This window comes from Nerophis ophidion, linkage group LG21, assembly GCF_033978795.1.
Source record: "Nerophis ophidion isolate RoL-2023_Sa linkage group LG21, RoL_Noph_v1.0, whole genome shotgun sequence".
NCBI classification, from domain to species: domain Eukaryota; kingdom Metazoa; phylum Chordata; class Actinopteri; order Syngnathiformes; family Syngnathidae; genus Nerophis; species Nerophis ophidion.
The window spans coordinates 1,112,012-1,184,100 of NC_084631.1; the positions used below are offsets into that span (position 1 = coordinate 1,112,012).

Genomic DNA, 72,089 nt, shown 5'->3' on the forward strand with positions numbered 1-72,089 from the left:
CACATTTACACATTCACACACACATTCACACACTGATGGAGGGAGCTGCCATGCAAAGCGCTAACCAGCACCCATCAGGAGCAAGGGTGAAGTGTCTTGCTCAGGACACAACAGACTTGACGAGGTTGGTACTAGGTGGGGATTGAACCAGGGACCCTTGGGTTGCGCACGGCCACTCTCCCACTGCGCCACGCCGTCCCATTTGATGTTCAAACGGATAAACATTTTTTTTTTTGCAAATAATCATTAACTTTAGAATTTGATGCCAGCAACACGTGACGAAGAAGTTGGGAAAGGTGGCAATAAATACTGATAAAGTTGAGGAATGTTCCTCAAACACTTATTTGGAACATCCCACAGGTGTGCAGGCTAATTGGGAACAGGTGGGTGCCATGAATGGGTAGAAAAGCAGCTTCCATGAAATGCTAAGTAATTTACAAACAAGGATGGGGTGAGGGTCACCACTTTGTAGGCAAATTGTCAAACAGTTTTAGAACAACATTTCTCAACGAGCTATTGCAAAGAATTTAGGGATTTTACCATCTACAGTCCGTAAAATCATCAAAAGGTTCAGAGAATCTGGAGAAATCACTGCACGTAAGCGACAATATTACGGACCTTTGATCTCTCAGGCGGTACTGCATCAAATACCGACATCAGTGTGTAAAGGATATCACCACATGGGCTCAGGAACACTTCATAAAACCACTGTCAGTAACTACAGTTGATCACTACATCTGTAAGTGCAAGTTAAAACTCTACTATGCAAAGCAAAACCCATTTATCAACAACACCCAGAAGCGCCGCTGGCTTCGCTGGGCCCGAGTTCATCTAAGATGGACTGATGCAAAGTAGAAAAGTGTTCTGTGGTCTGACGAGTCCACATTTCAAATTATATTTGGAAACTGTGGACGTTGTGTCCCCCGGAACAAAGAGGAAAATAACCATCCGGATTGTTATAGGCGCAAGGTTCAAAAGCCAGGACCGGTGATGGCATGGGGGTGTATTAGTGCCCAAGGCATGGGTAACTTACACATCTATGAAGGCACCATTAAGAATGAATGGTCCATACAGGTTTTGGAGCAACATATGTTGTCATCCAAACAACGTTATCATGGACGCCCCTGTTTATTTCAGCAAGACAATGCCAAGCCACGTGTTACAACAGCGTTGCTTCGTAGTAAAAGAGTCCGGGTACTTTCCCTGCCTGCCTGCAGTCCAGACCTGTCTCCCATTGAAAAAGTGTGGCGCGTTATGAAGCGTAAAATACGACAGCGGAGACCCCGGACTGTTGAACGACTGAAGCTCTACACAAAACAAGAATGAGAAAAAATTCCACTTTCAAAGCTTCAACAATTGGTTTCCTCAGTTCCCAAACGTTTGAGTGTTGTTAAAGGAAATGTGATGTGACACAGTGGTGAACATGCCCTTTCCCAACTACTTTGGCACGTGTTGCAGCCATGAAATTCCAAGTAAATTATTATTTGCAAAAAAAATAAATAAAGTTTATGAGTTTGAACATCAAATATGTTGTCTTTGTAGCATATTCAACTGAATATGGGTTGAAAAGGATTTGCAAATCATTGTATTCCATTTATATTTACACCTAACACAATTTCTCAACTCGTATGGAAACAGGGTTTGTACGTAAACATATATAACAATAAACAATTGTGTAAAGAAGCAATTTAAAATGCATATATATCATTCACTGTTAAAAGTGGCCCTCTGAGGGCCATCAGTGCGATGTGAAGGAGTTTGACATCCCTGGTTTAGAACAACAAATCTTTCTTTCCACAACGAAAAAGCCATAGTTGCTTGTATTTAGTGTCCAAACATCTCCACTAGAATAGTTGCCGGTCATTTTTTTGGATCAATAAGTACTCTGAACACTCTAAACATAAGGACAAAGTCACTAACACCAATCCCTCCTGCTTTGTCTCCTAATTCTCTGGCAGACCAAGTGCGTATGGGTATTACACGGGATGACACCCCCTCTCAGTCTATTGCAGATGAAGTCCCCTCCAGCCTTCAAACATCTCTTAACAAGATGGATGCTTACAAAAGACCATCACGGTCTCCACTGTTAATGCCCTGACCGCTGCTTCTGCCCTGCAGGTGAGCATTTATTGACACCGGCGTGCAGGTAACCATGCCACGTTCTTGAAAATGTTAGTGAAAATGGCGAAATAAACCCAGCCTCTAAGGGCCTCCGCTCCATCTGCAGCCTTGAACACCACATGGAAGTGGGGACCGGCAGAGGTGCGACCCCCAGTGCCCAATAAGCCAAACAACTCCCTCCAACCATCTGCTCCTGAGTCCCTCATACTCTCAGCTACTCCAGCTTTCACATCGTCTCAACATTCCTACCCATCTCCCTCTCCATAACCTAATCCCCCATTGCACCCCCGCCTCTTTATCTGACACTCAGCAGGGCCGCTCTCCATCTCTGCATGTGCGCCTGCAGGCAAACATATGCTTCTCTTCCCGTCAAGAAGATTCCGGTGTGTTTGAGAGGAGAGGGATTGTTTAATGTTTATTAATCACCTGTCTGTGGAGTGGGGAGGCGAGACGGCGGTAGAGCCACCCACCCACACCCACGTATACGTGCACACATACGCAGGCACACATGTTTTACATTTACAGCCATGTGCTGAAAATATCCAAGACAGTAACAATATTTACAAAAAAAAAAATACATATAAATACAGGTTGGAACACAGGCGGACTACAGGAAGCCCAAAAGGCTTGTATGGCGTGGACATTAGTGATCTGTTTTTTACCTCTGATACAACATATAGACCAAAAATAAACGTCCACTGCAGTGGATATTAGTGTTATGTTTTGTAGCTCTGACAAAACAAATAGACCAAAAATAAACGTCCACCGGAGTGGACATTTGTTATCTGTTTTCTATCTCTGACACAACATATAGACCAAAAATAAACGTCCACTGGAGTGGACATTTGTTATCTGTTTTCTATCTCTGACACAAGTTATAGACCAAAAATAAATGTTCACCGGAGTGGACATTTGTGATCTGTTATGCATCTCTGACACAACATATAGACCAAAAATAAACATCCACTGCAGTGGACATTTATGATTTGTTTTGAACCTCTGACAAAACATATAGACCAAAAATAAATGTCCACTGAAGTGGACATTTGTGATCTGTTATGCATCTCTGACACTACATATAGACCAAAAATAAACATCCACTGCAGTGGACATTTATGATTTGTTTTAAATCTCTGACAAAACATATAGACCAAAAATAAATGTCCACTTAAGTGGACATTTGTGATCTGTTTTGTATCTCTGACACAACATTTCGACCAAAAATAAAAGCCTACTGCAGTGGACATTAGCGATCTGTTTTGTATCTCTGACACAACATATAGACCAAAAATAAATGTCCACTGGAGTGGACACGACTGATCTGTTTTTTACCTCTGTCACAACATATAGACCAAAAATAAACATCCACTGCAGTGGAAATTTATGATCTGTTTTGTATCTCTGACACAACATATAGACCAAAAATAAACGTCCACTGGAGTGGACATTTGTGATAAGTTTTGTATCTCTGACACAACATACAGACCAAAAATAAACGTCCACTGGAGTGGACATGTGTTGTCTGTTTTGTATTCCTGACAAAAGAAATTGACCAAAAACAAGCGTCTATTGCAGTGGACATTTGTGAATCGTTCTGTATCTCTAAACCAAAATGAAACGTCAATAAACACTGATTATGTTATCAAATAAACCTTTCAATGAAATCCTATTTTCTATATTTATTTGTAAAAATGTAAGCATTATCAATCTAAGCGTTAAAAGTGTTTATGAAACACAATTTTAGTGATGGGAACATGCTTTCTCAGTGAGTGTGTGGCACACCCATTAACTGTATTGACACGGTTTTGCTGTTGAACGTCCAATTAGTCTCTGTATATGTCTTTCCAATAAAATGACCAAATATATATACACATTTTTAGAAAAATGCACATGCGCTTCAGTATCGTACTGAATCTTAGACGAAAAAAAAGCAATGTTTTCAATAGGAACGGGATAAATGGTTGATATGTTTCCTGATACAACTATTTTACTTTTGATATGACACCAATATTGAAGCCTCGAGTACTGGTCGATATTGGTACAATATCGGCATGAATCACAAATACTTTAATTTTGTGGAGTGAAACACCTGAAAAAGCTTCATCTGTCATAACCTGTCACAGCAGGTCATGCCTGGTTTTGTATGGGTCGTAGTTTTCCTATCTTAAAGTCTATTTCTGTTTCAGCGCTCCATCCGTTGTTTACGCTCTGGTTACTCGGGCGCTGATTCATTTCATATGCCTCTAATTAGTGATCGAGGAGGCTCACCTGCTCTTAATCGCTAATCTGAGAGTTTTAAACCTAAGTGTCACCTTGCCTTCCACAAGCTGCTTTGGTCCCGCTTAGTTAAAGCCTGTTTAAGTTTGTTCAGTTGCTAACTTGCAGTTTTTCCGTGCGCTTGATGGCGGCACATCATATTTGTTTCTGCCTTGTACATGTAATTAAAAGACTCTTACCTCCAAAGCTGCTGCCTCTTCCTGTCTTTTGTATCCGGGGAATGCGACCAGGACCTAACAGAATCAACCTGCCAGAATCAGTGTATCTTGCGGAGGAAGAGAAAGCGCTGAAAAAGAAATATAATTCAAACAAAGGAAATCTATAACCAACACAAAACAAGACAATGGCAGATATGAAAAAAATTGCTTTATGCTGTCTTTAAGTTGAAAAGGATTGTGTTTCTAGTAGACGCAGTAATTTATCAGGTAAGTTAAATTATACTGCATACTTCCTAATAAAATAACACCTCAGCCAGACTCTTGTGTGCAGACTTCTCCACTGCATTCAACATCCTGGCTTACAAACTCCCAGCTCTCTTTGATCTGGATGACCAGCTGATCCTGTGGAGAATGAACTTTTTAACAGAGTTCTGGTCAATACCACCTTCTCGGACCTCCAACACACCTCTACCGGCTCCCCTCAGAACTGCGTTCCCTCACCTCTGCAGAACCACACAACCTAAGCTATGAAACAGTTCTCTTGTCTTTGCTATGAAGATTTACACACACTTTTGTTTTGTTTCTTTTCCTTGTGCACAGGTTTCTACGGTATACCGGTACTAGTATAGTCTCGCGGTACGAAAGAATCGAAAATGGTACTATACTCTATATATTTTTTGTTTTACAGGAAGGACGGCTCGTCGTCGTCACATCGTGACATTACTGGCTTTACAAGCAGAGGAGCATGTTCGGCAGCGCACACTCACAGAGTACTCAAAAGCAGACAGTGTGTAAACAGAAAAGGGAGAACGGACGCTTTTTGGCTTAAAAACTAATGATAATGGTGATGCTATAACACTGAAACGCCCTCAGGAAGAGAGGTTTTAAGACATCTCTTCTTAATCACTAATCCTCGCCTCCATGTCGACAAATAAAGTACGTTTCTTACAAGTATCATCCCTGCAGGATGAGGAATAGCTAAACATGCTTCACTACACACCGTAGGACGATACAGTAGCTCACCGGCGTCACAATGTAAACATACGCCATGGGTGGATCTACACCTGACATCCACTGTAATGATACCAAGTACAAGAGCGTATATGGTCGATACTACTATGATAAAAGACAAGTTGTCTAGTATGTTCACTATTTTATTTACGGACAAAATTGTTCTTCGATTGCAATAAGAAACATGTTTAATGTACCCTAAGATTTTTTGTTAAAATAAAGTAAATAATGCCATTTTTTCTGGTGCCGTTTGTTTAAAAAAAACAAGCCTACTTGTGCAGAAGCATGAACAACTGTCCATGGCGCACACACACACAGTGACGGACTCCAAGTGCAAAAGTACACAGCCAGGAGCATGTTCTCCTTCCATGTTGCAGATGAGTAAACGAGAGAGCGAGCAGAAAAGCACCACAGGGACAAAGAGCGTATATATCTCAACTGCGCGTCACTTTTTATTGGAACAGAAAGAACAAGGAGGTCAGCGGTAGAAAAAAAAAAAAAAAAGGATTGTTAGTGCCGGTAGCTAAGCGGGGGAACGGTCACTTGTTGGGAGTGAGCTTCTCCAGGTCATGGATGCCCTCCTTGTCAATCAAACGGACGCTGAAGGAGGGAAGGTTCAGGATGAAGCGCGTGTTCAGCTGGAGGAGAAAAATCACAACTTGAGACATGAGGGACAAACAGTACAAGTAGAATAACCCCACCAACAGCAGCAATTAGTGGCTATGTTGACCTCCATCTTGCACGACGGCACGAAGGAGGATGTTAGTTGTTGCTATGAATATGTTTGCTTATTTCATAAATTATAACCCCTTAAGACTTGGGATGTACTATATTTGTTTCCTATATTAACAAAGGCCTGGAAACACCATCGACCCTAAAGGGAATAAGCGGTAGAAAATGGATGGATTTGTTTAGACTATAAAGTGTTATTTCCAGTTAATAGCATAGAACCAGTTAAGGTCAGCAGCTCTCAGACTGGCTGAAAGGCGTCAACATAAGCGATTGTCGACAACACAAAAATCAAAACTCGTTGGCTTACCACATTTACTTGTCCATTTCGCCACAGACATAAAGAAAATGGCATATACAGTTTTTGTTAACCTTTTTTGCATTCTTATTTTGATTCTTCTGTTTTCATGTGATATTTCTATACTCCTATTTAACCCTTGTGTAATGTTCGTATTGTTGTTACTCAGCCAGTTAAAATACTGAAGAGATGTTTACTTTATCCCAATAAACATCTGTTCACTATTTTAACATAAAAGTGTTGATGGTGAGGCATTAAAAGCCACAAAATGCAACAGGTTCATCAGACCCACAAACGCTGGCTGAGTAACAATATGAATTTTGCACGGAAAATTTATCTGCCAGTTTATGCATCCCACAGGTATTCTTCTTTTGTGCTTCTGCACCTGCGGCTCCCACACAAGGTTGCAACATTGTTTGTCAACACTGTCTGCTCTCATTTTCTCGCACATTGGACCTTCTGATGTTTTGTGTACCTACACTCTGTCCTCGTTCCTGTCTAGACCTGCTGTGTGTGTGTGTGTGAGGTACACAGAAAACATCAATTTCTGCATTCCCATTAGCCCCGGGTCCAGTGGACCCGGACATCTTATATGAAATAGAAATGTGCAGGTGAGGTGTATGCTATGTAATCATTAAATATGTATTCTGATATATGTTCTTCACAGAAAATGAGCCAAAGTCAGTGAGTCTCACTTTGAAAAATGAATTAATTGTAGCATTTTTGTATCATCAATGGCAGCTAACAATCTTAATAACAAATGTTGAATCAATTAAGTAAAATTGTGTTAGTTACTAAAGTTGAATCTGTTGACAAATAATATGTATATAACTATACAATAATATATAACATTTGTGTCAGAAATAATTGAACAAGGATTAAATGAAACAGTACAGCGCAACATCGATTTACGAACCCCTCATATAAAACTTTTCTATTTATGAACCACAGACCAAATAAAAATACGCTTTGTAGTACGAACCTGGTCTCAGTGTACAAACGTTTCATCCACCCAGCACATCCGTTGTGGGCAGGCTGATGGCTCTCTAGCACTCAGTCGTTAGCTACTGTGCTAATTGCTACTTTGTGTGCTTTTAAGAGGGGTTTTTTAGCCTTTTTACAATATGTTTTAAATTTTGCCAGCTCTATAAGAGTAAAAAAAGCCATGGACAGGCAGTGTGTCGTTTGAAACATTCAGAATGTATCCACAGCGTTGTCAACACCGACTACCCCATTTTCCTTCTGCTTGGCACCAAGAAGATTAACTGAAAAGGTTAAATTGATTTATATTTTATTCCTCCTCGTTGTAGCGACCTGGCTGTTAAACTTAAGGAGGTTTGTGATATTTAACTATGAGTGTAGCACAGTGTGTGTGTGTGTTGCCAGGGCGGCTGCATGTAAGGACAGTTAGTGAGTTGTTGGTTTGGCTTTGTTATTAAATAGAAAGTTCATCCATCACCCCCTTATGTTTCTTTGATATACAGTACTGTATAGCGCTTTGTATTGTGTTCATCCATCCATCCATTTTCAACCGCTTGTCCCTTTTGGGGTTCAAAGTGTACAAAATATGGACTTTTGGTGAGACTGGAACTTATTATTCATGTTTATGTTGTTTCTTATTTGCTTCAATATACAAACTTTTCAATTTACGAACCCTGTTCAAGACCCAGTTATGTTCATAAATTGAGGTTCCTTTGTATTACCATGCTTTTGTTTTGAATCTTATGTTGCACAGGACAGGAAGTGACTGTGTGCACGTTTTAATGCCGTGTAACTTGACAGTGGTTGAACTTACTGTTGTCTTGAAGCAGGCATTTTCTTTCATAATTAAAAAAGAAAATGGTGGCCTCACTATATATGTATATCCTTTTGACAACCGATGTCTGCAGGGGACATTTTTTTGGTCAGAGTTCCTCATTTTGTTATGTGCAAAAAATGTCCAACGCAGAAAACACTAGCTTTCATGAAGTTATTCAGACTCTTAAGCAGAGGAACACAAACTGTGACTAACTTCGTTAATGCACTTCTTCAGGATCTCCACTGCTTCATCCCTGGTCAGATCTGGAAAAGAAACAAGGACAAGATGATGCCTCATGGAGACGACCACAAATGTTTTGCAGTGAGCGTGGGTGAGTTATGTGGAAGGCAGACCTGGTCTGTAGTGGCGGTCGAGGATGGTGAGCGTGAGGAAGGCCCCGTAGCCGTGGGCGGCAAAGGGGGCCTTGGCCAGCGAGGACAGGTAGTCCATGTAGTACAGACCCGGACCGTCTGCGTCGTCGTAGCCGGCCAGCAACAGATTGACGTGATATGGCGTCTGCAGGGAGATGGGATGTGGGTGTGAGGGTGATGGCGGCTATAGCGACTGATAAAAACCATGGAAGAAACCATCATGCAGCAAAAGAGGGAGATGAACTGCGGTCGAGGTTTGTTTCAGACAAAAATAGCCTTTTTATGCAAAACCCTTGTCCACTGCAGATAATGCTCCTCCTCAGGAGGTTCAATCAATCAATCAATCAAAGCCCTAAATCACTGGTGTCTCAAAGGGCTGCACAAACCACAACACAAACCACAGCGACATCCTCGGTAGAGCCCACATAAGGGCAAGGAAATCTCACACCCAGTGGGACGTCGGTGACAATGATGACTATGAGAAACCTTGGAGAGGACCGCATGTGTGAGAGAATGCCAAGAGTGTGCAAAGCAGTAATCAGAGCAAAAGGTGACTATTTTGAAGAAACTTAGAACATAAAACATGCATTCAGTTATTTCACCTATTTTTGGTAAGTATTTAAACTCCACATGTGTTCATTCATAGTTTTGATGCCTTCAGTGACAATCTACAATATCATGAAAATAAAGAAAAGGCATTGAATGAGAAGGTGTGTCCAATCTTTTGGCCTGTACTGTATATAAACTGTTGTTTTTTTTTATATGAAATATATTATTTAAAATTTTTGGACATTTTAATAAATATAATTTACAATCAGGGCGATTTTGTTATTTACAATACAAAAAATAGGCCTAAACATGTATGTTCCGGAAGTAGACTCCGGGTTAATACCGCCATGCTTTTATTTTGAAGTTTACTTTGCACTAAACAGGAAGTCACTGTTAATTCTGTGGAACTAGACCATGGGTGCCCAAACTTTTTCTGCAGGCAAGCTACTTTTCACTTGACCAAGTCGAGGGGATGTATCATTCTTATATAGATGTTTTTGTTAACAAGGGAAAGGTGTTTAATAATAATACAAGCATGTTTAAGACGTAAAGATTCCTTTCTTTCATGAAGACAACAATATAAGTTGGAGTATGACCTGATTCTGATGACTTGCATTGATTGGAATCAGACAGTAGTGCTGATAACGTCCACATTTTCAAATGGATGAGAAATAAAGGGTTCCTTTCTGTCCAATACCACATGAGAGTGGTTGGTTTTTGGCATCTTATTTGTCTAGCTTCCATACTCGTTTGTATAAACTTTACAAGAAATACAATGGCGGCAAACTCCGTGCACGCCAGTTTTTTGAGACTCTTATTTTGTTAGCGCAGGCAGGATGAAGCAGCGCCTTTATTGTGAAGACAGGAACTGTGCAGTCGGTCTTTAGCGTTGTGACGGCAGGTAAGATGCGAGAGTCTGTTGAAATAAAAAGTGTTTCTCGCCTTCTCCTCGATCAACCAGTTTTATGTCAGAAGATGTTTGGGTGTTGTGAATGTCAATCAAATGACGAAAGTGACGTCTTAGTGAAGATTGATGACCACTAATTTTTAGGTGTATTTTTTAATGCCTGGCTGGCGATCGACTGACACACCCTCTACAATCGACTGGTAGCTCGCGATCGACGTAATGGGCACCCCTGAACTAGACAGTAGTTGCTGATGCCTTTTCACACTGCTCAGTAATGAGGAACTTAACAAACGTCAACATACAGAGACCACCCCCCCCTTTTTTTTTTTAAATGACACCCCAAATGCTTTGTTGACTATGTTTTGTATCTCCATGTTTGTGGAATAACTTAAAAACTTAAAAGGTGCCGTTTACAGCAAATAGGTCACGTTTGAAGGAGCTATTAGTCCAGGGGTCGGGAACCTTTTTGGCTGAGAGAGCCACAAGGCCAAATATTTTAAAATGTATTTCCGTAAGAGCCATATAATATTTTTTTAACACTGAACACAAATAAATGCGTGCATTTTTAAGTAAGACCAACATTTCTAGAGTATAATAGGTATCTTATTCTTTGTAATAACATTGTTTTTCTGAAGCTAACTGTGGAGGGGGCGTGGCCTGCCGGCCTGCAGTGAACTGGGGTGTGCCAGGACCGGCCTCTGAAAAAGCAACAGGTGCGTAAATGGCCCACCTGGGCCTTGTTATCTAATCACCTGTCGCTCTGTTATAAGCAGCGGCCAGGAGGAGGGACGGGGTTGGGACTGGAGCCAGAGCGCGAGCGAAAACGAAAGAGAAAAAGACAATTGCTCGAAAGCAACTGAGAGACTTATTGAAAAATAAAACACTATTGCAACCTTGAAACAGGCTCTCATGTCGGTGCTTGGTGGTCTGAAGAACCCCCAGGAGGGCAAGCCCCACACTAACCAATAATAACTAAATAACTTCTTACCATTAACGCAACTTTTTGAACAGGTGCGGTAGAAAACGGATGGATGGATTAAAAATGCATGACAATGTTTTATATTTTGAACATTATTTTTAACACTGTGATTACAAGTGGAATTATTCATTATTTATCGTGTTAAGCAATGCCAGCTCAGATTTATCCGAGAGTCAGATGCAGTCATCAAAAGAGCCACATCTGGCTCCCGAGCCATAGGTTCCCTACCCCTGCTTTAGTCATATAACTTCTCCTCTTACTGGTCCAACAATGTAAGCTACGCCTCACTAATACACAAAGCAAAAGAATAACGCAGCAAAAAAATAAAGTTATGTTATCTCACTCACCAGTTTAACAGCAATATAGAAACTGTTTTTAAATCTCTCTTTGAGACAGGCTCCTAAATCAAATGTTGTAATCCGCCATTAGTAGATAAATGTAGTGTAACGACGGTGAAAGAGGGTCACAGGGCAAAGGTGTGTATGATAGGGGGGTTAGTCACTTGCAGTGTGACATCTGCTGGAAGTCAGCACCCCTGTTGACTTTCCTTCATCGCGCCCTCCCTCCATCTTCATTTCTTTTCTCCCTCTCTCTCTCGCCGCCTTCACCCCGTGCCCCCGAGTAACGCCAGGGCTCATTAAAAACTTCTAAAGTCGTTTCTCTTGCAGCTCACCCCCCCACCCCATCTTTAGAAATTACATCTTCCACGCTCGCAGCCTCTTCTCTCCCTCCAGTACACTAATTTATCTCCTTCTCAATTAAAAGAAACACAATTTGGAGGCCTTCAAAACAACCCCGAGCCTAAATGCTTGACAGACAAAGACTTTGCAGAGTTTTTGATTAGAACCCAATAGGAAAAGAAGTCCATTATTACATTGCAGCAAGGCAAGAATGATTCATACGGCAGCAGGCTGGTTGTGATCTCCACACCTGCCCTGCAATTTCAATTTACCTCACATTTGACCTGCTTATTTCTCTGACTTGTGTTGGCGTTATATTTGCCACGAGGGAGATGATTGCTATATCCCCTGTGGAGAGGGCTTTAGTGTGAGTGTTAACGATGGCCTCACTAGAAAGCAGAGAGTTGGTGCACAGCAGGCACAAGCGAATATCATGTGTGAGTGTGTGTTTGTGCATGTACTTTTACTCCTCTGTGAGCCTGCCAACGCCCCAGTGGCATCACCCCCACCCACCTGCCTCACTGTTTACAAGGTAACAATAATACGGACCTGGCATCAAAATAACCTTCCCATGTCACCTCGTATAGGCACCTTGTTAACCCCGCCACCTGAACTCACACCTAGATTCACATTAACAAACAATATGCATCATCTTTATCATTTACTCCCGACACACGTGCATACGCACACTTTTACGACACACAATGACAAACAAAAGGCTGAAAGTTCTACAAAACAGAAAAAAAGAGAGAGCATCCTGTTTGGCTTTTGTACTTTGCAAGAATCTTGATCAGGTACACTTTAGCTGGCGTTAAGAGTCGATTTGCTACAGTTTGGTACAAAATCGCTTTGCCAAGTTGGCAACGCAATCGGTCATGTTTTTTGAGGATTTATTTATTTCATTCAATTAATATTATTCACTTTTTATTAGCCCTGTGCTTCACATCCACGTTCTTCCTTCCCATGACTGGAAAACAATCCATCTCTAGCTATGGAGGTAATGCTACCGAGTAAAACCAGTTTTGGTCGGATCTTAAGGGGTTCCCTCTGGTGGCATTTGCTACGCCAACTAATAGTGGAGATGCTATAAACTCAAATTTTTGCTTGCAATTTAAAGCATAACAATAAACCGGGAGACAATTACTATCTCAAAAAGCTTAAATTGGAAACTCTTAAAGGGGAACTGCACTTTTTTGGAATGTTGCCTATCGTTCACAACCATTATAAAAGACATGACAATGGATGTATGTTTTTGTAATGTATTTTAACCTAAAGGAGCCATATGTAATAATTTCACACCAAGTTATCATTAAATGGCCCTGATATGTTAAAAAGGCATTATTAAATAATGTTATTTTCAAATACCTGTATAACTGATAACATTAGTAGGATATGCTCATTTCAAAATTAGATTTACAGCCTCGAAATCGTGATATTGTTTTCATTTCGATGTCCCGTCCTCTATTGTTTGACCAATTAGAAAGTTTGTGAGCGTGTCACATCCAGGTCAGCAGTTATCTTTGTCTAGCTACTACCACTGGTAAAGTTACGAAACATATCAGACCTCAGTAATTTTTAAAAGGCGTCGTTACGATTCTCAACTTATTCATGACAAAACCAGGAACAAAACAAGGATTTGTATCGGTGATGCCTTTGAAAGATGGAGACGATTGAAGGCGGAGAAGATTTTTCATCTGACGCCACACTTGCTAATTTTCTCCTTGATAGGTAATCAATCCACTTTATTTACAAAGCACATTTAACCAACAAAATGTTTCCAAAGTGCTGCACAACAATATTAAAAACAATATTCAAATACTATCCTGAGCTCCACCAATGACGGAAAACGAAAAATAAAAAAAATAAATGAATTATATTTATACAGCGCTTCTTCTCTAGTGAATCAAAGCGCTTTACATAGTGAACACCCCCTTATCTAACTTACATTTAAACCAGTGTGGGGGGCACTAGGAGCAGGTGGGTAAAGTGACTTGCCCAAGGACACAACTGCAGTAACTAGGATGGCGGAAGCGGGGATCGAACCTGCAACCTTAAAGTTGCTGGCATAGCCACTCTACCAACCGAGCTATACCGTTTTAAAGGGTAAAACCAATTAAAACAGAAAATAGAAATCAACATTTTAAAACACAGAGGACAACAGAGGACCACACAACTCACGTAGTTTTAAAAGCCAGAAAATAAAAATGAGTCTTAAGACGAGACTTAAAACACTCCAATGTGGGAGCAGTTTGAACATGGAGGGGCAGAGTGTTCCAGATCTTAGAGCCGACCACAGAGAAGGGCCTGTCTCCCCTAGTTTTAAGTCTGGTCTTGGACACCACGAGCTGGAGATGGCTCTCGGACCTCAGAGGGCGCGCAGAATTGTAAGTTTGGATGAGGTCTGAGATATAAAGAGGTGCCAGTCCATGTAAAGCTTTGAAAACAAAGAGCAAGGTTTTAAAATAAATTCTAAAATGAACAGGGAGCCAGTGCAAACTCTCAAGGATTGGGGTTATATGCTGGCGTTTCCTGGCCCCTGTTCAAAGTCGTGCTGCCGTATTCTGGACTAACTGCAACCGGGAGAGAGCTTTTTGGCTAATGCCAGCATAAAATGCATTGCAGTAGTCCAGGCCACTTGAAATAAAAGCATGCACGACTTGTTCAAAAAGGTTAAAAGATAAAAACGGTTTTATCTTTGCTAAAAGACGAAGATGATAAAAACACGATTTTAAAACGCCATTGACTTGTTTGTCAAGTTTAAAATCGCTTTATATGGTGACACCAAGGCTGGTGACCTTGGGACGCACATCATTTTGCAATGGTCCCAAGTAAGTGAGGGCCGGACCAGCTGTCATCATGGCAATGTGAAACGTACGATACTGTCACACTGTGTAGCTTTTCAACTGATCTTTCCACTGAAAAAAGTTAAAAAGTTGGTTGTTTCATTTTTACGTGCATTTCTTGAAGATATGATAACCACACAACCTTGTGTAGGGGTTGGAGAAGATGACCACCACCAACAGGATACAGTGGTTTGCTCAACGACATCGTTTTCCAGCAGTCCTTGCAAATACTACAATCTATTCGGCATGAAAACAAAGCTCCGGAAGGCAGCGGATTATACGGCCCGTCAGCTTCGAACTTTTTGTTTCTTTCTGCACCGAATCCTCATTACTGATGCAGCATCGTCAAGGCCTCAGGTGATCATGTGTTCTGCCAATTTTATTTGTCTCCCTCCTTGCGCTCTAAAGCTTGAGTCAATGCAGTACTCTGGAGGTTAATAACACAGCCCAGTTGTTTTCCTGGGCGGCGGGTTAGTAAGCACACTTCAATATGAACAGTCTCCGGCTTCCTCGGCTCAGACGTGCTCTGCTGACTAGAGTTAACTACACCTCCCGAAGGTCGGCAGCCACTGGAGTATGACATCTTTCAGACTACAGAACTCATCTGTAATTCATCCTGCGGGAAAAGGAACGTAGGAATTAACAATATAGCTCTGATTAATTTATCAGCCAGTAGTTTTTCACCTAAGGGTTTGGGCACGCTGGCAGTGAGGGATCATTTTTAGGAGGGGGAGCGGCACTTAAAAGATGACAAGGATTGAGGAGAAACAATTGGGATAAAAAACAAATCATTATCTTGATGAATCCTTCTTTTTGGCTTGGCCTGGATATTTAATCAAATTAATTAAAACCAATTGCAACATATCTGGCACAGTTACCCAGACAACTGAACAAAAGCTTAGGACTACAGGCATTTTACATAAATAGGTAGTTTACGATGTTTTGTTCTGGGAATGTTCTTAAACTCAAGGATAGATTAGTACATTAGATGATGCACATGTATAAAGAAGTCCTAAAATATTACAGTTCATTTCAGGTTTTGTTTATGTTCGCAACTTCCAAACTGGATTAGTCTGGATATGTCATCAACAGATTGATGAGCCAAAATTAGACCAAAAAGAAAACTGATCATGAAATTGTGTTCTAAAATAGAAAGACCACATAGAGAAATGGACTGCAGGAGAACAGGGAACAAAGCTGTTTATACAATATAATTTGCAACTCTTGGGGTCTGATGAGTGTGAGCGCAAACATAGCTGGAGGAAGGAGTGGGATGCGGATCGGAGAAAAAAAAGTGCAGGTTTTCCGCACACTTGAGAACGAAACATAGATAAATCCCAATTTAACAAAGCCAACGCTGTAACCAAGAGGCACAAAAACCAAGATTTCCTTGCAGCGTATGAAAAAACATGCATAAAAATGTATTTCTCCTACAACATTTGCAACCCTGACTGAATAAAAACGATCTGTGTCCAGTAGGTATGTGCAAAATATTTGAGGCTTGTTTTGTGAGCTTTTAGCATTTCCACAATTATGATAAACATTTTATTGTATTTCCATTATAAAATGTCCCAAAATATCTAAATTGGATGGTTCTAGGGCTGCACCTAACAACTACTTTGACTAATCATTGACTATCCCAAATATTACTTGACTAATCAGTTTATAAAGCGTATAGCTATTCAGTGGCTCTTATTTAGCCATGGGCTTTTAAATCTAGTTTGAGATATGGGACATCACATAAAAAAATGACTACTTCATGGAAAATATTTATGAACCGTGTTGTTCATTGGATTACTACAAAAACAAATTGTTAAAACTTTTGTCCATAAAAAAATAAAAGGACTATAATTTTTTAATGTAAAAAAAAGGAAAGTCAAAATAAAGTAAAAAATATATAAAAACACCACTAAAGTTATCTGGCTTCTTCGAAAAGAAAAGAGCAATCATGTGACAATAAGATGTTTAGAAAGTTTATAGACCAAGTTTAGCAGGCAGACTTTGGCTTAAGTTACAGTTGAAGCTTTTTTCCCCACACAACTACGTCTCTTTGTTAGTCAACTCGGGAACAAACCTACTATCTTACAGAGGCGAATCGGAGACCACATCCTCCAAATGTCCGACAACTCCGCTTTAATTCTCCCGCATCATAGACGTACCGCCATGAAAAGCAAAGTCGCTTTGCAAATTAAGCCAGTTATTTAAAGTATCTTCTACTTGTTTGAGTTGAAATGTTCCCAGTCTTTCTATGTTTTCACTTGCCATGTTGTTGGAAGTGGCCGCAGCTTTTTTTTTTCCCCCCCATTGCTCGCACTGACTCGTGCATGTTTGTTTTCGTTCTGAGAAACACGAGCGATGTAACCAACACTTATCGTGTAATTGGTCTACTTTTCAGTATTCACTTCTTTAAAAGGTCGGTACCCAGCAGGTTTATTTTCTCTGTTTAATTTATTAGCAAGTTTTTTGCGTACACACAGGTATAGTACAATGTAGGGGTGAAATGGGTCACAAAATCTACTGTTATGCTCTAAATACCATTTTGTGACAGGTTTTCCGGTACATTTTTGTTCTTTTTAACATTCCAGAATACTATATATAACAGGGGTGTTCGAAACTTTTCCACCAAAGGCTGCATACCGAACAGTTAAATCATAAGGGGGCCAATTGGATATTTATTTTATTTTTTAAATTCGAAAATATATATATTTATAGAGAAACCCTTGTGTGACAGCTTTGTGTTTCAGTTGACAAAGCATATTTTTTTAGTATCAAAATGTCATTTTTTTTCTCATTACATTATGTTTTTGCTCTTTCTTTTCATTTTTTGACTTAAAAAAACACTGTTGCCCAGTTTTTCAAGTCAAAGCATAGTAATGTTGTGACATCATAATGTACCAAAAACTGCTTTATAAAGGGTATGTTTGAAATGTTCTCAGCCTGTGTCATTTTTTGCATCGATGACATCAGCGAATCATCCATACTGTATTTAGTATAAATTTACTTTGAGTGCTTAGCACAAGTCTGACATTGTAGTCATTAAGCTCCTTCTTTTTCCTCTATCCTCTTGTTGCGGGGCAGACTGGCTCGTACAGGCATATGCATCCTCCGCTGCTGCCATTTCCAATAAAAAGTAGCTTATAGTTCTAACTTATATCGGTCAGTAGACTCACTACGGAAGCACTAAAAACTACAACATGAATGACGGGAGAAGACGCTGTCCAGCAGGAGGTAAGTAATTAAGACCGCCCACAAAACGGCGCATCATGAACAGACGGTGAAAATCCCGGCTTGAAGACTATCTGTAAAACATAATCAATGCTAAGTATTGACCAAAGAACCACCATCACATGTTATGTAGACCACAAATAAAAGTTTTCAATGTTGAAAAAAAATCATGATATGACATCTTTAAAGTATAAGGCAGCACTAAGGTCACATGAGTTAGGTTCAATTGTTGTTGTTTTTAGCAATTTGCAATTTTCTCAAGTTATTTTTCATGCCGCTCATCAAATGGTGGCAGCCCTCTTAACAGTGCTATCAACAAGACTGATACAATTACATGTTCACACTTCACCTTGTGATTGGATCTCACTTCGCAGCTCTATTATGCAAATAAAAACAAAGCCGAGGCGACAATGCACATGCACCTGTGCCCAGTAATTAAAATAAGAAGCTAAGAATTATAAATAGAGACTCTCACAAAATAGTTGGACCAGTTGACAATTCTTCTTTTGGAAAGCAGGCTAAGATGTAAAAGTTTGGATTGTTATGATAAAAAGACAGATCCGGTCTTTGCTGTAATGGACATGGTGCTATGAATTGCTTGGGATGTTTTATTAATGCAGTATTTTCAATCCACTTAACATTGTCTAGTACAACTTATTAGGCCAAACTGGTTTACAGTGATCGTAACGGCAGCCTGTACATGTGAATGTCAAGTCATGTGTACATTCAATCCTACTTGTTCTCACACTCAGTCAGTGCAGTGTGGTCTACTGGGTATTCTTCTGCCCCCCAGGGATTCCCACAGTCTCTCCACACCTCCCTCCTCCCACTTCTCCACCCCTATCACCGCCTCGATGTGTCCCACATTCCCTTCCCTGCCACACTAATTGTTTTTTGTAATTATTTTCACCCTTCTGCCTGTGTAAAAGGAAGCAGCTGCAATACTCCTAACAAATTAGTGCAAGAGTCACGATGCATCGTTATGGCGAGACATCTGCAAATGATCCTATGAGAGTCTAATTTCTTGGCCTAAATATTAAGCTAAAAGCCTCTGTTTTTCAGAACTAAGAACATCTTCTGAGGTGTTTCTTAAAAGGGGACAGGCTTCTTTTAAATCAGTCAAAATTAATCTTCTTGCCGAGTACAAATGTTTTGATGTAATGATGGATGTGGTCAATGACCACTGAACTACCCATCTAATCACCGAGATCAAACATTTTCTCAACATTCAAGATGAGCATTACTTAGATTTGAATAAACAACCTTACCTTTGATTTTATGCTCCATTGCACTAGTCGTGTGCGTTGTTGAGGATTACAAATAAAACAAATGCAAAAAAATATATACTGAATGGTTAAATTAGTTTTTCAGTAGTTTTAATTGGAAATATTATTTTGTACACTCAATAAAATATCTATAAATCTTTTGTTTATGATTACTTTTCAGCGTATCGACCAGATGTATCGCTTGTATCAGGCTGTTCATGTGTGAACCTCATCTTGGCATTCCAGGATTAGTTTTTGACAAAAACCGTAAAAAAAAGGTAAACCCAAAGCTGCAATTGAATTATTAGAGGGGTTTATTTGGATTATTTTCTAAGCAAACAAGATTCAACACCGACAGAAACTCTACAGGACTGTCTCAGAAAATTAGAATATTGTGGAAAAAGTCCTTTATTTTCTGTAATGCAACTAAAAACATGAAAATGTCATACATTCTGGATTCATTGCACATCAACTGAAATATTGCAAGCCTTTTATTATTCTAATACTGCTGATTATGGCATGCAGCTTAAGAAAATTCAAAAATCCTATCTCAAAAAATTTGAATATTTCCTCAGACAAAGTAAAAAAAATGATTTATAACAGCAAAACAAAATCAAACATTTGCAAATGTCAATTAATGCACTCAGTACTTGGTTGGGAATCGTTTTGCACGGATTACTGCCTCAATGCGGCGTGGCATGGAGGAAATCAGCCTGTGGCATTGCTGAGGTGTTATGGATGCCCGGGATGCTTCATTAGCGACCTTTAGCTCATTTGCCTTATTGGGTCTGGTGTCTTTCAGCTTCTTCTTCACAATACCTCACAAAAATCTCCATGAGGTTCAGGTCAGGTGAGTTGGCAGGCCAATCGAGGACAGTAATGCCATGGTCAGTACACCAGTTACTGGCGGTTTTGGTACTGTGGGCAGGTGCCAGATCATGATGGAAAATGAAATCATCATCTCCATAGAGCTTTTCAACAGATGGAAGCATGTAGTGCTCTAATATCTCTTGGTACACAGCTGCATTGACTCTGGACTTGATGAAACACAGTAGACCAACACCAGCAGCTGACATGGCTCCCCAAACCATTGCTGACTGTGGGAACTTCACACTGGATTTCAAGCAACTTGGATTTTGCTCCTCTCCGGCCTTCCTCCAGACTCTAGCGCCTTGACTTCCAAATGAAAGTGTGAAGTTTTTTTTACTTGGTCTGAGGAAATATTCAAATTTTTTGAGATAGGATTTTTGTGTTTTCTTAAGCTGCATGCCATAATCAGCAATAATAAAATAATAAAAGGCTTGCAATATTTCAGTTGATGTGTAATGAATCCAGAATGTATGACGTTTTAGTTGCATTACAGAAAATAAAGGACTTTATCACAATATTCAAATTTTCTGAGACAGTCCTGTATTAGCGCTACTGACTGACTAGAATAGGTGTTTGAATACACTTAAGAAAGATGTTTGGGGGATGTTTGCCTTACATTTTTATATATGTGCCTTTCAAAAAATGTTTTTAGTAGTATGCACTGGAAGGCTACATCTTGAGTCCTAACCTCCTCCCCATTTCAAATGTGACAATGATACGATAAAAATGTTGTCTTTTACACAATTTTTTCTTAAGTTAGTATCAGACATTCCAGAGGTTTTCCAACTATTGTGTTGACGGAGTTGTAACAGTATCCTTGACTGGTGTAGATCAGTCAAATCTCAACAAAATGAGCTGTCTATGGTGTTTTACACACTTATGCACACAACTAAGGGTGGCATAATGTTCGTTTTATCATGAATGTAGTAGACGGCCCGCTGACAATAGTAAGGCCAGGTGAGAGGTGATTAAACACGAGTGTACCATAGTTAGGCCAATAAACTGTAGGCAAGGATGTTCCTATCAGATTTTTATGCTGCCGATTCCGAGATTGGCTAAAACCAATCAAGTCATGTAATTTTGAAAATGTGTTTATGGTGTGTGCTATTGAGAGTTTAACAATATCAACACATTATTTCAACAAGTTCTTCTTTTTTTTTCATGACGTAAAATTGTATGAACAAAAAGTTAATATTACACAACAACTAAACAAAAGCTGCTACCTACTACTCATTTAGAAGAGAATAGAATAGAAAGTACTTAATTGATCCCTGGGGGAAATTCAGTTGAAAAGATTCCTTTGCCCTCCTGTGTCCAGGGAATTAGGCCGTAAACATTAACAAAAACTACAAAAATATGATTTTTGTGCGAATAAAAATACTGATCTAATAAATCTAGTATCGATCATATACTGATCCTTCTCTTGGCAGCAACACCACCGATTTATGGATCGATTCACTCTTACCATATGTGTAAGACAGGCAGCTCCACATCACTATAACACAATAGTTACTGTAATATTACCCTCTCTGTAGACGCTTAATTAAATCTACTTGTTAATTTCCTGTTAATAGCTGCTTACTTACTGCTGCAACGCGGTTACGTCGACACATCTGAAAGCTTATTATGCACTTACTTCTTGTTTCAAGCTTTGCGGTTAGCTTACCTATTAGCATGCATGTTCCTGGCTTACTCTCAGTGTGTAATGTGTTTAAGCTTTGTCCTCCAGTGACAATGTAATTTAAGCTAATAACTAATGGGAGGATTATTAACTTAAGGGAGCAGCAGTTAGCGGCTAGCCGCTTCTGTCAGCGGCGGGACCAAAAATAAAGTATCACCTGGATTTTGTGATTGGCATTAGGGCTGGGCGATATATCGATATACATGATATATCGCGGGTTTGTTTCTGTGCGATATAGAAAATGACTATATCGAGATATTCGAGTATACCTTCTCAGGCAGTTGCTTTTAGCTGCGGGCATTACACTACAGGTTCTTCCCACACCTTCTTGTGTCTCCTTCTTACAGAGTGTTAGCGCACCTTCTTACACACGTCACATACTGTCACGTCAAACGTCATATACGTATACGCCCTCGCGGTGCAGAGAGGTAGCGGCATGGGTAACATTAGCTGTGATGCCAGCAGTAATACAAGAGAAAGAAGGAGCGAATCTGGTCACAAATGAAGGAAGAATTCATTCCAAAGAAAAACAGCGTCTGGCGGTGGTTTAGCTTAAAGCAGGAATATGTCGAACAAACAACCGTAATTTGTCAAGTGTGGTGCTAAAGCCTTGCTATCAAAAGTAGCATTACTGCTAATATGTAGCATCATTTGAATGGTCACCTGCTAGAAAATGAAGAGTTTTTACTCCGCATGTCAGCATCTCTATTCGGTGCCACACGCCCACAAAATCATGCACAAAAGTGCACTTTATTTGTTTTAAACTACTGTAGTGCACTTTAATTTAGTGTTGTTTTGATACGTCATCTTAGTGGCATTTTGCACAAAAGTGCACCAATAGCTTGTTTTGAAATGACAATCTTGCACTTTCTGTTTTGGAAATGACATGAATATTTGTGCCACTGCTTCATAACTGTTTAATAAATACGGTTTTGGTAAATTGACTTAATTGTGGTTTCCCTTGCTGCATGAAAGTTTAAAATGAGCATATATTAATGCAGTATGAACAAGAATGTTTGAATGTAGACACATAGAATCATCATACTGCTGTGATTATATGCATCAAGTGTTTATTCAAGGCTAAGGCAAAATATTGAGATATATTTCGTGTATTGCGATATGGCCTAAAAATATGGAGATATTAAAAAAGGCCATATCGCCCAGCCCTAATTGGCATATTCAGAAAATTAGACAGTAGTGATAAGTGTAGCTATTATTAACTGTAAGTCGTCCCTAAAACATGCATGTAATCTTGAACAAAGACATTTATATGACACCGAAGTAAAGATTTACATAAAAAATGTTTGTTAGTGTCTAGTAACAAGCGTGTGTTATATCTTACAGGTCATTTTTACTTTTAATTTTGACAATTTTTCCAACTTCGTAGGATATTTATGTTGATGCCCGACTGAGAGCCAGCGTCCTCTGCAGTGGATATTTGTCTTTTGCAAAACATGTTACTTTATTTTCTTTGAAATCTGTAACTCGGTAAAAAGAAATAGACTATCTACTATGATGGAGGCTATACATTGCATTGCTTTTAAGACAAAAACTGAGATATGGCTTTCCGGTAAACAAGAAAACCTTGCAGATAGTTCATATTCAGAAAAGAAATCTACAATACTCCTCACAAATACTTAAACCAGGCAGTAATGTGACAAACAATATATGATTGAAGTTCAGCATTGTGATGTGTGAGTATGTTTACCCTGCTTCGAAGGTAGTCTGCAAGGTTCTTTCTCGTGAAGTTTGCTGCTGCTGCTGGACTGAGTTCATAGCCTGCCAAACAATGAATAAAAAAGACATTAAGCAATTTTCTTAATTAGAAACCTCATAGTGTGACAATGTGTTATGAACTATGATTTGTTGTAGGAATGATATTACCCATCATGAGTTGTTGAAACAGTCAAGTGGTTAAGCTTGTTGATATCAAAATATCCCCAATAAATGTAGACTAACAAATAAGTAAATTCCCTCACCGTTTCTCATTTTGTAGAGCTGAACGTTCTTCTGAATGTACTCCGCAAACTGGACTGTGTCTCCCGACTCTCCCACACACAGTAACAGAATCTTCTCACTCAGTTTGAACATCTTGTCGTAGTCTGAAAAACATTCAAAAGTGAGATGATAAAGTGAGCGTTCAGCCATCAAAAAGTGCAACTGCAGAAAAGCAATGACTTAACAAGGGTAAAAGTTTAAGTTGATTTCAAACATGTATACAGATAGGAGTGATACATAATATAATCTACATTTTATCATTTCTCTTTACAACACGTTTGAAAAGGAAGTAAGTGAAAGTCAAACTTATTTAATCCTACCCCTTTTAAGAATTCATAGTAATTACTAAACATTTGTTCACTTTCTGTTCACATCTTGTAACACAATTTACATCAATGACTTCTTAATACAACTGATCGTCTTATTAATAGTTAACACAGCTTTAACTGGCACTAAAAAACATGAACATATTTCCCCCATTTTAGAATTCCCTCACTGGCTCCCAGTTCATTTTAGAATTAATTTTGAAATATTGTTGTTTGTTTTTAAATCTCTTAACGGATTATAGCTACAATAAATGTCAGACTTTTTAAAAATGTACACCCCCACAAGGTCTCTGAGGTCAACTGATCAGTTTCTTCTTGTCGTCCCAAAAACCTATTTAAAATCCATTGGTGATCGTGCATTTTCTGTGGAGTTATGTACTTAAAGGCCTATTGAAAGCCACTACTACCCACCACGCAGTCTGATAGTTTATATATCAATGATGAAATATTAACATTGCAACATATGCCAATACAGCTGGTTTAGTTTACTGAATTGCAATTTTAAAATTTGCGCGGAAGTATCATGCGAAAACGTTGTGGTATGATGACAAGTGCGCGTGACACAGTTCACAGCTATAAGTGGTCTCTTTGCATTGCAAAATTCCACAACATTATGGACATCTGTGTTGCTGAATCTTTTGCAATTTCTTCAATCAATAATGGAGACGTCAAAGAAGAAAGCTGTAGGTGGAAAGCGGTGTATTGCGGCCGCCTTTAGCAACACAAACATAGCCGGTGTTTCATTGTTTACATTCCCGAAAGATGACGGTGAAGCTTTACTATGGAATAGAGTGGTCAAGCAAAAACGATTGGATTGGACCACACACACAAAGTACAGTGTATTATGCAGCGATCATTTCGAAACATCGTGTTGCGAAGAAGGTCCCTTGCGAAGGGCAGAGATGGGCATCGCCACCACCCGTCGACTGGTGCTGAAGAAAGGTGCGGGGCCGACCTTCAGGTTGTACAGGTACGACCATATAATCTCACTAAAACACTAGTAACACAATAAACAGATAAGGGATTTTCCAGAAATATCCTATTAAATTTGTCTAATAACATCTGAATCGCTCCCACTGTATAGTCTTTTTTTTTTGTAGTCCTTCACTCTCACTTTCCTCATCCACAAATCTTTCATCCTCGCTCAAATTAATGGGGGAATCGTCGTTTTCTCGGTCCGAATCGCTCTCGCTGCTTGTGGCCATGATTGTAAACAATGTTCCGATGTGAGGAGCTCGACATCAAAAATATGGCAATATCGCGAAATGATCAAGAATGACACATAGAATGGACCTGCTATCCCCTTTTAAATAAGAAAATCTAATTTCAGTATGCCTTTAACAAAAAATATGAAACAACTGAGAATACCGAATTTGAATAGCCCCCGGGGCGCTAATTAATTTAAAACCTCTTCTCACTCCTACGCCTATTCAAGGCATGCGGTAATAGTAAGCACGCGCTAATAACTTTAAAACCTCTTCTCACCCCTGCGCTTACCGATGGCATGCAGTAAAACATTGAGTGTGATGTGAAGATACAATAACGGAGAGCACATTTAATAATAAAAAAGTTATTATGGTTATTATTTTCAGCACTGAAGGTTTGGAATAACCTTCAATTTACGCAAGCATTTCGCTGCTTCTATCGTCACACGGATGAGATTGGAATGCATACTGGGTGATGTAAGTTACACTGAAGGTTGTGATATAAACAAGTTTAACACTCTTACTAATATGTGCCACATTGTGAACCCACACCAAACAAGAATAACAAACACATTTCTGGAGAACATTGGCTCTGTAACACATTATAAACGCAACATAACAATTATCCAGAATGCAATGCATCCATGACTCTTACTGCTTATATTATACACCCCGCTAGCACCAAACCCCGCCCACCTCAACGATGCGCAGAGGGTGGGTGGGTGTTGGGGGGGGGGTTGGTGCTAGCGGGGTGTATATTATCAGCAGTAAGAGTCATGGATGTATTGCACTCGGGGTAATTGTTATGTTGTGTTAATAATGTGTTACAGAGCCGACGTTTTCCAGAAATGTGTTTGTCATTCTTGTTTGATGTGGGTTCACAGAGTGTGGCACATATTAGTAAGTGTTAAACTTGTTTATATCACAACCTTCAGTGTAACCGGTGTGGCTGATGAACAAGACCCCTGGTTTACGCAATAGTACAAGCAAAAAAACTCTCTATGCAGTGTAATTTCATTATAGATTTAAAGAGAGTTTTGCGGTTCCCATTGTTGTTGTGAAATGGGGCAAAATGGCTCTTTGAGTGGTAAAGTTTGCCAACCCTGCCGCCTCCGTCACTTTGAAAATAACGACAGGGGAAGGGTCACTCGTGACGTCATGAATTTGACCTGGCGGTAATAGTAAGCATGCGCTAATAATTATGGGAAACAAGTTTGACCTGACAGTAGTTCAAGGCAGGCGCATATTACACGCGAGGCGGCAATTCAAGGGAATACGGTATGTTTCGTTTTCTAGTTTCTTCAAATAAGCCCCCTTTTGCTCGGATTACTTTTTCGCACACTCTTGGCATTCTCTCGATGAGCTTGAAGAGGTAGTCACCTGAATTTTCACTTCACAGGTGTCATAGTTGTAATGCCTTCCGTGACAATCTACAATGTAAATAGTCATGAAAATAAAGAAAAGGCATGGAAATGAGAAATGTATGTATTAGTAAATTGCTTTGAATACGAAAGGGGTAGGATTAAGTAAACTCGGCTTCTACCTACTCCTTTTCGTACATGTTGTAAAGAGAAATACAAATGAAATATGGTGCGTCACTTTGAAACAAACTAACCATTTTCACTTTCCATTCATCCATCCATTTCTACCGCTTATTCACTTTGGGGTCACTGGTTCCTATCTCAGCTACAAGTGGGCAGAAGGCGAGTACACCCTGGACAAGTCGCCACCTCATCGCAGCATTTTCACTTTCGCTATTAGTTTTTTTTTATACCATCCATCCATCCATTATCTTCCGCTTATCCGAGGTCGGGTCGCGGGGGCAGCAGCCTAAGCAGGGAAGCCCAGACTTCCCTATCTCCAGCCACTTCGTCTAGCTCTTCCCGGGGGATCCCGAGGCGTTCCCAGGCCAGCCGGGAGACATAGTCTTCCCAACGTGTCCTGGGTCTTCCCCGTGGCCTCCTACCAGCTGGACGTGCCCTAAACACATCCCTAGGGAGGCGTTCGGGTGGCATCCTGACCAGATGCCCGAACCACCTCATCTGGCTCCTCTCGAGCCAGATGAGGTGGCTTTTTATACTTGGGTGATTAACTATTTCGACACTAGTCTAGCGCTGACGGCAACTACTATGTAGATAACACAAAATACTATTTTTAAAAAGAGAAACTCAACCCACTTGTCATTAATAAACGGTGTTTAGCTTAGCTAACTAGCTAAAGGCATTCGACAACTTAGAGAAGAAACCGAAGCCCGCGTTATTACTTACAAATTTATAACAGTCCATACAGATATTAGTTAATTTAAGTTTTTTTTTAATTCGCAATTTTAGTTAATGACCAAGACGGCGGCTTTAGTTGATGCTAAATGCTAAGCTAACACATTGTCACTTGCCGTGTTTGATCTGAATGATGCTGTTGGCCGCAACATTGTCCGCAGCCACGACGACAAAATCCGGTCCTTGTATGCCGATTAAATATTCCATTCTCTCCAACAAGTGCAACTTCGATGGCTTAAAAAAAAGTATGCAAACAGCGTTACTCTTCGCAGCTTGGTCAGATTACACAGCAAAAGTTGCAAGTCGTCGGCGCCTGATTAATACGTCACCGGAAACGGCGTGATGTATTTCGTGTGCGACTTTTTCCTGACGTGTGTCAACGAGACTGTGGAGCAGGGGTCACCAACACGGGGCCCGCGGGCACCAGGTCGCCCGTAAGGACCAGATGAGTCGCCCGCTGGCCTGTTCTAAAAATAGCTCAAATAGCAGCACTTACCAGTGAGCTGCCTCTATTTTTTAAATTGTATTTATTTATTAGCAAGTTGGTCTCCCCTTGCTCGACATTTTTAATTCTAAGAGAGACAAAACTCAAATAGAATTTGAAAATCCAAGAAAATATTTGAAAGACTTGGTCTTCACTTTTTTAAATAAATATATATTTTTTTTTTTACTTTGCTTCTTATAACTTTCAGAAAGACAATTTTAGAGAAAAAATACATCCTTAAAAATAATTTTAGTTTTTTTAAACACATATACCTTTTTACCTTTTAAATTCCTTCCTCTTCTTTCCTGACAATGTAAATCAATGTTCAAGTATTTTTTTTATTGTAAAGAATAATAAATACATTTTAATTTAATTCGTCATTTTAGCTTCTATTTTTTCAATGAATAATATTTGTGAAATATTTCTTCAAACTTATTATGATTAAAATTCCCCAAAAATATTCTGGCAAATCTAGAAAATCATTAGAATCAAATTTAAATCCTATTTCAAAGTCTTTTGAATTTATTTTAAAATGTTTGTTTTGGAAAATCTAGAAGAAATAATGATTTGTCTTTGTTAGAAATATAGCTTGGTCCAATTTGTTATATATTCTAACAAAATGCAGATTGTATTTTAACCTATTTAAAACATGTCATCAAAATTCTAAAATTAATTTAATCAGGAAAAATTACTAGTGATGTTCCTTAAATTCTTTTTTTTTTTTTTTTTTTTCAAAAAGATTCGAATTAGCTAGTTTTTGTCTTCATTTTTTTTGGTTTAATTTTGAATTTTCAAGAGTCGAAATTGAAGATAAACTATGCTTCAAAATTAAATTTTCATTTATTTCATCTTTTCTCCTCTTTTAAACTGTTCAGGTAAATGTTTTTTTCATCATTTGTTCTCTACAAAAAACCTTCCATAAAAGGAAAAAAAATATACGACGGAATGACAGACCGAAATACCCATTTTTTTTATATATGTACCGGTATATAGATTTATTTATAAAAGGTAAATTAAGCAAATTGGCTATTTCTGGCAATTTATTTAAGTGTGTATCAAACTGGTAGCCCTTGGCATTAATCAGTACCCAAGAAGTAGCTCTTGGTTTCAAAAAGGTTGCTGACCCCTGCTTTAGCATATCAGTATGTGGAATTAAATGATGGAATGGATTAAGTAAAGAAGTTAAACATTGTACTGTTATGATCCACTTTAAAGGCCTACTAAAATGCGATTTTCTTATTTAAACGGGGATAGCAGGTCCATTCTATGTGTCATACTTGATCATTTCGCAATATTGCCATATTTTTGCTGAAAGGATTTAGTAGAGAACATCGAAGATAAAGTTCGCAACTTTTGGTTGCTAACAGAAAAGCTTTGCCTTTACCGGAAGTCGCAGACGATGATGTCACATGTTGATGGCTCCTCACATCCTCGCATTGTTTTAAATGGGAGCCTCCAACAGAAAGAGGTATTCGGACTGAGAAAACGACAATTTCCCCATTAATTTGAGCGAGGATGAAAGATTTGTGTTTGAGGATATTGATAGCGACTTACTAGAAAAAAAAAATAAAAAAAACAAGTTGAAAAAAAAAAGCGATTGCATTGGGACGAATTCAGATGCTTTTAGACACATTTACTATGATAATTCTGGGAATCCCTTATATTTCTATTGTGTTGCTAGTGTTTTAGTGAGTTTAATAGTACCTGATAGTCGGAAGGGTGTATCCACGGGTGTGTTGACGCCAATGTCTCAGGGAAGTCAACGGCAGCTGTACGGACGGCACAAGCTCAGCTGATCTCCGGTATGTGGCGACTTTTTACCACAATCTTCTCACCGAAAACTGCTGGTTGACATTTGGTCGGGATTCATGTTCGCTTGACCGCTCTGATCCATAGTAAAGTGTCACCTCTGTGAATTTTAAACAAGGAATCACCGTGTGTTTGTGTGGCTAAAGGCTAAAGCTTCCCAACTCCATCTTTCTACTTTGACTTCTCCATTATTAATTGAACTAATTGCAAAATATTCAGCAACACAGATGTCCAAAATACTGTGTAATTATGTGGTTAAAGCAGACGACTTTTAGCTGTGTGTGTGTGCAGCGCTCATATTTCCTAACAGTCCGTGACGTCACGCGTACATGTCAGCATTCCGCGACATTTTCAACAGAACACTTCGCTGGAAATTTAAAATTACAATTTAGTAAACTAAAGCGGCCGTATTGGCATGTGTTGCAATGTTAATATTTCATCATTGATATATAAACTATCAGACTGCGTGGTCGCTAGTAGTGGCTTTCAGTAGGCCTTTAAGAGGCTGTTCAAATTGATAGTGCTTACAAAGTACAAAGAAGAATTATGAGAAACACTTTCAACCTTATTGAAAATAAGGTATTCTTCATCTCCGTATGTTAATTAATTAATTACATGTTACAGAACTGTTGTATTATTCATTCACGGATGTCATTTCACTATAAAAAAGGTCAGTAAATGAATGTATATATCTGTATACACTCTGACGGGGCGGCATAGCTCGGTTGGTAGAGTGGCCGTGCCAGCAACTTGAGGATTGCGGGTCCGCTTCCGCCATCCTAGTCACTGCTGTTGTGTCCTTGGGCAAGACACTTTATCCACCTGCTCCCAGTGCCACCCACACTGCTTTAAATGTAACTTAGATATTGGGTTTCACTATGTAAAGCACTTTGAGTCACTAGAGAAAAGCGCTATATAAATATAATTCACTTCACGTGGGAAAGGGGTAGGATTAAATAAGCTTTGCTTCTTCCTACTCCTTTTCAAACATGATGTGATGTGAGCTGAAATAAATTGTCTGATGTGTTATGTTGTAAATGTGCTCACGTTCGAAATAAACTAAGAAAGGAAGAAGAAAGAACTTAGCCAACAAAATAATGACGTAAAACAAAAAAAGTTGCAAGTCGTCTGCGCCTGATTAAGACGTCACCGGAAACGACGCACCGCACTTCCTGTGCGACTCGGGCGGGCAATTTGAGCGGCCTTCCTCTGACGTGTGTCAAAGATACTGTGGACTCCAAGGAATAATAAGCGCTTTTATTCACATTTTATCACCATTTTAAAAGGACTGGAAGGCGGTATGAAGGGACGAACACCTCCGAGCCAGAAAAAAACAATGGACGCCGGTCGCTTGGATGTCTCTTTTCAGCAAAGACGCTCCCCGCGGCTGACTTCTCCCTCGGTAAATACAAGCAGCAACATGGCGGCCGTCAAGCGTTCCATCATCGTCAGGAAAATAGTAGCCAGGAAAACCACGGCCGCGTCCGAGCAAGACAAAGAAAACACGCCGAGACGATCGCCGGCTGTTGCCCCGCTCTGCAAGCGGCCCTCCGGGGCAAAGAAGCAGGCCGCCATGCCGTCACCGATCCTCCCTCCGGCCTCGTCACCCGCCCGGCCTGAGCCGCAGGAGGCTCCACAAGACGCGGTGTGGTCGCAGAAAGTCCGCCGCTCCTACTCCAGGCTGAGCGGCAAGTCCTTCAACAGCCCCAATTCCCGCGAAACTCTTTTCGGCTTTGAAAAGCTGCAGACCCCGGAGGTGGGACGAAGTGTCGGGCGGACCATACTAGGCCTGGAGGTCTCCAGCAGCTCCTATTCGTCTATGATGGACGCCGAGGACCGCGATCCCGATTTGGCCGAGCCGGACGCCAACATCCCCGGGGTGTCTCTGGTCAAGGGGAAGAGGAACCGGAGGAAGGTGAAGAAGATGGACGTGAAGGAGCTGGACGCGCTCGCTGACCAGATGAACGCCGAGTTTGAGAAGGCGGAGGAGTTTGAGCTGGTGGTGGAGTAAATACAGACCGAGGAACACTGGACGTTGTATTGGAACCTGGTTTTTTTTAAATTCTATGTATAAATATTCCCCTGCTGTTTCCTGTTATTAAGACTGTCCACTGTTGTAATATAAGAGTCAATGCCATAATATGTCATGACAAGCTGATTAGATCTAAATATATGTTTGGACATTTTTTGCTGAAATTATGTTTTTTACTTTTAGTCCTAATGTTGAATTTATTGTCTTCAAATTCAGTTGTTGCATAATAACTGAACTACTTTGTAATAAATTGGTAGGATAATGTTTGAAGTTGCTATTCATGGTATGATCAGAATAATGAAACACGTGGTACTCTGCATAAATCAATGTTTATTTATATAGCCCTAAATTACGAGTGTCTCAAAGGGCTGCACAAGCCACAATGACATCTTCGCCTCAGATCTCACATCAGGGCAAGAAAAAACTCAACCCAATGGGATACAATGAGAAACCTTGGAGAGGACCTCCCACTGGGTGACTGATGCAATGGACATGGAGTGGATCGAGTTAATAGTGTGAGAGTCCAGTCCATAGTGGATCGAGTTAATAGTGTGAGAGTCCAGTACATAGTGGATTTAACATAATAGGGTGAGAGTCCAGTAAATAGTGATCTAACATAATAGTGTGAGAGTCCAGTCCATAGTGGATCTAACATAATAGTGTGAGAGTCCAGTCCATAGTGGATCTAACATAATAGTGTGAGAGTCCAGTCCATAGTGGATCTAACATAATAGTGTGAGAGTCCAGTCCATAGTGTATCTAACATAATAGTGAGAGTCCAGCCCATAGTGGATCTAACATAATAGTGAGAGTCCAGTCCATAGTAGATCTAACATAATAGTGTGAGAGTCCAGTCCATAGTGGATCTAACATAATAGTGTGAGAGTCCAGGCCATAGTGGATCTAACATAATAGTGAGAATCCAGTCCATAGTGGATCTAACATAATAGTGTGAGAGTCCAGTCCATAGTGGATCTAACATAATAGTGTGAGAGTCCAGTCCATAGTGGATCTAACATAATAGTGAGAGTCCAGCCCATAGTAGATCTAACATAATAGTGTGAGAGTCCAGTCCATAGTGGATCTAACATAAGAGTGAGAGTCCAGCCCATAGTGGATCTAACATAATAGTGAGAGTCCAGTCCATAGTACATCTAACATAATAGTGTGAGAGTCCAGTCCATAGTGGATCTAACATAATAGTGTGAGTCCAGTCCATAGTGGATCTAACATAATAGTGTGAGTCCAGCCCATAGTGGATCTAACATAATAGTGAGAGTCCAGTCCATAGTGGATCTAACATAATAGTGAGAGTCCAGTCCATAGTGGATCTAACATAATAGTGTGAGAGTCCAGTCCATAGTGGATCCAACATAATAGTGTGAGTCCAGTCCATAGTGGATCTAACATAATAGTGAGAGTCCAGTCCAAGGTGCGGCCAGCAGGGGATCATCTTGAGTGGATACAAGTCAGCAGAGCAGAGATGTCATCAACTGATGCACAGATGAGTAGTCCACCCAGAGTCCCCACTTTAAACAGCTAGCGCCTCATCTGTGGTCACCTATTCTGTGCCTCCCCATCACCTCTCCCTGCAGGCAGATCAAATGGTGTAAAAGGGGGTCTAGAGGCTAGAGTATACAAATGAGTTTTAAAATTGTTCTTAAATGCTTCCACTGAGGTAAATGAATAGATAAAGTCTACAAAGTGCAGCCCGGCAGCCATTTTTGCACCGGAAGTGGGGGTTTTTGGCCCTCGGCATATATTTAGAGCAGTGGTTCAAGTCCCACCTCAGAAAACACTTGTGTCTCCAGGTCCTACTAACATTCAAATACAGTAGCGTAGTAGGCTTAAGTGTTCATGAGTGGCTTTGACCAAGGAGAAGAGGAACCATAGGAAAAAGAAGAAGATGGATGTCAAGAAGCTGGACAAGCCGAGTTTGAGAAGGCGGAGGAGTTTTCTCCAAATTCCAGAAGTTCCGTAATATCATTTCTCAATTCAACAAGTTACTACTTCAACATTTCTTAATTGATTTGAAACATTTCAACACCAACCATTTCAACTCATTCAGAGCATTAACATATTCCTGAAATTACCAAATTTTGGGGAAATTCCCATTCAAATCAATGGGATTTTTTTTTTTTTATCAGATTCAAACTATTCCAACTCCAAAATTGTGTGCTCTACTTCCACCTATTTTTATTTTTTTATTTTTTTTTAGAAATTCCCAGATTTCTAAGAATTCCCAGTTTTTAGGAACATTTTCCCCATTCAAAATAAACTGTCCATTTTTTAAACTTCCACAATTCCCACATTTTTCCACCTATTCAAACCATTCCACCTTCAACACATTCCACCATCCTGGAAATTCAAACTGCCATTTTTTCCAAGTTAAAAAAACTTCTGGTATTTTCCAGAATTCCTGGTTTTCCAAAGCCGTATTTCCAACCTTTTTTCTGGCAACTACACCTCCCATGTTTTTCAACCCACTTCAACTGTTCCACCGTCAAAACATTCCTCTTAATCAGGACAAAACACAAAGACGTTTTTTGAACTGGAAAAATTCCAGATTTTCTCCAAATTCCAGGAATTCCGTAATAACATGTTACTACTTCAACATTTCTCGACCGATTTGAAACATTTCAACACCAACCATTTCAACTCATTCAGAACATTCAAGTCTTTTAATATTTTCCAAAAAACACAATATTTTTTCAAATTTCCAGATTTCTAAGAATTCCCAGTTTTCCAGGACATTTTCCCCATTCAAAAAAAATTTTTTATTTTTTAAACTTCCACAATCCCCACATTTTTCCACCTGTTCAAACCATTCCACCTTCAACACATTCCACCATCCTGGAAATTCAAACTACCCTTTTTCCAAGGTCCAAAAAATTCCGGTATTTTCCAGAATTCCTGGTTTTCCAAAGCCCTATTTCAACCCTTTTTTGTGGCAACTACGCCTGCCACGTTTTTCAACCCTTTTCCACCGTTCCACCGTCAAACAATTCCTTTTAATCAGGAAAAAAACTAAGTTGTTTTTTGAACTGGAAAAATTCCCGGTTTTCTCAGAATTCCAGGAATTCCGTAATAACATGTTACTTCTTCAACATTTCTCGACCGATTTGAAACATTTCAACACCAACCATTTCAACTCATTTAGAACATTCAAGTCTTTTAACATTTGAAAAAAAACACAATATTTTTTAAAATGTACAGATTTCTAAGAATTCCCAGTTTTCCTGGACATTTTCCCCATTCAAAATAAGTAGTTTATTTTTTAAACTTCCACAATTTCTAGATTTTTCCACCTATTCAAACCATTCCACCTTCAACACATTCCACCATCCTGGAAAGTCAAACTACCCTTTTTCCAAGGTCCAAAACATTCCGCTATTTTCCAGAATTCCTGGTTTTCCGAAGCCGTATTTCCACCCTTTTTGGTGGCAACTACTCCTCCCACGTTTTTCAACCCTTTTCAACCCTTCCACCTTCAAAAAATTATTTTTAATGAGGAAAAAAACTAAGTTGTTTTTTGAACTGGAAATATTCCCGGTTTCCCCCAAATTCCAGAAATTCCGTAATACAATTTTTCAATTCAACAATTTACTACTTCAACATTTCTCGACTGATTTGAAACCGTTCAACACCAACCATTTCAACTCATTCAGAACATTCAAGTCTTTTAACATTCTCAAAAAAACACTATTTTTAAAAAAATCCCAGATTTCTAAAAATTCCCAGTTTTCAGGGACATTTTCCCCATTCAAAATAAATTGTCCATTTTTTAAACTCCCACAACTTCCACATTTTTCAACCTATTCAAACAATTCCAGCATCAACACATTCCACTCATCCGACTAACACTTTCCCAAGTTCCAAACCACTTTCCGTTTTTCCTGGAAATTCAAACTCTTCAACATTCAAACTATTCTTACATTTATTCTACATTCTGTCAGCATTTCACTTCAACTTCAGCATTGGAGCAAATTCACACTCAATTCCTTCAAGAATTGCCTCATCTAGTTTAATTTAGCAGCAGTTGATGCATCATTTTAAACATACGCAGATTATTTGAATCCTGGTTATTTCATATGAAAACATGTTTACTGTAGTATATATCAAATCAATCCCTTGTGTATAAATGATAGCACGTCCAGCTGAGACTTGTTAGACAAATGGAGCACATTCCATCTCGCTGCAATGGTCTCCAGTGATTATGTCAGTGAGACATCAGTCTGCATTTAACGAGGGGCGAGCAGGTAAAACATGGCCTCTCGAGGCTTTTTAAACGTCTGAACGGAGGCGTTGTGTAATTTGCTCTAACACGGAGAGAAGTGATCCGTCAACATCTGCCTTTTTAAACGAGCTGCTAGGTGTCTTACGTGCACGCCTCATTGTTTTTCAGTCACAACGCTTTTAGCTTGACAAGCCAATAAGCTGCTGTGCGAGTAACAGGACTGAAAGTAACACTGAATGAGTTTTTAAGCGTAGAATTATCAAATGTATAAATTATAGCCACGTGGCATTTATACTAAGAGCATGATGGCCCAAAGCAAATTACAGTTATTCTACATTTTCAGAGGGGGTAACAGGACTGAGAGTAACAGGTGTGAGTTTTTAGCATTAAAAAAACTAATAAATGAAATATAGCCACATGCATTATTCATGCAAATATCATGTTAAACCCAAACACATCAGAAGGATTCAACACAAAATGTGTTGTAGAAACCAACAAACAACATCAAAACAATTTAAGTAACAGGATTGAGATGAGAGTTTGAGATATAAGTACAGAAAAATAAATGAGTGCACTTACTTTTTGGTCTTCCCATGGCCGACAGATGTAACTTCATATGGACCATTTCCCATTTTCAGTGCAGGTAACAGGACTGAAAATAACAGGAGTGCGTTTTTAGTGTGGCCGTAGAATGATCAAATACATGGAATATTGTCACAGAGCATTTATGCTAACAGAATGTTTACATCAAGCACATTTGACAAAAAAATGTACCGTAGAAATAACAAATAAAATAAAATAAACACGCAACATAAGTAACAGGACTGAGTTGAGATTTTAATATGCAGAAATATAAACGAGTGAACTTAGTTTTGCCTTTCCCAGGGCCTGCAGAAGTTTTGAATGATGCAACTTCCTGTGGATCAGTCCACATTTTCCCCAGGGGGGGTCACTGGATTGAAAGTAACAGGAGTGAGATTTTAGCGTAGAATGAAAAAATACATGAAATATAGCCACTTGACATAAGAGCATGTTGACACTGAGCACATTACAAATATACCAGATTTTCAGAGGGGGTAACAGGACTGAAAGTAGCAGGTATGAGTTTTTAACGTAAAATAAAAATTATATGAAATATAGCCACATGCATTAACTTCTGCTAATGTCATGTTGACACCAAGCACATCACAGTGATTCAACACAAAATGTGTTGTAGAAACAAACAAACATCAAAAACAATGCAAGTAACAGGATAGAGATAAGAGTTTGAGATACAAGTTGAAAAAAATAAATGAGTGAACTTACTTTTTGGTCTTCCCATGGCCGACAGATGTAATTTCCTATGGACCATTTCACATTTTTCAGAGGAGGCAACAGGACTGAAAGTAACAGGAGTGAGTTTTTAGTGTGGCCGCAGAATGATCAAATACATGGAATATTGTCGCATTGCATTTATGCTAACAGAATGTTTACATCAAGCACATTTGACAAAAAATGTAGCGTAGAAATAACAAATAAAAAAACGCAACATAAGTAACAGGACTTAGTTGAGATTTTAATATACAGAAATATAAAAGAGTGAACTTAGTGTTGCCCTTCCCATGGCCTGCAGAAGTTTTGAATGATGCAACTTCCTGTGGATCGTTCCACATTTTCCACAGAGGGTCACAGGATTGAAAGTAACAGGAGTGAGATTTTAGCGTGGAATGAAAAAATACATGAAATATAGCCACATGACATAAGAGCATGTTGACACTGAACACATTACAGATATTCCAGATTTTCAGAGGAGGCAACAGGGCTGAAAGTAACAGGAGTGAGTTTTCAGTGTGGCCGCAGAATGATCAAATACATGGAATATTGTCACATGGCATTTATGCTAACAGAATGTTTACATCAAGCACATTTGAGTGCTGGATTGAAAGTAACAGGAGTGACATTTGATTATTAAACACTACACTGTAAAATAATACGAGGTTTCTGTGGTTTATTAGTTATACAGTGCTCAATATCGGCGTAGAACGGAATAAATGTTAGGTCAGGAAAAAACACAGAGGCTTCTTTGTATCATCCTACAAGCCTGTTTCGTATTTTCTTTTGGGAAAATCCCCTGAAGAGCAGGGAAACCTGCTAAACAGGCTTGTAGGGATGAAATAGCCTCTGTGTTTTTTCTGACCTTCCATCCATCCATTTCCTACCGCTTATTCCCTTTTTTGGGGTCGCGGGGGGCGCTGGCGCCTATCTCAGCTCCAATCGGGCGGAAGGCGGGGTACACCCTGGACAAGTCGCCACCTCATCACAGGGCCAACACAGATAGACAGACAACATTCACACTCACATTCACACTCTAGGGCCAATTTAGTGTTGCCAATCAACCTATATATATATATATATAATTATTTGGAAAAAAAAGCCTGCTGGTTAAACGCGCGGCTGATATACTTTGTGAGAGGGGAGCGTGTCAATCCTCCTTTCATACGTTCAAAGTGTAAGTTCTGTCAAAGGGAATTCCCATAATTGCAGTTTAATACCACAATCAGCATTATGAAGTCATGAGAAGGCATGGAGTCTCTCCTCCCGTGACGCGACATCCTGTCTCGTCAGCTGACAGCAGGTATGAACCCTGACAGCCTTCGCAAGCGTGAGAAATAGTGAGCGCCTTCCTGCAACCCGGCGACTAAATCCACAGTTTGCTGTTGAAAAGGTGCACCTCCTCAGGTGTCGTGCAGGTGGTGTCTGGATCCTGCCAGGCCCAGGCTTTTTTCTGATGTTTTTAAACAAGCTATGTGCTGTCAACCATACTGTTTTTTATTTACTTATCTCTCAATATAGACGTGTTTTTCCTCTTTCCCCTTTCCATCCGTCTCCCTCTACCCCCTCCCTGCCTTTTCCTCTTCCCGTTTCACTCACGGCAGTTGTCGCCGGTTCAGCTTGACTGCTTCGTTAGGGCTCATCATTTGCATTCAGATTAATTATCTAATTACCGACAAATGTCCGGCGGCCAGCCCGCGTTCGGGCTCGTCATCTCGCAGCCTGTAATTATTTTAATCATTTACTTTCATCTGGAGCGTGGCTGCCACACTCCTGTGTTTAGAGGCCATTCTTAATTACCCTGCCAAGACGCTGGTTTTCATGGGAGAGAGTGTGTGTGTGTGTGTGTGTGTGTGTGTGTTCTTGTATTTCTACCCTTCTTGAGACATCAACAAGGAAAAGTACCTTCCATATACCTTCCGATACAGAGAACCATTGCATTTAACAGAGGGCCAAATACTAGAGTCCGTGAACATTGCTCCAAAGTCAGGATTTTTGTTGTTGATTTAATGTGCATACAAAAGTAAACATTGACAGGGGTAAAGGAGTTTTAAAAGTGCACAAAATTCAACCAAAAATGTATCTGAAAGTTGACCTTTTTTCCGATAAAGAGAACCATTGCATTTAACAGAGAGCCAAATACTAGAGTCTGTGAACATTGCTCCAAAGTCAGGATTTTTGTTGTTGATTTAATGTGCATACAAAAGTAAACATTGACAGGGGTAAAGGAGTTTTAAAAGAGCACAAAATACAACCAAAAATGTATCTAAAAATTTACCTTTTTTATATTCATATAGTATGTATATATTATTAATGTTGTAAGAAGGTCGGCATTTTTGGGGAGTCTCAAGAAGGTGAGAAATACAAGAATGTGTGTGTGTGTGTGTGTGTTCTTGTATTACTACCCTTCTTGAGACATCAACAAGGAAAAGTACCATCCATGTGGGTAGCCGTGAAAAAGTTAGGACCAAAATCATGGTCCCAATACGGAAAACCATTGCATCTAAGAGAGAGCCAATACTAGAGTCCGTGAACATTGCTCCAAAGTCAGGATTCTTTTTGTTGATTTAATGTGCATACAAAATTAAACACTGACTGGTGCAAAGGCAGCAATATATTATAAAACAAGACGGCAGAAAAAGAAGGACTTCCATATTTGTACCCAAAAAAACCCGACGAGGCAAGGCAGCCGGGTTGAGATCCCCCCCCCCCCCCCCCCCTCCTCTACGGTGTAAGCATCCGACGGTCGGGGGCGGCCGGTGGGAGGAGGCAAGAGAGTCTGCAGCTGCAGGAAGAACGACACAAATCTCCACTCATGTCTACGGTAAGAGCAGACTTATTGGCACCATTTTCTCACGGAAACCACCCGGTTGACATGTGGTAGGGAACCATGTTCGCTTGACCGCTCTGTTCCAGAGTAAAGCTTCACCGTCAGCTTTCGGGAATGTAAACAAGGAAACACCGGTTGTGTTTGTGTAGCTAGAGGCGGCCGCAATACATCGCTTCCCACCTACATCTTTCTTCTTTGACGTCTCCATTATTGATTGAACAAATTGCAAAAGATTCAGCAACACAGATGTCCAGAATACTGTGTAATTATGCGATTAAAGCAGACGACTTATAGCTGGGATCGGTGCTTGACCAAACTGTCCGCAATAATCCGTGACATCACGCGCACGCGTCATCATACCGCAAAGTTTTCAGCAGGATACTTCCGCGCAAAATTTAAAATTGCAATTTAGTAAACTAAAGCGGCCGTATTGGCATGTGTTGCAATGTTAATATTTCATCATTGATATATAAACTATCAGACTGCGTGGTGGCTAGTAGTGGCTTTCAGTAGGACTTTAAGTAAAATGACGACTTCTATTATAATACTGCCAACATTCCAAGTTTTTCTTGTGAAAATCCAACTCATTTTTCACAACAATCTTTTTTATATTTACATGATTTGAAGTGAATTGTGAAGTGAATTATATTTATATAGCGCTTTTCTCTAGTGACTCATAGCACTTTTACATAGTGAAACCCAATATCTAAGTTACATTTAAACCAGTGTGGGTGGCACTGGGAGCAGGTGGGTAAAGTGTCTTGCCCAAGGACACAACGGCAGTGACTAGGATGGCACAAGCGGGAATCGAACCTGCAACCCTCAAGTTGCTAGCACGGCCACTCTACCAACCGAGCTATGCCGCCCCACGATTTGTATAAATTATTAATGTTGTGACTACAAATTTTTACATATCTAGAAAGAGTGGTCCTAAAGAGGTAAGCATTATTCTCAGGTCTCAAGAAGGTCAGAAATACAAAAATGTGTGTGTGTGTGTGTGTGTGTGTGTGTGTGTGTGTGTGTGTGTGTGTGTGTGTGTGTGTGTGTGTGTGTGTGTGTGTGTGTGGCTTTGAAAGCACAGAGGAAGCGCTCTACTCTCTTTCTCATCACCCAACCAACTAACTTCCTCCACCACCCCCCCATTGTACTTCCTCTCCCCCCTATTCCCCCCTTTATCTGCAGCTCACACAGGAATAGCCTGTGGGCTACACACACACACACACACTCACACACACTCACACACACACGCACACGCACACCAGAATCACGCACCCTATTTGTGACACTATATCTGCCTGCAAAATCTATACTTGTCTCAGCTCTTTTCCCTTCCATCCACGCGTTTCTGCACCTGCAACGTCTCCCTGTGTCTCCTCACACTTTTTTGGGACGGCCGAGGTCGTAAAGGGTCAACCCACCCCCCCACCCCCCTCCATCCCGCTTCTTAATGATGCTCCCGCCTCCTGCAGCCCCGCAGCCACACCCCCTGACTGCCCCGGTTAAGGATACAGCCATGAGAGTGCGAGGGAACGCCATGCACAAAGCGCCGTAATTGCCCTCTTGAATATTTAAGTCACTCGGGATGAAAGTTTTAATGAAAAGATGATTATCTACCAGTTTTATCGCACACGCTGTTTCATGTTTCATTTATGCTCCATCCCGGCCGCTTATACAGTTCGCCTTGGCAGTCGTGGCGAGGGAGAGGGTTTTGTTTTTTTGGTCTGATATTTTCCTACATACCTGGTAATTGAGGCCAATACTCATTTCAAATGTGCTAATAAATGTTAAATGTTAAAAAAAAAAAAAAAAATCATTTTTATATTCAACATTGACCTGTGTGGTCCAATTCTTTTGTTTTCTTGCACTTTTCCGTCTCATTTGCAAGTACTCTACTGTTTTAGATAGCAGACTTTGCATGCAATTGCAATTCCCGGATGTCCCCATATTTAGGCCAGGTGCGCACCCCCTATATTATATATATATATATAAAAATACGTGTATATATATATATATTTATATATATATATATATATATATATATATATATATATATATATACACAAACCTCGTTTCCATATGAGTTGGGAAATTGTGTTAGATGTAAATATAAACAGAATACAATGATTTGCAAATCCTTTTCAAGCCATATTCAGTTGAATATGCTACAAAGACAACATATTTGATGTTCAAACTCATATAAAAAAATTGTTTTTTTCAAAATAGTATTTAACTTAGAATTTCATGGCTGCAACGTGCCAAAGTAGTTGGGAAAGGGCATGTTCACCACTGTGTTACATCACCTTTTATTTTAACAACAGTCAATAAACGTTTGGGAACTGAGGAAACTAATTGTTGAAGCTTTGAAAGTGGAATTCTTTCCCATTCTTGTTTTATGTAGAGCTTCAGTCCTTCAACAGTCCGGGGTCTCCGCTGTTGTATTTTACACTTCATAATGCACCACACATTTTTGATGGTAGACATGTCTGGACTGCAGGCGGGCCAGGAAAGTACCCGCACTTTTTTTTACGAAGCCACGCTGTTGTAACACTTCTCTTGCGCTCTTATTAATTCCTTCACGAGGGTCCACCATCTTTCGTCTCCAGAGACACTGTCTGTTTACATATCGATTCAATCCAACTTTGTACTATCTGACTGTGATTAAATAAAAGTGTTGTAACAAACTCTCTATTGTTCCTGTTTGAGATTCAGACTTTTCCACCACATAAAATTGGCGTCACGAACAGGATGGAGAACGGGGAGAAACACTACAATCATTCTTTTTGTTGTTTTTTTTTTACTTGGGACCAGATTTTGGACGCTGGCGGGCCGTATCCGACCCGCGTTCCGTAGTTTGGGGACCACCGATATAAATCATGAAATAAAAAACTTTGCGGAAAATCAAAACATAACCTAGGGAACACTGTGCACATATTGAATTACTCAAAATGTATTTCATTTTAGTACAAGGTTCCTATAGCAGTGTTTTTCAACCACTGTGCCGCGGCACACTAGTGTACCGTGAGATATTGTCTGGTTTTTCATTGGGTTAAAAATGTTTTTATGCAAATCAGTAATTATAAGCCGCAAATGTACTGTTGTTGAGTGTCTGTGCTCAGCAGAGTAACCTTGTAATACTCTTCCATATCAGTAGGTGGCAGCAGGTAGCTAATTACTTTATAGATGTTGGGAACATGGTTTGTAGTAATCCCAATCTGCAGACGACAGTGAGAGGAAGTGTGAGGGTAAAATGCTATCTAATGCTTAAACCAAAAATAAACAAAACGGCATTGAAGCTTAGGGATGGCTATGCCAAACGAAGCTAAAAATAAACTTGCTGTAAAACAAACAAAAACAGAATGTTGGACGACAGCAAAGACTTACAGCGCGTGGAGCAGCAGACGGCGTCCACAAAGTACATCCGTACATGACATGACTATCAACAACAAAATAGGAGCGCAAGACAAGAAGTAAAACACTACACACAGGAAAACAGCAAAAAACTCCAAATAAGTCAGGGGCTGACGTGACAGGTGGTGACAGTACACCTACTTTGAGACAAGAGCTATAGTCATGCATGCTTGGCTATGGTTTGAATTCATGTCCAACTTTTTACTGCGTGACAATCATTGGTACTTTAACTTTAACTTTAGCTGTCAATATCGGCTGCTGAGTTTCATCATGTTTTCTGCCAGTGTTGTGCCTCCGCCTTTTTACAATGAAAAAAACGTTGTCCTATAGTACTAAATCTTAGAATGAAATACTTTAAAAAATAGAGCCACATGGCATCTGTACAGCATGTTGACACAAAATAAATAAAAGCATTAAGAAATATGAATTTAGGTAACAGAACTGTGTTGACTTTTAGACCAGCCCTAAGGTCATATTTGAAAAATCATCAACTATGTGGTGTGTCGTTTACCACATGTGGTTAAAAGCCCGGAAGAGCGCGATATGTGCTGCTTACAGCATTTTGGAAAGTTGGCGGGAAAAAATTCCCAAGACAATAAACCTAAAAATATAGTGACACTAATGGAGGAACAGCTTACTTGAAATCATCTTGTCACATTGTGTTGTTGACATGCAAGTAAACATGATTTAATTTAACACTAAAACAAGAACAAACAAAAGGCGCGCACAAGGCAGAGAACAAACTTGGCTGTGAACAAAAACTAGCAGAAAGGCTAACTGTGGACTACAAACAAAAACACTTACTGTGACACGAAGGAACTTTGACATGAGCAGAGTGAACAGAAGTAGACACAGCTACAACAATAAGTATTAATGACTTTGACAGGTAGTGGTGACAATAATCCAGCACTAACTGGAGGGAAGGGCAGCTTTAAATAGTACCTGGCTGATTGACACCAGGTGTGGCCAGGTGCCAATCAGCCACAGCTGGGGAGACACAGCACTCAGGGAGACAAACAGGAAACGGACGAAATAAGAGTGCTGACAGGAAACAAAGACAAACGCAGACGAAAAACAAAAACATGGCCAAACTGTCAGGGACAAGCCTGGCAAATCATATTTTATAATAATGTCTAATTTCAGGAAGCAGGGACATGCAACACATGCTATATTTACAGTGTCCAAGGTAGTTTAAATTCCATCCATCCATCCATTTTGTACCGCTTGTCCCTTTTGGAGTCACGGGGGGGTCGCTGGAGCCTATCTCCGCTGCATTCGGGCGGAAGGCGGTGTGCACCCAGGACAAGTCGCCACCTCATCACAGGGCCAACACAGATAGACAACATTCACACTCACATTCACACACTAGGGCCAATTTAGTGTTGCCAATCAACCTATCTTTGGAGGTGGGAGGAGCCGGAGTACCCGGAGGGAACCCACGCAGTCACGGGGAGAACATGCAAACTCCACACAGAAAGATCCCGAGCCCGAGATTGAACCCTGACTACTCAGGACCTTCGTTTTTATTAAATATGCAATCAGATTAATATTCACCACACTTTGCTTTATTTAGAATATTTTACACCTTATTTGACCGTGCATTTTGTTTCATAAAAAAAAGAAAATGCATGGATGGATAAAAAAAAAAGTAAATAAAAAAAATCTGTATTTATTTCTGTTATGCCCTGTGATGAGGTGGCGGCTTGTCCATTCCTAGAGTTACGAGCAGTTTTGTCTGTTTTCTTCCTAGGAGCAGTTTTTTCGGTGTTTTATTACGAGGGGGCGCTGGAGCGCCATTTTTTTTTTTTTTTTTATTATATCGCAATTTTTGCCAGTCCTGATGTGTGTGTCCAGTTTGGTGAGTTTTGAAGCATTTTAAGGGGCTCAAATTACAGCTCAAAGAGGCAAAAATTACATTTTTTAGGAACATTTTGTTTTGAAAGCTGAGAAAGGCTCCAGCAACCCCCCGTGACCCCAAACGGGACAAGCGGTAGAAAATGGATGAATGGATATTTGATAATAACGTCTATGTTACATGCTATGTTTACAGTGTCCAAGGTAGTTTAAATCATTACTTTAAATTGTATTTATTAAATATGCAATCAGATTAATATTCACCACACTTTGCTTTATTTAGAATATTTTACACCTTATTTGACCGTGCATTTTGTTTCCTAAAAAAAAGAAAATGCATGGATGGATAAAAAAAAAAAAAAGGCAAACAAAAAAATCTGTATTTATTTCTGTTATGCCCTGTGATAAGGTAGCGACTTGTCCAGGGTGTACCCCGCCTTCCGCCCAAATGCAGCTGAGATAGGCTCCAGCAGCCCCTGCGACCCCAAACGGGACAAGCGGTAGAAAATGGGTGAATGGATATTTTATAATAACTTCTATGTTACATGCTATGTTTACAGTGTCCAAGGTAGTTTAAATTAATACTTTAAATTGTATTTATTAATTAAAGCTGCAAGCAGCGATGGACAGGGCCGACTTTGGCTGCTGCCCCCGCGACCCAAGCCCGGATAAGCGTTTAGAAACATTTAGTTTTGAAGGGGTAATTGCCAACTTCCTGTTGATTTTTGCTGAAGGGTGTCAATTATTAAAATGTAGGTCTAAGTGAGACCTACATAGAGGTTTTTGTTTCATGTCTCTCCGACATTCCTACAGTTACGAGCAGTTTTGTCTGTTTTCTTCCTAGGAGCATTTTTTTCCGTGTTTTATTCCTAGGGGGTGCTGCAGCGCCATTTTTTTTTTTTATTATTATATCCCAATTTTTGCCAGTCCTGATGTGTGTGTCCAGTTTGGTGAGTTTTGAAGCATTTTAAGGGGGTCAAATTACAGCTCAAAGAGGCAAAAATTACATTTTTTAGGAAAATTTTGTTTTGAAAGCTGAGAAAGGCTCCAGAAACCCCCCGTTACTCAAAACGGGACAAGCGGTAGAAAATGGATGAATGGATATTTGATAAAAATGTCTATGTTACATGCTATGTTTACAGTGTCCAAGGTAGTTTAAATTCATACTTTAAATTGTATTTATTAAATATGCAATCAGATTAATATTCATGACACTTTGCTTAATTTAGAATATTTTACACCTTATTTGACCGTGCATTTTGTTTCCTAAAAAAAAGAAAATGCATGGATGGATAAAAAAAAAAAAAAGGCAAACAAAAAAATCTGTATTTATTTCTGTTATGCCCTGTGATAAGGTAGCGACTTGTCCAGGGTGTACCCCGCCTTCCGCCCAAATGCAGCTGAGATAGGCTCCAGCAGCCCCTGCGACCCCAAACGGGACAAGCGGTAGAAAATGGGTGAATGGATATTTTATAATAACTTCTATGTTACATGCTATGTTTACAGTGTCCAAGGTAGTTTAAATTAATACTTTAAATTGTATTTATTAATTAAAGCTGCAAGCAGCGATGGACAGGGCCGACTTTGGCTGCTGCCCCCGCGACCCAAGCCCGGATAAGCGTTTAGAAACATTTAGTTTTGAAGGGGTAATTGCCAACTTCCTGTTGATTTTTGCTGAAGGGTGTCAATTATTAAAATGTAGGTCTAAGTGAGACCTACATAGAGGTTTTTGTTTCATGTCTCTCCGACATTCCTACAGTTACGAGCAGTTTTGTCTGTTTTCTTCCTAGGAGCATTTTTTTCCGTGTTTTATTCCTAGGGGGTGCTGCAGCGCCATTTTTTTTTTTTATTATTATATCCCAATTTTTGCCAGTCCTGATGTGTGTGTCCAGTTTGGTGAGTTTTGAAGCATTTTAAGGGGGTCAAATTACAGCTCAAAGAGGCAAAAATTACATTTTTTAGGAAAATTTTGTTTTGAAAGCTGAGAAAGGCTCCAGAAACCCCCCGTTACTCAAAACGGGACAAGCGGTAGAAAATGGATGAATGGATATTTGATAAAAATGTCTATGTTACATGCTATGTTTACAGTGTCCAAGGTAGTTTAAATTCATACTTTAAATTGTATTTATTAAATATGCAATCAGATTAATATTCATGACACTTTGCTTAATTTAGAATATTTTACACCTTATTTGACCGTGCATTTTGTTTCCTAAAAAAAACCAAAAGACATGAATGGATAAAAAAAATTAAAAAATAATCAGAATTAATTTCTTAAAATATTATGAAAAATATGCACACATTTATGCAAATGTCTGCTTGTATTTTAACCAGTAGGTCATGCATATGCATATATAAACTGTAATAGTGTGGAGTAAAAGCATCAGATGGTAAATTAACACGCTGATTTCAGACAACGCTCAAAGACAGTTGGATAAAAGAGCAAAAAAAAAAGCACAGCCATTTCCTCGCAGGATAAACAGACGGCTGTTTGTTATTCATCCCCATCGTCCATAATGCTGGAGCCATTAATCCCCTTTTTTGCTGAAAGACGGCGTGAAAAAGCGGCGCGGCGCTGACATGTAACAGTTTTGCCCAAATCCCCAGTGGAATAGGTGGGACTGGAGTGGGCCGGGGTGGGGATTAAGCCAGGACCCGCACATAGCCTTAGGCCACAGTTGGGAATGGGAGAGATTAGACGGCGAGGTATGGCGCCGATAGGCCGGTGTGGTGGGTCAACACGCGCGGCGACTGTCCTCAATGCACGCACTTGATTGTCAGCGCATGACAATAAAAGATAAGGGACGGCATGAAAGGCCGCATGACCTGAGATTAGTCTGGGAAATTTGTATGCCCATTGATTTTTTTTGTTTTGTTTTTTTTTGGCAAAGTTGCCCACATAAATTCATGAGTTTGCATTATTGAACAGCTCGGCCTGCAGGACACCTTATGTCCACACTGTAGCTTTCACACACACACAAAAACCCTGAATGTTATTGAAAATTAAAGCTGCAAGCAGCGATGGACGAGACCGACTTTTGCTGGTGTTTCCTGCCTTTACCCATTCAACATATCTTTACCTGCACATTACCTACCTTCCTTGCATCCTGGAGTCACACTGGTGCTTCTTTCTTTCACCCATACACGCTGGTGCTTCCTGCCATCACCCAGACAACATATCTTCACCTGCACGTTACCTACCTTCTCTGTATCCTGGAGTCACACTGGTGCCTCCTTCTTTCACCCAGTCAACATATCTTTACCTGCACGTTACCTACCTTCTCTGTATCCTGGAGTCAAACTGGTGCCTCCTTCTTTCACCCAGACAACATATCTTTACCCGCACGTTACCTACCTTCTCTGCATTGTGTGGTCACACTGGTGCTTCCTGCTTTTAAGCGGCCATCTTCAGACGGCAGCAGCAGAGCAGTCCTTTGAAGGCTCGTAAAATCAAAACCGTCGCAGTTAGAAAAACTCTTTGCGCAACTTTTAATCAGAAGGGTTCAATCTCTCTCCTGTGCGAGTTTGAAGCCGACACAACAAACGCGCTCAGAGGAGATAATGTTTGAAAAAAGGTGACGGGTTTTTACAAAACTTTTGTTTTGAAGTGGTAATTGCCAACTTCCTGTTGATTTTTGCTGAAGGATGTAAATGAATGAAATGTAGGTCTAAGTGAGACCTACATAGAAGTTTTTGTTTCATGTCTCTACGACATTCCTACCGGAAGTTACAAGCAATTTTGTCTGTATTTTCTTCCCAAGAGCAGTTTTGTCTGTGTTTTATTCCAAGGAGGCGCTAGAGCGCAATTTTGAGTTTTGGGGTTTGGTTTTTTATTAGATGGCAATTATTGCCAGTCCTGATGTGTGTGTTAAATTTGTTGAGTTTTGAAGCATTTTAAGGGGGTCAAATTACAGCTCAAAGAGGCGGCGGACTAATAAAGAAGTTTGAAAAAAGGTGACGGGTTTTTACAAAACTTTAGTTTTGAAGGGGTAATTGCCAACTTCCTGTTGATTTTTGCTGAAGGATGTAAATGAATGAAATGTAGGTCTAAGTGAGACCTCCATAGAAGTTTTTGTTTCATGTCTCTACGGAAGTTACAAGCAGTTTTGAATGTGTTTTCCTCCTAGGAGCAGTTTTGTCTGTGTTTTATTCCTAGGGGGCGCTAGAGCGCAATTTTGAGTTTTGGGTTTGTTTTTTGTTTTTTATTAGATGGCAATTTTCGCCAGTCCTGATGTGTGTGTGCAGTTTGGTGAGTTTTGAAGCATGTTTAGGAGGTCAAATTACAGCTCAAAGAGGCAAAAATGACATTTTTTAGGAAACTTTTGTTTTGAAGGGGTTTTTGCCAACTTCCTGTTGATTTTTTCTGAAGGAGATCAGTGTATGAAATCTAGGTCTAAGTCAGACCTACATAGAGGTTTTGGTTTCATGTCTCTATGACATTCCTAACAAGCAGTTTTGTCTGTGTTTTTTCCTAGGGGGCGCTAGAGCGCACTTTTGAGTTTTGGGTTTTGTTTTTTTTATTAGATGGCAATTTTCACCAGTCCTGATGTGTGTGTGCAGTTTGGTGAGTTTTGAAGCATGTTTAGGAGGTCAAATTAAAGCTGAAAGAGGCGGCGGTATAATAATAATAATAATAATAAAACCTTAGAAATACATTAGGGTCCACTGTTCCAAAGGGACATTCGGTCCCTAAATGTCATCAATTTAACATCAACAACACCCACAGATAATTGTGACAGAGAGAGAACTGAAAATGATGAATCTTATCACGCCAGCTAGTGTGGCTGTGTGATGGTACGTTGTGTAAACCTCATTTCCTGGTGCTAAAAGAGCTGCGCTAGACCATGAGCTTGTTGACTCCGGTGCGGATGGCGACTGTTATGCCGTGACCTGGACGAGAGCGAGGTTTTTTACGAGGGTGAGTGTAATGGTTGGCTGCTAGTGTGGCGGTGCGACGGTAGGCTGTGTGAACCTCACTTCACGACGCCTTAAGAGCTGCGCCGGGCAATGACCTAGTTTAGTCCGGCGCGGATGACGACGACACTGTCGTGACTTGGATGAAACGGTCGCTCGTAGGACTGTAAGATAGTAAGTTGTGTAAACATCACTTTTTGGTGCCTTTAGAACTGCGCTAGACAATGAGCTCATTGGCTAGGGTGCGGAGGAGGACTTTTATGCTGTGACTTGGATGAGACTGTGTTTTCATGGGCGTGGCCACAAGTATGGCTGTAAGATAGTACCTTGTGTAAACCTTACTTTTTGGTTCCTTAAGAGCTGCCCTAGACAATGAGCTCATTGGCTTGCAGGAAGATGACGACTATTATGGCGTGACCAGGTTGAGGGTGAGGTTTCATGAGGGTGGCTGCTAGTAGGGCTGTAAGATAGTACCTTACTTTTCAGTTCCTTAAGAACTGCGCTAGACAATGAGCTCATTGGCTCGGGTGCGGAAGAGGACAGTTACGCTGGGACTTGGATGAGAGTGTGTTTTCATGGGCGTGGCCACAAGTATGGCTGTAAAATAGTGCGTAGTGTAAACCTTGCTTTTTGGTTCCTTAAGATCTGTGCTAGACAATGAGCTCTTTAGCTCAAAGACAGATGACGAGTATTACGGCGTGACGTGGTGGAGAGTGAGGTTTTATGAGAATTGGTGTTTGTGGTTATACTCAGCGCATGACCACTAAAACACTATTTCACCACCACTATATGATATCGGCGGCATCCCTACTTGGATCGACCCCGACCGAGCAAGATCACGGGACAAACAACAGTGTGATGCTGTTCAATCCCCAATTTCACAGCACTCAGGTGGGCACGACACGCGCTGTGCGCGGCCTTTGTGGACAAAGTGTCACCGTTTAGCCGCGTCTTTGCGGCCGGGACCGGGAGGGGGGGGGGGGGGTATGGGGGGGGCGACCCCCGGTCAGCCAGGGGGGTCCCACTTGGGGGTTGGAGGAAGGAGACAAAAGAAAAAGAGCAAGTTAAATGGAAGTGACAACGTGCAAACATTCCTGCCGGCAGCTGCGTGGTATTCTCTGCACACACACACACACACACACACACACACACACACACACACACACACACACACACACACACACACACACACTTTTTTGTATTTCTGACCTTCTTGAGGACCAGCCTTTCTAGATATACAAAGATTAGTATTTATAACATTAATAATATATACATACTATGCAAATATAAAAAAACTTGTTGTGAAAAATGAGTTGGAATTTTACAAGAAAAAGGTCACAATTTCCCAAGAAAAACTTGGAATTTTGGCAACTATAATAAAAGTCGGAATTCTTTTCAACGCAAGTCAAAATTTTACAATCAAAACTGAACATTTCTGCAATATTATGATAAAAATTTACATTTTACTCAATAACAGTCGCAATTTTACAAGAAAACTTAAAATGTTGGTAATTTTATAAAAGTTGTCGTAATTTTACTCGACTTTACTGACTTTGGAGCAATGTTCACGGACTCTAGTATTTGGCTCTCTATTAGATGCTATGGTTTTCCTGTATTGGGACCATGATTTGGGTCCTAACTTGTTTCAACAACAAAAATACCTGACTTTGGAGCAATGTTCACGGACTCTAGTATTTGGCTCTCTATTAGATGCTATGGTTTTCCTGTATTGGGACCATGATTTGGATCCTAACTTGTTCACCGATCCTTCTTGATGTCTCAAGAGGGGTAGAAATACAAGAACACACACACACACACGGCCACCAGACCCGGGTGACCCCCCCAACACCCGCCCACTCCTCGTGCTTGGCACACGCACCTGCCGCTCCCAGCCGTGCTTTCACTTGACAAGCACATAATCTATGGGCGGGTCCCGGGCCCTGCTCCGCTCAATGCGGTCTTGAGAAAACCCCTTATGCGTGAAAAAGACCCCTTTTGGTCCCGCTTTTGTCCGAGGCTGTTTTATGGGGCAACATTGAGCATGATGAGGTTGGGGGGATTTTTCACACCACTCCATAGAAGACCATAATCCTTTCAGCCGGGAGCCCAATCCAAAACTTTAACCTGCTGTTTTCATATTTATTAGCTGGTTAAAGCAGGCGAGGCAGCTGAGCCGCCTCACACACACACACACACACACACACACACACACACACACACACACACACACACACACACACACACACACACACTTATAATAGAGCCTGTTGTTTAGCTAACTTAATCAATGGACAGAGTCAAGTGGCTGAGGTCACAAAGGTTGTTTTTTTTTTTGTTTACTTCAACATCTCCTTACTGATATCATCACACCATTTAGCCATCCAGTTCCCGGGAAATACGGGGTTAAAGGTCATCAAACATACAAGTTAATAAAGGTGTCAATATCCACATGGCGAGTATCGGACATTTTTCAAGCATATTTATGATTTTTTTGCCTTCTGTTTGTCAGGCTTGCTTGCCACTGACAGTTTGTTTGTGTTGTAGTTTTTCCTCTGTGTGTGTTTAGTATTTCCTCTTTTTAGTTCTTGTCAGCGCTCTTATTTTGTCTGTTTCCTGTTTTTTTTTTCCCCTGTGCGCTGTTTTCCCTCAGATGCGGATGGTTGGCACCTGGCCACACCTGGTGTCAATCAGCCCACTTCTATTTTACCTGCTTTGTTCCTCCAGTCAGGGCTAGATTATTGTCCTGTCGATGTCACTTCTTGTCATTGCTACCTGTTGTGTCGTATCTTGTCGAGTCAATGCAGCGTTGCGGTAAAACAGCGCACATGAAAAAAAAAAACAGGAAACAGACAAAATAAGAGCGCTGAAAGGAACTAAAAACAGGAAATACTAAACACACACAGAGGAAAAACTAAAACACAAACAAACTGTCAGTGGCAAGCCTGACACTGTTATTTTTTGTTTTTAAATCAATCAGACAGCAGGCAAAAGACATTGATACAACGTTGATTATACGTACATGTTCTTTAAAACTGACTTTGAAACAACGTTGACTACTTAAATAGTTGTATTTGTATATTCAGACAACGTTGACGTCTAACGTTGGATCCACGTTGTTGGTTGGGAAATGACCAAATTCCAAAGGTAAAATAAAGGTCAGAACCTGACTGTGGAGAAGCGGAGCCGACGGTCCGACGGACCGGCAGGACACGTTGGAGCCCGGCCCAAGATGGCGGCAAGGAGGCGGAGAATACGAGCGAGCGGCGAGGCGGGGCATGCCAGGAGCGACGCCGCAAGCGAGATCTGGTGCGTGGATCGCACACCGGCACACAATTAATGTATCTCCTAACGATGTATAAAAGGGGAGAAGGAGGGGGGAACAAGGAAGAAGGAGTTGGAGAGCCTGAGCAGCGGATGAAAAGCGGAAGCGAGAAAGAGCAAGACGGCGACGACGAAGACGCGGCCGACTGAAGAGCGAGACGGAGGAGCGAGCAGTGGGAGCGACAACGGCGCAAAAGACTGCCTTTATTTGAAAAAATAAACAAAAGTCAAACCTGCTAAAGCAATGTCCTTCCTTGGTGGTCCATGGAACCCGCACGACAGTGAGGTATGGTCACACTGACATTCAATGGATGTTGTCAAAAAGCATGTTGATTTAACTTTGTATTTGTGTTGTAGGTGATTGGTTGGAAAATGCCCGCGACCCCAAAAGGGACGAGCGGTGGAAAAATGGATGGATGGATGATTGGTTGGAAAATGACCATAATTCAATGGTCGAATCAACGTCACAACCTGACATTGAATAAACGTTTGTTACGACTTGGAAATGAGAGGACCCAGATGCAGAGAGGAAGTATCCAAAAATAACAGCTTTTATTTTGAAATAACTTTTTAACATCCGGTAAAAAAAGTATTTCACAAAAACATATACAACGTACGGAAAATAAATCCGAGGATAAACACTTAACTCAAAAAATCACTCCAAAAAATAAGGAGGATTACTACTTTAAGAAAATAACCTAATAAAAATAGAATATCAAGAAGAATTAACAAAAAGTGCTCCAACAGGAGGAAAAATAAACTCTAACAATATATACAAATACAATATCTATGAATAAACAAAAAATCACTCAATCAATGAGGAAATAAAACGAAATTTGGAATAACAAAAAACTCACCAATTAGGTCGACGAAGGAAAACTAAGGACGCTCGAAGGAGGAAAAAAGTAAACTCAAAATTTCAGCAAAAAATAACTGCTATGATCAAAAATTAGGGAGAACAAGAAAAAAGAGGAGCAAGGCAAGGAGGGAATCATGGACATGGACATGGACTTGGACATGAACAAGGACATGAACATGGACAAGGACTTGGACAAGGACATGGACATGGACATGGACATGGACATGGACATGGACATGGACATGGACATGAACAAGGACAAGGACATGGACATGGACATGGACAAGGACTTGGACAAGGACATGGACATGGACATGGACATGGACATGGACATGGACATGGACATGGACATGAACAAGGACAAGGACATGGACATGGACATGGACTTGGACATGGACATGGACATGGACATGGACATGAACATGGACATGGACATGGACAAGGACATGGACATGGACATGGACTTGGACATGGACATGGACATGGACATGGACATGAACATGGACATGGACATGGACATGGACAAGGACATGAACATGGACAAGGACATGGACTTGGACAAGGACATGGACATGGACATGAACATGGACAAGGACATGGACATGGACATGGACATGGACATGGACATGGACATGGACATGGACATGGACAAGGACATGAACATGGACAAGGACTTGGACAAGGACATGGACATGGACATGGACAAGGACATGAACATGGACAAGGACTTGGACATGAACAAGGACATGAACATGGACATGGACATGGACTTGGACATGAACATGGACATGGACATGGACAAGGACTTGGACAAGGACATGGACATGGACATGGACATGGACATGGACATGGACATGGACATGGACATGGACTTGGACATGGACATGGACATGGACATGGACATGGACATGAACATGGACATGGACATGGACATGGACAAGGACATGAACATGGACAAGGACATGGACTTGGACAAGGACATGGACATGGACATGAACATGGACATGGACATGGACTTGGACAAGGACATGGACATGGACATGGACATGGACTTGGACATGGACATGGACATGGACATGGACAAGGACATGAACATGGACAAGGACATGGACTTGGACAAGGACATGGACATGGACATGAACATGGACATGGACATGGACTTGGACAAGGACATGGACTTGGACATGGACATGGACATGAACATGGACTTGGACATGGACATGGACATGGACATGGACAAGGACATGAACATGGACAAGGACATGGACTTGGACAAGGACATGAACATGGACAAGGACATGGACATGGACAAGGACATGAACATGGACAAGGACATGGACATGGACATGAACATGGACAAGGACATGGACTTGGACAAGGACATGGACATGGACATGAACATGGACATGGACAAGGACTTGGACAAGGACATGGACATGGACATGGACTTGGACATGGACATGGACATGGACATGGACAAGGACATGAACATGGACAAGGACATGGACTTGGACAAGGACATGGACATGGACATGGACAAGGACATGAACATGGACAAGGACATGGACTTGGACAAGGACATGGACATGGACATGAACATGGACAAGGACATGGACTTGGACAAGGACATGGACATGGACATGAACATGGACATGGACAAGCACTTGGACAAGGACATGGACATGGACATGGACTTGGACATGGACATGGACATGGACAAGGACATGAACATGGACAAGGACATGGACTTGGACAAGGACATGGACATGGACATGGACAAGGACATGAACATGGACAAGGACATGGACTTGGACAAGGACATGGACATGGACATGAACATGGACATGGACAAGGACATGAACATGGACAAGGACATGGACAAGGACTTGGACATGGACATGGACATGGACATGGACATGGACATGGACATGGACATGGACATGGACTTGGACATGGACATGGACATGGACATGGACATGAACATGGACATGGACATGGACATGGACAAGGACATGAACATGGACAAGGACATGGACTTGGACAAGGACATGGACATGGACATGAACATGGACAAGGACATGGACATGGACTTGGACATGGACATGGACATGGACATGGACAAGGACATGAACATGGACAAGGACATGGACTTGGACAAGGACATGGACATGGACATGGACATGGACATGGACAAGGACATGAACATGGACAAGGACATGGACATGGACAAGGACATGAACATGGACATGGACATGGACTTGGACAAGGACATGGACATGGACATGAACATGGACATGGACAAGGACTTGGACAAGGACTTGGACATGGACATGGACATGGACATGGACAAGGACATGAACATGGACAAGGACATGGACTTGGACAAGGACATGGACATGGACATGAACATGGACAAGGACATGGACATGGACATGGACATGGACAAGGACATGAACATGGACAAGGACTTGGACAAGGACATGGACATGGACATGGACAAGGACATGAACATGGACAAGGACTTGGACATGAACAAGGACATGAACATGGACATGGACATGGACTTGGACATGAACATGGACATGGACATGGACAAGGACTTGGACAAGGACATGGACATGGACATGGACATGGACATGGACATGGACATGGACATGGACTTGGACATGGACATGGACATGGACATGGACATGGACATGAACATGGACATGGACATGGACATGGACAAGGACATGAACATGGACAAGGACATGGACTTGGACAAGGACATGGACATGGACATGAACATGGACATGGACATGGACTTGGACAAGGACATGGACATGGACATGGACATGGACATGGACTTGGACATGGACATGGACATGGACATGGACAAGGACATGAACATGGACAAGGACATGGACTTGGACAAGGACATGGACATGGACATGAACATGGACATGGACATGGACTTGGACAAGGACATGGACTTGGACATGGACATGGACATGAACATGGACTTGGACATGGACATGGACATGGACATGGACAAGGACATGAACATGGACAAGGACATGGACTTGGACAAGGACATGAACATGGACAAGGACATGGACATGGACAAGGACATGAACATGGACAAGGACATGGACATGGACATGAACATGGACATGGACATGGACTTGGACAAGGACATGGACATGGACATGAACATGGACATGGACAAGGACTTGGACAAGGACATGGACATGGACATGGACTTGGACATGGACATGGACATGGACATGGACAAGGACATGAACATGGACAAGGACATGGACTTGGACAAGGACATGGACATGGACATGGACAAGGACATGAACATGGACAAGGACATGGACTTGGACAAGGACATGGACATGGACATGAACATGGACAAGGACATGGACTTGGACAAGGACATGGACATGGACATGAACATGGACATGGACAAGCACTTGGACAAGGACATGGACATGGACATGGACTTGGACATGGACATGGACATGGACATGGACAAGGACATGAACATGGACAAGGACATGGACTTGGACAAGGACATGGACATGGACATGGACAAGGACATGAACATGGACAAGGACATGGACTTGGACAAGGACATGGACATGGACATGAACATGGACATGGACAAGGACATGAACATGGACAAGGACATGGACAAGGACTTGGACATGGACATGGACATGGACATGGACATGGACATGGACATGGACATGGACTTGGACATGGACATGGACATGGACATGGACATGAACATGGACATGGACATGGACATGGACAAGGACATGAACATGGACAAGGACATGGACTTGGACAAGGACATGGACATGGACATGAACATGGACAAGGACATGGACATGGACTTGGACATGGACATGGACATGGACATGGACAAGGACATGAACATGGACAAGGACATGGACTTGGACAAGGACATGGACATGGACATGGACATGGACAAGGACATGAACATGGACAAGGACATGGACATGGACAAGGACATGAACATGGACATGGACATGGACTTGGACAAGGACATGGACATGGACATGAACATGGACATGGACAAGGACTTGGACAAGGACTTGGACATGGACATGGACATGGACATGGACAAGGACATGAACATGGACAAGGACATGGACTTGGACAAGGACATGGACATGGACATGAACATGGACATGGACAAGGACTTGGACAAGGACATGGACATGGACATGGACTTGGACATGAACATGGACAAGGACATGGACTTGGACAAGGACATGGACATGGACATGAACATGGACATGGACAAGGACTTGGACAAGGACATGGACATGGACATGGACTTGGACATGGACATGGACATGGACATGGACAAGGACATGAACATGGACAAGGACATGGACTTGGACAAGGACATGGACATGGACATGGACATGGACAAGGACATGAACATGGACAAGGACATGGACTTGGACAAGGACATGGACATGGACATGAACATGGACATGGACAAGGACTTGGACAAGGACATGGACATGGACATGGACATGGACTTGGACATGGACATGGACATGGACTTGGACATGGACATGGACATGGACATGGACAAGGACATGAACATGGACAAGGACATGGACTTGGACAAGGACATGGACATGGACATGAACATGGACATGGACATGGACTTGGACAAGGACATGAACATGGACATGGACTTGGACATGGACATGGACAAGGACATGGACATGGACATGGATTTGGACATGGACGCTAGAAAGGCACGATAGACGAGACGATCTGGCAAAGGACAAACGGAGAAGTGAGCTTAAATAGGATGTGAGAGTGATGGGGAACAGGTGGAAACAATCAGGAATCAAGGATGACGTCAGACTGGTGACACAAGAGGAAGGACCCGTGATCTGAAAGAAGAGGGTAGCTTTTCAAAATAAAACACATAGATCACAAGACAGAAAAACAAACCGCGGTGTGACAACGTTGTCAAAAAGCATATTGTTTCAACCTTCTTGTAGAATTGTTGTGGAATATTGGTTGGAAAATGACCAAAATTCGATGGTCAAATCAACCTGATATTGAATAAAAGTCGTCAAAGAGCACGTTGTTTCAATGTTGTATTTGTGTTGTAGAACATCGGTTGGAAAATGACCACATTTCAATGGTCAAATCAACGTCAGAACCCAATTTTGATTAAATGTCGTCAAAATTCATGTTGATTCTGATTCTGTTCCAACGTTGTATTTGTGTTGTAGAATATCTGTTGGAAAATGACCAAAATTCAATGATCAAATCAACGCCCGAACCTAATATTGATTAAACGTCGTCAAGAGGCATGTTGTTTCAACGTTGTATTTGTGTTGTAGAATATTGGTTAGGAAATGACCACAATTTTAAGAACAAATCAACGTCACAATCTGATATTGAATACAATTGGTCAAAAAGAAAGTTGTTTCAACGTTGTTTTTGTGTTGAAGAATATTGGTTGAAAAATGACCAAATGATTAAGGTAAAAGAAGTGTCATAACCTGACGTTGAAGGAACGTTGACAAAAAGCATGTTGTTCGATTGTTGTATTTGTGTTGTAGAATATTGGTTAGAAAATGACCAAAACTCAATGGTCAAATCAACAACAGAACCCAGCATTGATGGATTGTTGTCAAAAAGCATGTTGTGTTAACGTTAGGATTGAGTCGCTCATCATAATAAAAGTACTGAGAAACAGACGCCCCCTCCCCCCAAAAAATAAATTAGATAAAGAAATTAATAAATAAATACAATTACAATTATTTTTTTTAAATGATGTCTTCTAAGCTGCATGCATGGTTTTGACTGTAAAATCTGTTATTACCGTAAACAGGAAAACACTTTCTTTTTTTTTACTAGAAAATCCTGGCTTTTACGTTAAAATCTACAGTAGTTTTACTACACCTAAAAAAAACTTACGGCTTTTATTTCTACTGTAACTGAGGTGCCAATAATTTTTTACAATGTATTTCTGAAAGTTGAAAAACATGACCATTGTTATTATTATGCTCACATTCAGGCGACCGAGCAGCCCATTTTTTTTTTTTTTTACTAAAATATCTACAGTAGTTTTTACTGCACGTAGAAAATACTTTACCGCTTTGATTTCTGCTGTAACTACGGTGCCACTATTTCCCCTAAAATTATTTTTTACAATGTATTCCGGAAATTTGAAAAACATGACCATTGTTATTATTATACTCAACTTCAGGTGACCGAGCAGCACTTTTTTTTTTTTTACTGAAATATCTACTGTAGTTTTTACTCCACATAGAAAAACGTTACCACTTTTATTTCTACTGTAACTGCTGTGCCACTTTACCCTAAAATAATTTTTTACAATGTATTCCTGAAAGTTGAAAAACATGACCATTGTTATTATTATGCTCAAATTCAGGTGACAAAGCAGCCCATTTTTATTTATTTTTTACTGAAATATCTACAGAAGTTTTTACTGCACGTAGAAAAAACTTTACTGCTTTTATTTCTACTGTAACTGCTGTGCCACTTTTTACCCTAAAATAATTTTTTACAATGTATTTCTGAAAGTTGAAAAACATGACCATTTTTATTATTATGCTCAACTTCAGGCGACAAAGCAGCACTTTTTTTTCCTTTACCGTAAAATCTACTCACTTTTTTAATTTTTAATTTTTTTTACAGTATAAGGTATACTGATTTTTCTTGTTTTCATATTTTTGTGCAACTTGGGAGGTTCCACAGTAAATAGACATCATTGGCACTTTTTCCATGCATCCTGAGCTCTCGCCTCAGTCGACAAGTCTTTCTATCCAGTTCATCATACCCGACCGAGCCTCCGGCCGCAACTTCCCTCCACCCTTCCTCACCCCCACACCCCCCCCCCCCCCCACACCACCAGCATCACCTCCTCCACCCCCTTTCTGTCAAAGCTGATTGTTTCCACGCCAGCAGAGTGCTGCAGGCTCACACACTGTCACAGCACATCAGGCAGAGGAGAGAAGGGCCAGGGAGACTCTGATAGCTTCTATATGCATTTCTATGTTCAAAAAAGACCCCCCCCCCCCCCCCCCCCACACACACACACACACACACACACACACACGCACACACACACACACACACCAGCTGAAGCCTTGGCCACAGCATGAGTGTAACATGACAAATATTGTGCAGAAGAAGAGGTGTTGAACAGCACTTAAGGACACTGTTGCAGGTTTCCTTGCACAAATCTCCACCACACTGCAGCGTTTCATTGGGGGCCACTCTCAGCAGGCCGCTTGTAACGTAGCACGGCCTCGTTACACAATTATTTTATGTACAGATGGATGGTTATAGACTTCTTAAAGGTGAAAAGGATTTAACCAGAAAGTGCTTCATTATTTCCAGACTTTTGCAGGCCACATAGAATTAAGTGGCAAGCCAATTTCATTTTGAGCCACTAGAGTGATGTGTTGGGCCACTAAAAATGATGTGATAAGCCACATAAATGGCAAGTTAAAATTGATGTGTTGGGCCAGTTAAAATGATGTTGGGAGGCTCTTAAAATGATGTGGCAGACCAATAAAGATGATGTGGCAAGCCACTAAAAGTGATACTGAAAGCCACTAAAAATGATGTGTTGGGCCACAAAAATGTTATGGCAAGCCACTAAAAGTGATGTGTTGGGTCACTAAAAATGAAGTTGCGGACCACTTAAAAGGGCCATTTAAAATTATGTGTTGGCTCACTTAAAATGATGTTCTGTGCCTTTTAAAATGATGTGGCAGACCAATAAAAGTGATGTGGCAAACTACTAAAAGTGATGTGTAGGGTCACAAATACGTAATGATGTGGCAAGCAACTAAAAATTATGTGGCAGGCGACGACAGAATTATCCTCGGACAACTCCCCCTCCCGTTCTGCTCCGTGGGTGATCTCTTTATCCCACCGCTGCCACCATGAAGTGTTGTTGTATAAATAATACACTGGGTATTTAGGACTGGAACATGCTTCATTTCAGCCCGGTTGTTTACATAGCCAGCATAGTAGTAGTGGTGTTACATCCTAAAAGGTCCGTCGTGCACATATCACCTCACTCATTGTCACTTCTTCTGCAGCCGAGTAGTTGCAAGAAGGATCACTAGCGCCCTCTACCACCGGGAGGCCGGAGTCATTTAATGACTCATATTTGACACACACAGCTACGGTGTATTAATAAAACATAGCTGCTTACTGTTCTTTTTAGCATATTCAATAGCTTGGACCTTAAATCCTACTGAATAGCTCTTAATCTTCTTCCCTTTATGCGATTTCAAATGATTGAAATCAGCCTCCTCCATTTTGGAAATGATGACAGGTGAAGTGTCACTCGTGACGTGACGAGTTTGACCCGGCGGTAATACTAAGCATGCACTAATTATTTTGCTAAGCGAGTTTGACCCGGCAGTAATTCTAGGCAGGTGCATACTATATACCCGGCGGCAATTCAAGGAAATAAGGTAGTTCTTTTTTTTTTTTAAACAGCCTACTTTGTGTCATTATTAAAAACATTTAACTTCTTCTCCTTCCACCTTTTTTTTCTTTATTTTTGTGCCGAGTAAATACATTCTTAGAACTTTGAACACCCCGGATTCAAACCATCAACCATTGTTTTGTTCAAAATTCTTATGTTTATTTTTCTTAAAACACATCAAAACATCTACTTTATAACAACACTAAGAACAGAAAGTGGCATGTTGTCCTAAAAAGTTTTATAATCAAAACATTACAAAAAAAAACGCATTTAATAGGAGCAACATGTCATCGTTAATGTGGCAAAATAGTACATTTAGCTCGCAATGCTGCCCTCTAGCGTCTAAGAAGGAAAACTGCCGCCAATGACAGGCTGGCATATTAATAACGTTGCTGTTGTCTAGTGTCGCCCTCTAGTGGACATTGTTCATACGTCTCCTTGACCTCTTTCAATACATACTTAGTTGATGTTACATCGAGGTCAAAGGTCACACACGCCGGAAGTAAATGTACCATTATTTGTTTTGTTTTTTTAATGAAATTTGCAGTGTGTGTGTGTGTGTGTTGTGCTGCAGCTCCACACTGACTCACAACCTTGTGACACCAACAAGAAACAAATGTTTGCGATGAGCTATTTTGGATCGTGTAACAAAAGAGGAAAGTTCCCCACGTGGACATGAGTTTGCTCCACAAAGCCCAGCTGTGTGATCCAAAATAGTCTTTATTGTCGAGTATTATTCCTCAAACTTTACATCTTTAATGCTTTCTGTCAGCTACAAATGATTTTTTACTTTTCAAGCGGAGGACGGCTTTCCAACTAATCATACAAATAATGATCATTAACATTAAGTCACCCACAGACTACAAGTTATGATTCATCCTTAAAAATAAAAACTATCAGAAATGTATAAATACATACTGTAATACATATATATATATATATATATATACTCATTTTATAATTTTTTTTATCTTATATTTGATTTTATTAATCAATAAATAATAATTACATATATATATATATATATATATATATAGTATATATAATTATTATTATTAATTTTATTATTTTTTTATTTTATATTTGATTTTATTCATCAGTTAATAATAATTATATATATAATAACTATATATATATTATTATGACTCATTTTATTATTATTTAATTTTTGATTTCATTAATTAATAATAATTATATCTGTATTTATATACATATATATATATATATATATATTACTCATTACATTTTTACTTGATTTTATTCATCAATTAATATTAATTATATACATAACTATATGTATACAGTATATGTATATATATAATTATTATTACTCATTTTATTATTATTTTATATTTGATTTTATTAATCAATTAATAATAATTATATATGTACATATATATTTATTGTGTATATATTTTTAATAATAGTTATATATATATATATATATATATATATATATATATATGAATATAATTATATATATTTTTTTTGTTTAAACATACCGGTATATGTATATATAATTATATTTAATAAAATTAAATATACAATAAAACAATTATAAAATGAGTAATAATTATATATATATATATATGTATATATATATAGTTATTATATGTATATATAATTATTATTATTTGATTAATAAAATCAAATATAAAATTAAAAATGATATAAATGAGAATTAAACCACAATTTGCTTATATTTATTTTTAATAATTTAAATGAATGATCACTTATTTAAAGTTTTCAGAGGGGCTAATGTGTTAAGTGTGAGTGAAACAAGTGGTTTTCAACTAAATATATGTAAAAAAAAAAAATAATAATTAAATAAACAATAAATATATATGTGTACATATATATATATATATATATATATATATATATATATATATATATATATATATATAAATATATATATACATATATATACATATATATATATATATATATTTCTGAAGGATTCAAATGATTTTAATTCATGGTCAAGCTCATTTTAGGAAAAGGGGACAGGTGACAAATGATATTTGTCCACAGTTATAGATACTTTACAATAATATTTTTTATTGCATTGAATAAATATGCAACTGGATCAATATGCCCGCCCCTTTGTTTAATAACCAAAAATATGTTACCGTTAGTTTTAGTGTGCATTTATACATTTTATTTCCTGGCAAGGATTTAGTGGAATGACCCTTAAAAATGTCATTTAAAAAAAAAAAAAATTGGGGAAACACAGCCAAAACACAACATATATTTTTTTGTAGTTTATATTTTTACAAATTTAATTAAATATATAAAAATATATAATGACACCACCCCAAAAATTGGAAAAACAGAATTTGCCTCTATAAAAATTATTATACATATATTAGAAATTATATTTAGGGATGTGATTCTTACAACAACTCGATTACAATTCCTGGTGTGACGTTTCCATAATGTACAATTTGTCATTAAACTATAATCCTATAAATCTTCTTTTTTTAATCAATGTATAATGCCTCAAAATGTATTTGACTGATTTTTTTAAAATTACTTATGTATTTATTTAATAAAAAAAAAAATTCTATATCAAATAACCGCATAATTGGATGAAATGGGCATTTAAAAGGTTTATTTTTATTTTCATAACAAGCTTGCTATTTTTTATTTAGGACTGAAGTTCAGCCAAAAAAAAAAGTGTACAACAATATGAATTATTTTTTTTTACGCAATGGTTTTCTACACCAGAACGCATCTATTTATTGTGTAGATGCTTTGGAGCGTTCACACAATAAAAAGATACATTTTGGTTTTCTACACCAAAATTCATCCATTTATTATTATTGTGTGAATGCTCCAAAGCATCTACACAATAAATATATTAGTTTTGTTGTGGAAAACCATATGTGTGAATGCTTTGAAGCCTTCAGACAATAAGTTGAATAATAAATAGTTACATTTTGGTTTGGAAAACCATATGTGTGAATGTTTTGGAGCATTCACACGATAAGTTGAAGTTGATTAAATAGATTAATTTTGGTGTAGAAAATAACATATGTGTGAATGCTTTGTAGCATTCACACAATAAATAAATGCATTTTGGTGTAGAAAACCAATCGGTGAATGCTTTGGAGCATTCACGCAATAAATAGTTGAATTTGGGTGTAGAAAACCCAAATGTATCTATTTATTGTGTGAACGCTCCAAAGCATCTACACAATAAATATATTAATTTTGTTGTGGAAAACCATGTGTGAATGCTTTGAAGCCTTCAGACAATAAGTTGAATAATAAATAGTTACATTTTGGTGTGGAAAAACATTTGTGTGAATGTTTTGGAGCATTCACACAATAATAAGTGTCTGTTGAACACATTGTTTGTGTCAATTAACAATGTGCATTAACCGCTGCAATTACAGCCAGGCGTGTGCATGCTGTAATGACACAATGTCTCTGTCCCGAGTCGCTTGAAACCTTGAAATCGTCTTTCGCCTCGAACAAATCCTCCTCAAAAGCCACGTTTGTTCTCCCGATGTCCTGCTTCTCCACGCGGCCCCGTGCGAAACGGCGTAAACATGTTATCCTTCTGCTTGTGCAAACCCACAAAGAGGCGATAAGAGAAGAAGAAGAAGAAGAAGAAGAAGAACATAGGGGAGCGTTTGAGGGCCCAGCCAGGGATTATCTCCCAACTCGCCCTGGGCCTTGGCTCTCCCGTACCAAGCGGGACCCCCTTTTTTTGACCCCGCAGGGCTTCTTTCTGCACACACACACAATTTGACTGGAGATTAAGCGCGTGGTATCTCCGTGAACACACACGGGGAGGGAGATGACGGACGTCAGAGCCGGGGGGCTCGCATCAGAACACACACTCCCGGAACCCGCGTGACGGACCCCCACACAGGCCAACTTTTATTGGCGGGACAAAGACGCAATTGTTCGCTGAAAGGACATCAGGACCCGGCAGCGAGGGGGCACGTCGATAAATATGCTGATTAGGCAGAAAACGACGACTGTGTGCTAAATATGGAGTCGTTAGCAACACAACAACAAATTAAAGCTGCAAGCAACGAAGGACGGGACCGACTTTTGCTGGCGTTTCCTGCCTTTAGCCATTCAACATATCTTTACCTGCACTTTACCTACCTTCCCTGCATCCTGGGGTCACACCGGTGCTTCTTTCTGTCACCCATACACGCTGGTGCTTCCTGCCATCACCCAGACAAAATATCTTTACCTACCTTCTCTGTATCCTGGTGTCCAACTGGTGCCTCCTCCTTTCACCCAGTCAACATATCTTTACCTGCACATTACCTGCCTTCTCTGCATTGTATGGTCACGCTGGTGCTTCCTGCTTTTAAGCGGCCATCTTGAGACGGCAGCAGCGCAGCAGTCCTTTGAAGGCTCGTAAAATCAAAACCGGAGCAGTTAGAAAAACTCTTTGCGCAACTTTTAATCAGAAGGGTTCAATCTCTTTCCTGTGCGAGTTTCAAGCCGACACAACAAATGCGCTCAGAGGAGATAATGTTTGAAAAAAGGTGACGGGTTTTTGAAGCGGTAATTTCCAACTTCTTGTTGATTTTTGCTAAAGGATGTCAATGAATGAAATGTAGGTCTAAGTGAGACCTACATAGAATTTTTGTTTCATGTCTCTACGGCCTTTCTACCGGAAGTTACAAGCAGTTTTGTCTGTGTTTTCTTTCCAAGACCAGTTTTGTCTGTGTTTTATTCCCAGGAGGCGCTAGAGCGCAATTTTGAGTTTTGGGGTTTGGTTTTTTATTAGATGGCAATTATTGCAAGTCCTGATGTGTGTGTCAAACATGGTGAGTTTTGAAGCATGTTAAGGGGGTCAAATTACAGCTCAAAGAGGCGGCGGAATAATAAAACCTTAGAAACACAATAGGGTCCTCTGTCCCAAAGGGACATTCGGTCCCTAATAAAGACTGGTTTCTAACAAGCAAGACACAGCACTTAATGAGATATTTATTGATCGACTTATTATTGATTTCTACAGCTTGGTCTCTACATACAGCGGATGGTTTTGACAACGTCGACAAAAAATAAATAAATGATTGCATGTTGTTAAAATGTCCAAAAAAGGTTACACAAAAGGACCTCGGATGGTCCTAAATTCCAAGCAAACCAAGTATTTAAAAAAAAAATGCTTCGGTTTTAGTGTGACTTAATGTTAGCAAACTTCCATTTTAGCAAGGTTTTTCCCCCCCAAGTGCATTTAAAAGGAAAAACTTTTTTTTTTCTCCAACTTCTATTAGTTAGTTTTTTTAATGGCTGAAAAAGTGGACGATACAGCTAAGTTATCGCAAAACTTTTGTGTTGCCATGAGGTCCTGGCGAGAGGACAAAAGCTGTCTTTGATCTTACTAAGCAGAAGGCTTGTAAAACTTCACTGTGTAGGTTGGGAAGCGACATGAAGGTGTCGGTTTCTTTCTTCTATTGCATACTTGCCAACCTTGAGACCTCCGAATTCAGGAGGTCTGGGGGGGGGTTGTTGGTAGCGTCCCGGAAGATTTAGTGCTGCAAGGGATTCTGGGTATTTGTTCTGTTGTGTTTATGTTGTGTTACAATGCAGAAGATCTCCCGAAATGTGTTTGTCATTCCTGTTTGGTGTGGGTTCACAGTGTGGTGCATATTTGTAACAGTGTTAAAGTTTTTTATACGGCCACCCTCAGTGTGACCTGTATGGCTGTTGACCAAGTATGCATTGCATTCACTCGTGTGCATGAGAAGCTGTAAATATTGTGTGACTTGGCCGGTACGGAAAGACAGTGCCTTTAATGATCAGTGGTGTTCTGTACCTCTCCCTGCCTCCGTGTACACAGCCGCCTTTAAAATAGTCACAAATTTTACCAATTGAAACTGATACCGATAATTTCCGATATTACATTTTAAAGCATTTATCGTCCGATAATATCAGCAGACCGATATTATCGGACATCCCTTGTTTTGATACGTCATCTTGGTGACATCATGCACAAAAGTGCACTATTAGCTTGTTTTAAAATGTCTCCGACAATCTTGCACTTTCTGTTTTGGAAATTTCTGGTTATTTGTTCTGTTGTGTTACGGTGCGGAAGATCTCCCGAAATGTGTTTGTCATTCTTGTTTGGTGTGGGTTCACAGTGTGGCGCATATTTGTAACAGTGTTAAAGTTGTTTATACGGCCATCCTCAGTGTGACATGTATGGTAGCTGACCAAGTATGCCTTGTATTCACTCGTGTGCATGAAAAGCTGTAAATAATGTGTGACTTTGCCGGTACGGAAAGACAGTGCCTTTAATGATTAGTGTTCTGTACCTCTCCCTGCCTCCGTGTACACAGCCGCGTTTAAAAGAGTCGCAAATTTTACTAAAACTAATAATTTCCGATGTTACATTTTAAAGCATTTATCGGCCAATAATATCGGCAGACCGATATTATCGGACATCCGTAGTTTTGATATGTCATCTTAGTGACATCATGCACAAAAGTGCACTAATAGCTTGTTTTAAAATGTCTCCGACAATCTTGCACTTTCTGTTTTGGAAATTTCTGGTTATTTGTTCTGTTGTGTTACGGTGCGGATGTTCTCCCGAAATGTGTTTGTCATTTTTGTTTGGTGTGGGTTCACAGTGTGGCGCATATTTGTAACAGTGTTAAAGTTGTTTATACGGCCACCCTCAGTGTGACCTGTATGGCTGTCGACCAAGTATGCATTGCATTCGCTTATGTGTATGTGTAAAAGCGGCATATATTATGTGACTGGGCAGACACGCTGTTACTGTGGACAAAAAGCAGACGTGACGGCAGGTTGCAGAGGACGCTGAAGGCAGTCCCTTTAAGGCACGCCCCCAATATTGTTGTCCGGGTGGAAATCGGCAGAAATGGGCACTAAAATTCCTGAGTCTCCAGGAAAAATCGGGACGGTTGGCAAGTATCTTCTATTACAATCCACCGGAAAATTTATTTTTTACCCAAAATCTACAAAGCGGAGAGCTTCAATTAAATTCCCTCTAATCTAAAATGTTTTTTGAGACAAAGAAAAAACTTTCACATACTTTTTTAAAGTCGTACTGTGACTTTAAATCAAGTCGTGTTTCAATAATAAATAATGGAGTGTAACAAATTCTATAACAACAGAACCTTGGACATGTACTACATGCTTGTTGCGCCTTCATAGTGTGATATCGTCCTTATCCCCGTGTCCACTGCAGTGGACGTTTGGTCCTGGTCGAAAGTCCACATTTTAGACAAACACAGATGTCCACTGCAGTGGACGCTGGCTTTTAAGAGAATATACATAGCAAAATAGTGTGCATGCTATATATGGTGTTGCTGCTACTGGAACCTACTGTACATCGCTGCAAGGACAGGGGATCATATATGTGCTAGCCACTTCAACGTTTGTCCACTCTGGTGGACGTTTGATTTTGTCACACAAAAGAAAGCCCTTTTATGCAAAACACAAACGTCCACTCCAGTGGACGCCGGCTCTTAGGTGAGTATAGATAGAAGAGTCTGGTGGAGCCATGATCTCCACTGTACTCTACACTTATTATATATGCTGTTGCTGCAACTGGAACTCAACATCTAAGTTCCCTCCACTCTTTTGTGCACTGCAGTGGACGTTTGTTTTTTGGTCTATTTTTTGTAACAGTTGTACACTTTGGGAAAAAAACAAAAAACAAAACACTTTTCACAAAAGACCAATTTCTACTGTAGTGGACATGGTTTTTGGGTCTATTTTTTGGTACAGTTTTAAATGTTAAAAAAAAAATACAAAAATGTCCACTGCAGTGGACATTATTTTTCAAAATGAACAACTGTAACAAAAAAATAGACCAAAAAAACAAACATCCACTGCAGTGGACAAAAGAGTGTTACAAGTGCACATTTTGAACAAAAGCATTGTGATGCAAAAGACAAACGTCCACTACAGTGGACGGTGGTATTTTGTTACAGTTGTACATTTTGAAGAAAAGAAAAAAAAGAAAAAGACAGTGGACTTTGGTTTTTCTGTCTATTTTTTGTCACAGTTGTACAATTTGAAAAAAAAATAATATATATATATATATATATATATATAAACCCTTATGCAAAAGACAAATGTCCACTGTAATCTACATAGTTTTTCGGGTCAATTTTTTGTTACAGGTGTACATTTTGAAAAAAAACAACACCACTCTTATGCGAAAGACAACTGTCCACTGCAGTGGACATTCGTCTTTCGCAGTGGACGTAGTGGACATTGGTGTTTAGGTCTATTTTCTGCTACAGTTGTACATTTAGAAAAAAAAAAAAAAAAGACAAATGTCCACTGCAGTGGACGTTGGTTTTTGGTAAATTTTTTGTTACAGTTGTACTTTTTTTTTTTTTTTAAAGCACTCTTATTCAAAAGACAAATGTCCACTGCAGTGGACGTTGTTTTTTTGTACTATTTTTTGTAACAGTTGTACATTTTGAAAAAAAGCAAAAGACAAATGTCCACTGCAGTGGACATTGTTTTTTTCGATCTATTTTTTGTTGGTTGTACATTTAAAAAAAAAAAAAAAAAGCACTCATATGCAAAAGACAAATGTCCACTGCAGTGGACATTGGTGTTTAGGTCTATATTCTGCTACAGTTGTACATTTTGGAAAGAAAAAAAAAAAAGACAAATGTCCACTGCAGTGGACGTTGGTGTTTTGGTGTATTTTTGTTTCAGTTGTACATTTTGAAAAAAAAACAAAAGACAAATGTCCACTAAAAAACAAAAGACAAATGTCCACTGCAGTGGACGTTAGTGTTTTGGTCTATTTTTTGTTTCAGTTGTACATTTTGAAAAAATGAACAAAAGACAAACATCCACTGAAAAACAAAAGACAAATGTCCACAGCAGTGGACGTTGGTTCTGTAGTTCCATGAGTGACGCTGCTTTCAAGTCTTCTGATTGGCTATGAGTGGTCTTACGTCTAAGGGTTACAGCGC

The 72,089-nt window shown here is 39.9% G+C and overlaps 3 protein-coding genes across 5 annotated transcripts in view; 1 reads left to right on the forward strand and 2 right to left on the reverse strand.

Annotated features, from left to right (window-relative positions):
* Window positions 1–5,993: 5,993 nt before the first annotated feature.
* LOC133539560 (proteasome subunit beta type-2-like) lies at window positions 5,994–27,897 on the reverse strand. Its single transcript, XM_061881556.1, has 6 exons — window positions 27,684–27,897; window positions 23,742–23,864; window positions 23,471–23,541; window positions 8,746–8,908; window positions 8,606–8,655; window positions 5,994–6,205 (listed from the first exon to the last, which is right to left on the reverse strand). The coding sequence occupies exons 1-6, from the start codon at window positions 27,772–27,774 to the stop codon at window positions 6,107–6,109; spliced, it is 597 nt and encodes a 198-aa protein (XP_061737540.1). The 5' UTR covers window positions 27,775–27,897; the 3' UTR covers window positions 5,994–6,106.
* Window positions 27,898–31,016: 3,119 nt separating this feature from the next.
* On the forward strand, window positions 31,017–32,162 carry LOC133539438 (sororin-like). Its single transcript, XM_061881439.1, has one exon. It carries the CDS (start codon window positions 31,161–31,163, stop codon window positions 31,869–31,871), a length of 711 nt encoding a protein of 236 aa, XP_061737423.1. The 5' UTR covers window positions 31,017–31,160; the 3' UTR covers window positions 31,872–32,162.
* Window positions 32,163–68,094: 35,932 nt separating this feature from the next.
* The window catches only part of LOC133539561 (UPF0500 protein C1orf216 homolog), a 9,470-nt gene continuing 5,475 nt past the window's right edge, over window positions 68,095–72,089 (reverse strand). For all 3 annotated transcript variants that reach the window (XM_061881560.1, XM_061881559.1, XM_061881557.1), the window contains exon 2: window positions 68,095–72,089. This exon is cut by the window's right edge and continues 1,108 nt beyond it. The gene's annotated coding sequence lies outside the window, so the exon portion shown is untranslated.

Excerpts from the sequence above, each read along its gene's own strand:
- LOC133539560 (XM_061881556.1), bottom strand. The coding sequence starts at position 27,774 with ATGGAATATTTAATCGGCATACAAGGACCGGATTTTGTCGTCGTGGCT. Across the intron at positions 23,865-27,683 it reads CATCATTCAGATCAAACACG|ACTACGACAAGATGTTCAAA; the intron begins GCAAGTGACAAT and ends AATGTTTTTCAG. Across the intron at positions 8,909-23,470 it reads CAGACTACCTTCGAAGCAGG|ACGCCATATCACGTCAATCT; the intron begins GTAAACATACTC and ends ATCTCCCTGCAG.
- LOC133539438 (XM_061881439.1), top strand. The coding sequence starts at position 31,161 with ATGAAGGGACGAACACCTCCGAGCCAGAAAAAAACAATGGACGCCGGT.